Here is a 70,397-nt window from a genome sequence, read left to right on the forward strand (position 1 = left end):
GAGGTTAGAGAGATCCCAATTTTAGAGTTTGGGTATTAGATGTGCGGAAATAAAAAATAAAAGAATCTGAAAATACGGGAAATAAAGATCTGAAAAATTCAAAGGAACAATCCAAGAATCTCCAAGAACGAGATGTTCTAAAGCCTTGACAAGATTCAAATAAAAATTTATAGATTTATGAGAAGAAATCTAACGCCTTATTTGAGAAAACAAATCAAAACAATAGATTTGGATTCTGACCGCTTTATGAGTAGCTTAAGACAACAAGTAGTATGTAAAACTTATCGCCTTCTAAATAATACCATAAAAGAATTCAAAGATATCACAAGAAAAAATTACCTTATACCTTGAACTATGAAAGTAGTAATGATTGAAAGATAAATTCCTAAAGTATAAGTTGCAAAGGTTCAAAAGAACTTTCAAATATAATTAATCAATGTAATGTGTCCGTAATAAATTAAAGGCACTCCTATCTATCAGAGAAAACATGGTGGCTGGAAACCATAATAAAACCCTAAAGAATAATATAGAACTTAGGAAAATAAAACCGTAGCTTCATGGCCAAGCTAAAAACTAAAACTCTAATATTTGTGGCTAAATTAAGGCATATTTGGGTTCTTCTGGTCGGGGCTTTTGAGCTCCATTTGGGCTAGATTGCGCTGCTGGCTTCAGCTCCACTTAAGAGTTAAAAGTGGCCTTTTTATGGGCGCCGCTTTGAACCTCTTCAAGGCTGAATTTTGGGCACAATATTCCTGCTCTTGGACCACAATTTGGACCATCAAATAAATGTAGCATTTTGTCAATTCCTCTCCTTCGGGCTTGAACTCTTCTTCTCCGGCAAGACACCTTTTGGATTTGAGTTGAATCCCATTAAGCTTGTCATTGAAGTTTATGTCTGGGCGAGTTTGTTAATTCAAATTATTTCTCTACTTTTCGTTCTTCTTGTTCTTTTGAATATCAAAATGACAACTACTAGTATTAAAATAAAAATTATAGCTTGTAATTTCCACATTAATGTCAAGTTCTGATCCTTCCCATTTGGTTGACAACTGTATTAATTAATTGAAATTTAAATCACTGTGCAAATCATATCCTTAAAAAAAGTGCACATGATTTGCACGTGTTTTAATTAAGTTTTAAAAAAATTACAACGGGGTTAGAGAGATCCCAATTTTAGAGTTTGAGTATTAGATGTGCGGAAATAAAATATAAAAGAATCTGAAAATAACATAAATAAATATCCGGGAAATTCAAAGGAACAATCCAAGCTTCTCAAAGAACAAGATGTTCTAAAGCCTTGTCAAGATCCAAATAACAATTTATAGATTTATGAGAAGAAATCTGAAGCCTTTATTTGAGAAAACGAATCAAAACAATAGATTTGGATCCTGACCACTTTATGAGTAACTTTAGAGAGATTCCAATTTTAGAGTTTGAGTATTAGATGTGCGGATACAAAATATAAAAGAATCTGAAAATACGAGAAATAAATATCCGGGAAATTCAAAGGAACAGCCCAAGAATCTCAAAGAACAAGATGTTCTAAAGCCTTGACAAGATCCAAATAACAATTTATAGATTTATGAGAAGAAATCTAACGCCTTTATTTGAGAAAATGTATCAAAACAATAGATTTGGATACTGACCGCTTTATGAGTAACTTAATACAACAAGTAGTATGTAAAACTAATCACCTTCTAAATAATACCGAAAAAGGAATCGAAGATAGCACGAGAAGAAACAACCTTATACCTTTGAACTATAAAACTAGTAATGATTGAAAGATAAATTCCTAAAGTACAAGTCACAAGGGTTCAAAAGAACTTTCAAATATAATTAATATCAATGTAATGAGTCCGTAATGAATGAAAGGCACTCCTATCTATCGGAGAAAATAAGGTGGCTGGAAACCTCAATAAAACCCTAAAGAATAATCTGGAACTTAGGAAAATAAAACCGTAGCTTCATGGCCAAGCTAAAAACTAAAACTCTAATATTTTTGTTTGATTTAAGGCTTATTTGGGCTCTCTTGGTTGGGCTTTGGAGCTCCATTTGGGCTTGATTACGTTGCTGGTTTCAGCTCCATTTAAAGGCTGAAAGTGGCCTTTTTTACGGGCGCCGCTTTGGACCTCTTCAAGGCTGAATTTTGGGCCCAATATTTCTCCTCTTGGACCTCAATTTGTACCATCAAATAATTGTAGCATCTAGCCAATTCATCTCTTTCGAGATTGAGCTCTTCTTCTCCGACAAGACACTTTTTGGATTTGAGTTGAGGCCCATTAACCTTGTCATTGAACTCCTCAGTTTGAGATTTAGTATGGGCCTCCTTTGAGTTTCCAAAGCTTCAATTTTATCATTCAATGGAGTAGAGCTTTCATGGATGCTATAAAAAAATGCATAGAATTCACACATGTCTTAACTAGTTTGGAAAAGACCAAATAAATATTGAAGTTGGTCAACAAACTCAAAGCCCTGCTCTTACTTTTCCTCCTGACAATTGTCTATGATGTGTACGACATCATAGCTAAAGAAAATATATTGGGAATTATTATGTCGTTCATTTCGTGATATTTGGGCTTAAGCGAAAAAGAGTTGACTTAAAGTTGACTTTTGGGTAAACGGACCTTTTTCAGAAATTCGTCGATTCCGAGAGCTCCGGATGACCATTTAGAACTTGTGTGTATATCTGGTTCGGTTCCTAATGCACTCGGATGCATTTTGGGATTTGGGTTGTGAGGTTGGATTTGAGGTATCGGGGGTTGAATCGGTCAACGAGACCTTCGTTGGAATTCCGAGGCCATGAGCGCGTTTGTAGCGTGTTTTTATGTGTGTCTGTGTATGTGGTTTGTGAGCAGATGGTCTCGGGAATTAGTCAGAAATTCGAGTTGAAATGTGAAACATTGGGTAAGTTTCTGGTGTCTGGTGCCCGCTTTGGCGGCACCAGCACCGCGGCAGCAGTACTGCTAATGCAGTCACCCTGCCACTGGAGCAGTCCTTTCCAATTGGGCATGACCGCTGGAGCTGTATTAGTGTATCGGAAGTGGGTGACGGGCAGTTAGTTCATCAAATGAAGTGTTAAAAGCCCTTAGTCTATCATGTAATACCATTCCGAAATTTGAGCTCTTGGGAACTATTCCTGGGGAGCATTGGTGAAGATTCTTGGCGGTAAGTCCTCCTAACCTTCTTGATAATTCTTTAATCCTAATCATCTTAGAACCCCTTTTCCTTGTTAGTTCATTAGTAATGGAAGATTAAAAGTGGGGTTTGATGGATTTTCTATCTAGGCTTATTAATGATGAAATTGATTGGGTTTACGCTAGATTATGATGTATCTAAGGTTGTCAATCACATATCTCCCATTATTAGTGTTGAATTCTTGAATCTAAGAGTTAGGATTTGTACCCAAAATTGGGGGTTTTGCTTGAATTTCGAAATTGGGTGAATCCTTGAGTTAATTTAGCAATTAGTTGATGGGTTTTGATCACCTAGCATTTAATTTGATATTTTACCCCCGAATTCCCGTTTTGATCTTGTGGGCCCCGTTTACCCAAATTCTAAGGTTGGGTTTTGACCTAAATTGAATGATAGCAATATAGGTATCAATCTTCATGATTTCTAATCAATATTTCAAATATGCCTAGACTTTCTTGATCTTGATGCTCAGCGGAAGGGGGAAAGTGAAGGAGTGATTGTTGGTGTTTTGTTGTTCGGCCATCCAGGTAGGTTATGACTTACCCTTGAAGAGACTTCGTGTAGCGAAGCATATTTTTAGACTATATTGTCGGAGAAAGCATGTAAACCTTCAGGTATGAAATTGGGTTGGATATTGTATTAGATTGGGCCCTGTTGTGTAATTGGGGCTAGCCACCCCATTGTGTTGTGATTCGATTTTTTCCATTGTTGTGGGCTTGATGCCGCGTAGTGATAGTGGATTTCGGAGACTATTGATATATCTTGTTCATGATATTGTGGTGCCTCACTCGTTGGCATTGATTACGAGGATATTGTTCTATATGACTCGCGTAGTCTTTCATGATATTGTTAGCGTACCAATGCTTGGTATTTGTGATATTGGTCTGATTATTAATGTTGACTCATACATCGCACACATTCACATCTGTCATGATATATTGTTGATACATTGTTGATATCACTGTGATTAGCTTAGCTCAGTTTGCATGAGAGTGGTGTGAGTAGTCCGATATCCGATGGTTGTCCCGGAATCGTGGATTGTGTGCAAGTGATGTGAGTAGTACGATGTCCGATGGTTGTCCCGGAATAGTGGATTGTGTGGAGTGATGTGAGAGTCCGATGTCAGATGATTGTCCGGGAATCGCGGATTGAGTGAGTACATGGACTTCGCGGGTCCCGCATGGGTTGTGCTACCGGGACGTCGATACTTTCGTCCGAAGTACATGTGTGCACAGCCTTGCATTGCATTGGCATTCTTACATCATTGCATTGCATTTCATTTTGGCTTATATTGTGATGATCTGGTGATTTACTTGTGTTATTGATTTCGGATTGGATATATTGAGACTTGGTACACTTGGGTTTAGATGCTTCAACTAGGTGATGACGGATACTTGGTTCCGGCTTGTGTTTTACTTATACTTGTTGATTTATCTGTCTATCCACTTTATTGTCTGAATTATGTTAGTTGTACTTAGTCGGCCGATAATACCTACCAGTACTGTGGTTTTGTACTGACCTGCACTTGCTGCATTCTTTTATGAATGTAGACTTCCTGGTTGGATCTGCTTCCATCTCCTGTGGTTGATAGTCGCTATCAGTACAGCTTCGAGTTTCCAGGGTGAGCACGAGACGTTTGCTGCCTTGAAGACTCCTCTTATTATGTCTTACTTTTTCACTCTGAGACATATACAGATTTAACGTATTATTATATTCCATACTTGTATATTTTCATTTAGATGCTCTTGTATGGATTAGACCAGACCTGGGTGTATTTCTTATTTCCGCACTTTCTTCTATATTATTATCGTAAGACTTACGTGAGTTATTCTCTCCCACCTAATTGATTTATTTATTTATGCCTTTATTATCGTTGGGTTAAGGGTTCGCTTACCGAGGTGGAAAAGGTAAGTGCCCGCGCGACTTAGTCAAAATAGGTCATGACACTTACTCTGACACATTTAAGAAGAAAAGTATTGCACATCTATCTCTTATACTTTTCCCGTTCAAAATACCGTAACATGAGTTGGGAGAAGATGTTTACGTAGTTATAACGGACAATTGAATGATTGAATTCTTAAGTTAGTTGTATCTAAGATCTGAATATTAGATAAACAATTTTATTAGTCAGGTGTTATTCTGTTGCTATGAAGGTATTCTCTAGAATGAACTTATTAGGCATACTTTGATACAATATATCTGTAAATGTTTATAGTTGTGTTGTTTTGGGTTTGTGCCAACACGGTCCATGTCCATCTACTATAGTTAAGGCAGTCGCAACTTAAATAACCCAAAAGGTGGTCGGAGGGTCAGCAGCTATGGGCCGAAAAGGTCTCATCTTAGTCCACACCCATATCTGAAAGGGTCATTAAAAAAAATTTATAAGAATGTTCGTTTCAAAAAGCTATATTTAGAATAAAATTACACACATTTAAATATAGTACCTGGAGGAGCTGGCAAAATGCAGCGATATCGGTCCTCGCGCCCATAGACGATCAACAGAATCCTTGATACATGTAAGCCAGAACAGCAGCGCCCCAATTGTAACATCCCAACTCGCCCAGATGCTCTAGAAACAGCAAATACCTCAAGTTCACATGGGAACCCGATATGTTCAGGAACAGAATGCCCCCGAATATGACGAGGAGGTACAGACGAGCATTTCGGTCAACATCCACCTGAGGTGTGTCCTCTGTAATCGGATGCTCCATGTCTACGAGAAGCAAGTGAGTGAAGAGGGAATGCATCGACAGCTGACTCTGTCCCCATATATCATGCTCCTGCGGCGCGAAAGCAGTTAGCCTAGTCAACTCCTGCCAATACGACGGCATTTGCTGAGGCTCCTCAATATACAAAGCGTGTCCATCTACCTGGAAACCGTAAATGACCTCCACGTCCTGAAGGGTGATGGTGGCCTCACCAGTGCGGAGATGAAATGTATGGGTCTCCGGTCGCTATCGCTCAATCATGGCCGTCACAGGAGCCTTATCATGCTGTACGCGACCAGCAGCGACGCAACGGTAGATACCACCATGATATAGTATATCTAAGACGCGAGGATGTGGGGGCCGAGCTGCTAAAATATCCCATGCTTGTTCCATAAACCTGTGACGGACCAAGCGGGTGGGATCTACATCCGAATCCTATACTAGCTGGGACCTATGCTGCTGTAGATGAAGTACCTCTGGCTCGAAGGGCCCCGGATGAAGGGGAGGCGGGATCCATAGAGGTGTCGTATCTATTTTACGCATTTTAAATTAATCATTAACATGTAATATTAGTTATGTAATCTTTTATCGAAAAATTATATTAAGGGTGTTCAAACAAAACTAAGGATGTTCAATTATACTAACTAACTAAGACTTTAATGGAAAATTATATTAACTATCTAAATTTGCGAATTAATGTGCGTTAATTAATTATTATACTAAATACAATTAATTAACTAATATTTTATTAATGCTATTTTAAATCTTAAACTAAGGACGTTCAAACCTAACCTGAGAATTAAATATAATTAACTAAGAAATATAATCTTAAGGATATTAAGCTTTAACTAGGGATGTTCAAACCTAAACTCAGGATGTTCGATCCTAAATTAACAAATATTTCACAAATAAAATATAAAGATTAACAATTCATTATCATATAATTAACAATTAGCTAGCAAACAATTGGAAAATAATTAATAAATAGTTAACAAATAATTAACAAATAAACTATTAACAAATATTTAATAACTAATTAATAAATAATTATAAACAATTAGCTAATCCCACAATTAACAAATACTAAATAAATAATCAACAAATAAACAATTAGCTAACAAACAATTACCAATTAATTAATAAAAAAAGTTATAAAAAAATGAAAAAAAGGGGCAGTGGACTGCCCCATTTGCGCAAAAAAAAAAAAAAAAGAGCGTAGTATTTTTTTCTTTTCGAAATCCGCAACTATTACACAATAAAAATGCTTAGAATAATAATATATATTAATAATGTAATAGAAAATTCGTAGTGAAATACCTAGATTGAAGGTGGTTTTAGTTTTTGAAATCGAGTTCTACGCCGCTTTATTCCGAAATCAAAGCTTTGAAACTTATTCCTTGCCTTGAATATTGTAGCGGGCATTGGGAAATTCAAAGTTTAACCGACTCGCACATACCTCATGAAAGGAGGGAGGTGTCCCGGGGAAGTACGGCTGTGAATCGTACCCGGAAAGTCGGAAAAACCCGCCAACCACTTAATGGTGCTCTAAAGGACATATTTTAGAGTCGCCACCTAATTTTTAGGAAATTAGAAAAACCAGTTCGAAAAGGGTTCATTTAAAATATTTAAACGAATCCTAATCTACCAAAGTCTGGGTAAGGGTTCTGGTGATCCCCCGGGGAAGGTGTTAGGCACCCCGGTATTAAGGATCCGCCCAATTGCGGTTTACCTACGGGTTCTAATAGTTTACCTTATGATTACAAATAGTTTTGGACAAAAATTGTTTAAGTCTAGATTTCCGCAATAAAAGGGTGTCATTTACATGCAAAAGTTCATTTTTTAAGAAATCGTCGAAGTATAGTTCCGCTCAAAATTGAGCATGGGTGTTGGACTTGAACACCTAAGCTAATACCCGAAGGCTCTTAGCTTATGTAGGACTCCACGTAAGTCCACCCAAAAAAAAAAAATTGAAAAAAGGAATTTTAAGTTATGAAAATAGTTTTACGAAAATAGTTTTATCATAAATACATACATACATACATATATATATATATATATATATATATATATATATATATATATATATATATATATATATGTGTGTGTGTGTGTGTGTGTGTGTGTGTGTGTGTGTGTGTGTGTGTGTATGCCGTAATTAATTATGCTATGTTATTAATCTATCAATTATATTCTTTGTCTAACCAAAATTTCAATCCATTTTTTATACATATTTGCATAAGTCCTTAATATCAAAAATCAGTCCGCAAGTTTAAAACAGTCCAAAAACGGTCCCAGGCAGTTCAGTCTCAAAGTTCCAATAATGTCAATTTAGTCCAATAATTTTTCTAAGTCCAACGTTCCGAGTCCAAAATAGTTTCTTGGTCCGTTTTATTATTATTTTTTCACACGAGTTGGATTTTAAAAATCAATTTTAGCGACTTTAAATTGTATGACAATCATATAAGGACTCCAACATATTGAATTTAAAGGCACAAATACGGAAATCGCATAAAGTAGAGAGTAAGGATTTTGGGCCGACCAAGCCCAAACGAAAGATTTATGCAAGTTGGTCCCTAAGTCCATACGTATGCTCCATTTTGCTCCGAATTTATTCGACTCGATCTAGATGCGTTAGTAGGCCCCATGGGGGCCCACCAACGGGTTTGGGATGGACAAGGATGCAAACGAGTATACACAATATTAGTATACATTCATCATTTGAACTAACTAAGAATTGAAATGTAAAATAATTATTACATAGCCAAAAATGAATCACAACATTATTGGGTTGAGCCCATTTATTATAACTGATAACAGTAGGTAATCAAGCGGCCCAGTCTTAAAAAAAAAAAAAAAAAAAAGAGACCCAAAATACTAGTAACATTAAGTCAAGCGTAGAGACGCTAACAGCTGACCCGAGGCTCAAACCATTCTTCCCTCTTAAAATTTTCACAAGTGTCAAAGCTGTGTATACATGATATACCACTAGTATACTACCCCCCCCCCCCCCCCCCCCCCCAATTTCTTCTCAAATTTTTCTAAGAGTCAAAGTTGTGTATACATGATATACCACTAGTATACTACCTCCCCATTTCTTCTCAAATTTTTCTAAGTGTCAAAGCTGTGTATACATGATATACTTACTAGGATATTACTAAAATATGAGGAGCAAAACCCTTTGAAGGGCATACCCTCCATATGCACTTGATATACATTGTAGTATTCAATTAGCCTCAACTCTAAACACCATATTCAGGTTATATGCGAGCCATAATCCCCCTCCCCCCCCCCCCCCCCCTCCCCCCAAAAATTCACCATTTTTGAAGGTCAAGTTCAAGTTACAAGCCAAAGCAAATCAAGCAAGCAAAGAGTTCTATAATAATGCAACTTAATGTCAATTTTCAATGCATATAACGCAGGAAGGTTACAGAACAACTTAACTAGTCACAGACACAAATGAATCAAATAGTTTTAGAAATTATAAGAGTGATGGTGCAAGGCATATCAAATGTCAATGCTCAAAACAGTAATAGCACACTCAAGGGGAGCAGGGCAAGTTTCAAGGTGACAAAACAAGTAGGAGCAACAGTGGAAGAATAGTGAAGCAAAGAAATACAGAACCAAGAGGTAGAGGGGGAAAGGAACAAGATAGGGGCAACAATCATCATGCTCATGGTCCATGTTCTTAGCTTTAAAAGCAAATCAGTAGTTAAGAGAAATAAGGCAATGAATTGTTTGATCAAGAGTTCATTTTTAGTCAATAAGAAGCTAAGCCAATACCAGAAAGCCATTTTTTATCCCATTCTTCATTTACCTAAAAGTCACAGAGACTAGCTTAAGATCTAGGGTCCTCTTTATACCAGTTTTGATTCAAGCAGGTCTAAAAATCAAACAACACAGTGTGTAGGCCCACCAATTACTCCCCAGGTATGAATATAAAGATAATGCACAGAAATGACCAGATGTCCACATGGTAAACAAAGGAGGTACAAGCCAAGCTTTAGATTCAGTTTAGACCATTCAAAACACATGAAGTTCAAAAGATAAGCAGCGAATGGATTATGTAAGTTTTAGGATAAACCACATGGAAAACAAGTTTGGATGAAAGGAGAAGTCACAGAAGAAGCATGAACATCACACTACAAAACTCAAAACAACTAGCCTGACCCCTTATCTATCAATTTTTCTACCTTCCATGATTTATTTACTTATTATACTTCTCAGAACAGATGATCAGCACACACAAAAGACCAAATAGGACTTAGACTTTCCTAGAATCAGCATAAGCTTTTCAAGTCTTGATTTCTTTGCAACAAAAACTTTCAGTTTTAGAAAACTTCAAACCATGCCCAGCAGTTCTAGGATTCACAGAGCAAACAATGAATGACTTTACTTTTTAGGAGCCTAGCAAGATCTAAAAATGACAGAGTGCATAAAAGTGAAGCCAAGCAGTCACAAAACATACAAATCATCTTCTTATTATCTTGACGTCCATTTAGTGAAGAATCGAGGAATCAGAGGTTTGAATTTTTTTTTAAAGGTTCATAAGCTTTTACAGACAGATCTGTTGGTTTAGGGATTTGAAAACTATATTTTTTTTTGTTGCAAATCCTCTTTGTCTTAAAAGAGTGGGAACAGGTTCAATCATGGACATGGAGAAGACAAGCAAACCAGAGGCCTAAATAACTTTTAGTTCAATATATGTAAACAATACAGGGACAAGCATCATATTTCAGATTTTCAAGGTCTTTTAAGTCTGAATTGATCATAGAGGGTAATATAAGTCTAAACAAGTGTCAGACCTCACAATCTTCAAAAATACACTCAAACAGACCACTTCAAGGGAAGGTAAAAGGCTTAAACTCCTTTTTCAAGGGGCATTTCTTGTTTAAAGATCACTTGACCACTTCAGAGTTACTTCAAAACATCATTTAGACTAAACCTAAATTACTAATCAATAAATATAAAAACATGAACTTATTTTAAAAGACCCTAGGCAGTTTTAGATGATAGACACATGGCAAACATCTATAAAACAAACCAAATGATACATGCTTCATTGAGGGTCATCCAACAACTTAGAAAAATGAACTAAATAGCCATAATAGGACTGAGAATGCTCAAAAACTACAGAACAGTAACTAAACAGTCTGTAAAGATATCACCCCAGCCCCTTAAAACTAACAAAAAACAATAAGCAAGAAACAAAACAATAAGCCACTTCATTTTAACTTCATTTTAACCTTAAATCTACCAGTTAATACTTAAAAGCCCTTTTAACCCCATCATGGTAACATTATAGCACAGCATCCTTACCAGGCCAACAGACAATCTACTAAGCAACCTTTAAGTAAATGTTAACCACATTAGCTATACAAAATAAGTCAACTCTATAAACAGCAACTAAACAACTTCTATACTAGCATAAGTAGCATTAATACATGTGTACAAACTATATTCTATAAGAATGGTGACTTAAAACCATCTTTAAACAAGTCTAGTCATGTTAATGCGTAAAGTACACTAAAGTAGTTACAACAAAACTGGGGATACTCAGAAATCACAGAACAATAATCAGGCAGTCACTAAGATGGAAGGATAGGTCCCCAATCCCTTAAGATCAACTAATGAAGCAGTAAACAAGAACCTAAGCCAACACTTAACTCATTTTTACCTGTTTTAACCTTGATACCTTAGCAAGTATCATTTAACAACTCCTAAACTCCATTACAACTATCATTACAATATAGCAGATCAGAAAAATTTCAATGAAAGCAGTAAACAGCAATTAGGACCAACATCTGCTTCTTCTTAACTTGTTTTAAGCTTATCACCTATTAATTGACACTTAAAATCCTTTTAAGCCTCATTATACTAGCATTATAACATAGTAGCCTTAAAGTTTCAATAAAATAGTAGCCAATCAGCTCTTATAATAACATAAACAACACTATTTCAGATACACAAGCTACATAAAAAAAACAGCAACTTGAAACAACTTCTAAATCAAATATGAACAAGGTAGTGCATCAAATAGATTGAAAACAGGAAAAAGATGAACTAGTATAGGGTATTACCTTTTTGTAGGGCAACCAAAAGATCAAAGGAGAGGGGTTGAATCAACATTTCAAATATCCACACCCAAAGAAACTTTAAAACAACCTTGTTTTTGTATTTTTTTTTGTGTAATAAGTCTCTATTCCAAAATTAATGTAACCTTTTATAGCATTCTTATATATAGTATAGTAGTAATATTTTCAGATATTTGTGTAGTATATGGAGAGGAATATTTAAAGACTTCTTAGAACTCTTGATACTCAAAGGGTTTTTTGAAAGAAAAAATTCGGATCCTTCCATGGTCATAAGACCCTCTATATATAGTAATAGGAGTAGGACTTAGGGACAAAAGAGGTAAAACCTGAATTTCAACAGATTTTCCCCCTCATTCTCAAACCCTAAATCAAACAAATTCAAATTTAATAAAAGACAAAACCATTTCTCCACAAATTCGTACCAACAGTACTATAACCTTATTAGATTTTGTACAAATCACACAACAAAACAAAAATCTGATTGATTACACCCTAAAAATCCGAATAAAAATTCAGCAAAAATAGGAAATGCTAAGATAGTACTGTGAGTCACACAAGCAGCCAAAATCAGCACAACACAACGTTCACATAGTACATTTAAAGGATAGAATTCCCAAAATCCATAACCGATTCGGATCCCTTGGGCTTTCCCCCTTTAATTCCCTCCATTGTGTGTCATAGTGCCAAGTTAACAGCGGGCTCGAAGGCCCTGTCCATGGCTCCTATGACATGGAGAAAACAAGAGTAAACTCCCAATTAAGATTTTGAATCGAACATGAAAACGTAATTAAAACTTAAAAATAAGCCTGTCATTAGGGTTAGAAAGATAAGGGGAGCAAAACCCCTCAAGAATTTACCCGAAAACAGCCATGAAATGGCCATGACAAAGATCGCTAAACCAGAACCCTAGAAATTGCCATTAGAGCTTAGAGACAGAGAGATACACAGACGGGAATAGTAGAAGGGGACCAATAGCAACTTTGGTCCTCTACATAATATATACCCCCCCCCCCCCTTTAAAATATTTTGCAAGTTTTTTAAAAAAATCCCCCTTGAGTTTTAAAACAATATTTAAAGGTCCCTTGCACACAATTTAAATAAACATGTACAATTTTATCAAACGATGTATTTGTATAAAACTAACACGTAAATTCGTAAAAATAAAACTAAAGTTCATAACGCGTCATTTAAAAATACGAGCTTCAAAATGAGCTCAATATTGACATGATTCCGATCAATATTTAAAAATGCGAAAAATGCGATCAAAAGTGTCGTAGTTCATACGTTGTTTTAAATTAACAATTTTCCGAGCTGGACGGAACGAAATGTATATTTTAAAATCAAATTCGTAAAAACAAATAACTCGTAATTTCTTGTAATTGTTAATTTTAAGCAAATAATAATAAAACGTCAATTTTCGGGATTTTTGTTTTGTTTTTTTTTTTTTTTTTTTTGTAAAAGGCATCCTTACTTTGTCTTGGACTCGGGAAATATGAAAATTTAAACTATACGTCTTACGCGGTGAAAATTGGGTGTCAACAAATATACCAAGAATATTGACTTTTGGGTGAAAAAATAACACGAAAATGATGTTTTTAAAAGGTGGGGACCACTGTTTTTCGAAGGATCGTAGTTTTTTTTTTTTTAAATGGTGGGGGACAGTCGGGCTGGAGAAGATGGTGGGGACGAATATTAAAGAGGTATTGCGCACTAACTTAGTGCGCAATAGGACCAAACTGTAACAGTTAAGTTCTATTGCGCACTAATTTAGTGCGCAAAAGGTACGTCTGTAACTTTTTTGTTTTACTGGGGTATTTTAGTACCTTTGGTCACTTTTTGGGTTATTTAAGTTGTGGGCTCCTAGTTAAGTAGCACTGTGATATTTGTTGGCGCCAGTTTCTAATCATTTTTTTTTCACGGATTACCCTTCAAAGGCGCTGGTCTTTAATTTTTGTCTTTCGCTTAAAAAAGTGACCGAAAGTATCCCGAGTTTCTGGGTTCAAACTCTCGCTTAGTAAAAAATAAAAAATAAAAAAATCACAAGGCAAAGTTTCGCGATAATTCTACCTTATAAAGACTTTTGTTTACCAAGGGTTCGAATCCCACTCTTTCCGTACTTTCGCTTAATTCACCAATTTTACTAACAATAAGGGCTCAAATAGCAATGGATACCATTATTCCAACAGCTAGACCCTTCTTTAATCTAAAGATATAGATTCTCAATTCCTAATTGTTGTGACACTAAAATAGAATACTAAAAATGTCGTGTGAGATGAAAGTCTCATGCAAGATTTTGAATGAGAGAAAGAAGTGAGGAATCCTCTTTTCAACTCTGACTCTCCCACTCCAGTCGTTGCTTTTCTTTCTTTTACTTCGAAAGTAGTTGCTTCATCTTCAACCACTCGAATTTTTGATATTCCTTTTTATTTCTCATCAATGCAGAATTTTCCTTAAAAGTCCGCCTTAAGGAAAATCGGGAGGGGGATCATAGCACCTTTAGTCCCCAAACTATTAATAAATTCTATTTTTAGTCCTCGTGAATCATGATATATATATATATATATATATATATATATATATACACACACTAGATGATGAAAGCCGTGCTAGCACGGGCCCAACACAAAAAATAGTACCACACTTTTTTTTTAGTTTGTCTAAAAAAGAATGATATATTTTTATGTTTAGAAATCATTTAACTTGAAACTTCCCCTTTTACCTTTAATAAAATGATTCAAATCCACACAAATATCTATGATTTGTTTTAGACCACAAGTTTTAAAGATCTTTCCTTTCTTTTTTAAACTTCGTGGCTAGTCAAACTATGTCACATAAATTAAGACAAAGAGAGTACCTTTTAGTAATATAATTCTGGAATTTTTATTATAGAAAATATTATAATTCAATTAATTGAAAATGTCAATAAATTATTTTACTTAGTCCGCTTCTCCCATATATGACTTTCCTGGTTTGGTTCTCCAATTGAAAGATTTGAAATTCACCTTCTCCTACCGAGTTTCATGTCATCATCTCTTTCTACTCACCAACACTGAAAAGCGCTTTTATGTGTCAGCATCTGTTATAATCTTAAATTTTTAAGTATAGACCAACTTCATCATTTTAAGAAAATATGTGCATACGTTTCTTGACCGTTTATATTTCGTCTTCTTGATGTTATTCCTCATTATTTGTGTGAGACGTATGTGTCTAAACTTATACCCAAAGGTATACGTTTTAAATCTTTTGGTTTTATGACTTCTTTAGCGGTTTTTGTGTTCAATTTAAATTGTTATTTCTTTTTTACTGAATTTTTCTTCTTTAAATTTTCTCTAAGCGTACCTCTACCATTTTATGAACTTATTATCATTATTTAAACGTCCTTTTTTTTAAAAATTGTCTCCTACTTCTTCACATGGGCCCCACCTATTTTTTTTTTTTGTAATTGTCTCCTAATTCTTCATGTGGACCCTACCTTAATTTTTTTTTTAATTTCTACTATGATAGAAGAGTGGGCCCCACCTTAATTTTTTTTTAATTTTTACCATTATAGAAGAGTGGGCCCCATCTTAATTTTTTTTTTAATTTCTACTATTTTAAGAGTGGGTGGATGACGATCCAACCCACTCCTCTAATATAGTAGAAATATATAGAACCTTTAACTAATTAAAAATATTTATTTTTGGTCCCTTCATGTAGAAAATATATTATATATTATTATCGAATATGGAGTAATAATACAAACTTAACATAACATATGAATAATTAAGCGGGAACATTTAATAATTACAGTAAATATTTGAATATACACGAACAAAGGAATTAAAAATGCACATTTTAATCAATTGAAAATTAATGTTCTTAATCAAATATAATAAAGATTAAAATCAATAACTGAGGAAAGTGATAGCAGTTTTTAGTAGTGACATGACCCGAAAACCCGAATAGAACCAAAGCGGTTGATTTCCCCCTCCACAAGGCAACCAGCTGCCACCAACAATTTACTATAAATACAAAAATCTATGGAGATGTAATGATCCAAAAGAGAAAGTTTTTGTTGAATTAAGCAAAGAAGCAAGAATGGAGGAAGAATTAAAGAAGAAGCTTCAAGAATTGCAGAAGAAATTAGGGAAGAAACAAATGTTTGAGGAAGCTGTATCCAACATTAGATCCCTTCTTCTTCAATATTATCCTTCTGCTTCCCCATCTCTCCGTAATTCGGTAATTTATTATTTACCCTCTTCCCTTTTCTCTCTTCTCATTGTATTACTGATTTGCGTAATATTTACTGCCCCTTTGGCATAGTTTTCACTTTTTTCAGGTATTTTATTTCCTAAAAACTGTTTGGACATAGAATTGTTACAATTTTCTGGAATTCCAAAAAGCTATTTTCACTCCAGATCACTCACATAAATTGAAAAATAACACCAATTTGCATTCATGTCCAAATACAACTCCAATTTTCAAGTACCATTTTCAACATGAAAACAAATACTACCATTTTTTTCCCTTCAAATTTTACTATTTTTATGTCCAAACGCCCACTTAGTTTTTTTTTTTTTTTTTCCTTTCCCCAACTAATGAGTTCCTCCAAAAGAAACCAAGAAAAATTCATGAAAAATATTGGTTCATTTTTATTTTTTTTCCCTTCGGCTACCGGTAATTGTCATTACTTAATTTAGCTTTTGAGTTTAGATGAGTTTGGATAGCTGTAAAAAAGTAAACTTGGTGTGAGTTTCACATCTCGGAGCTGAATTGTTTTGAGAAATGAGAATAGTTTGCTTCGAAAAAAAAAAATGAGTTGGTTGAGGAAGTAAGGTGTATGCCATATGAATCATTGAGAATGGAATAGTTTGCTTCGAAATTAACGAGTTGGTTGTGCCATAACAAATTAAGTATAATTGATTGTGCACTTGGAACTCCTTTTCTAGTGTTTGGTTTCAGTGGCGGAGCTAGGATTTACGCCGAGGGGTTCAAAATATAAAAAAGTAAACATACAAATAAGCCTAAGGGGGTTCAACGTCTACTATATATACATAAAAAATAATTTTAATCTTGTAAAAACAGTATTTTTTTCCGCCGAGGGGGTTCGGATGAACACTCTCGGCATAGTGTGGCTCCGCCACTATTTGGTTTGACATAAAATTGATCGAATGTGATACCTAGCATTTGGCGGGATGGGGGAGTGGTGAATGTTGATAACTTTATACTGCCGCTGTTTCAATTTTTTTGTCTTACTTTCCTTTTTGAGGCTGTTTAAAAAAGAATGTCTCTTTCCCTTTTTGACAACTCTTTAATTCCAACGTCCCTCATGACATGCTCAAGGCCACAAGATTAAAGGGCATTTTGGTACATTGTACATATCTTACGTTTAACACCACAAGATTCAAAAATCTTCTTTACTTTCTTAACTTCGTGTCGAGTCAAACTAACACAAATAAATTGAAACGTCGAGTAATTAGCAAAGAGTGGAAACAAGGTTTATATGGTGATATGGAGTAGGACTAAAATGAAGAGTGGTAGGTGCTGATGTGAGTTGTTTTTTTTTTTTTCTCAATTTGATGTGAAATGGCTTTGCTTCAACAGCTTACTAATCAAACATTTAGAAAGTGATATCACTTAGGAGTTTTTAAATGGAAAATATTCAGCCTCGTGCTAAACAGGGCCTAAAAGGAAGATACTCAACCAGGTTTCTTTATTTAAAAAAATGAGATAGCTTATCTGCAAAGACTGTTCTATGCTTTTTATACTGTCAAATTGATTAAGCTAGCTCGTATTCATAACTATGATGAAGAACCAGTTTGCTGTTATTATGCCGAGTGCAGAGCCTCCTTCATGCATTAAGTGGGTCTTTTTTCTTTCTACCTATTGAAAGTTTAGTTCCCAATAAATTTCACCATGAAGAAATTAAACAATCGATCTCCTTGAAAAGAAAACCAAAATAGTTCGATTCACATACGGGAACTAGTCCACATTCTCACAACAACAACATCATACCCAGTGTGATCCCACAAGTGAGGTCTGGGGAGGGTAGGACGTACGCAAACCTTACCCCTACCTTTGGGGCGTAGAGAGGCTCTTTCCTGTAAAAGCTTTTTGCAAAACAGGTTTGAAAGATACAAGAGTAAACAGCTATTATGAAAAAATCGAAGAAAAAGCTAGTCCACATTATTAATGTTAATAATTGGAACGGTGTGAGCAGTTATCCCTTTTTGTGACGCAGAAAAGAATGTAGTGAAAAGGTGACCAGCATATTGCTATACTTCAGAGAGATCCTTGCTTACAGGGAACGGGTTGTATGCCTTCAGAAAAACATTAACTAGGCAAAAATGGTTGAGAGTAGGCTGGTTAGTAGCTCCACTATCTCTGTGCCTGGTTCATAACTTCATTGGTTAAGCACTTCTTCCATTATTCTTATTTGAGAGAGGTTCCAGTAATAGATGTTGATAACTGATTATTTAACCCCCATATGCTCATACGCTAAATTCGTTTTTAGTCACAACGTGCAAGTAAATGATTCTTGGAATAAGTGTGCTAATGCCATGTGAAGAATACAGCTTCTTCATTTGTCCGTAGTAGTCATCAGATCTCCATGCTAGCATATTTGTGAGGAAAGTACTATATTGAAGCGTTAAATTACCCTTACCTCTCCAAGCCTTCAGGTGGGAGAGAGATCCAAACATACATAGCATGCTGAAGTTAGAGGTATATGCAGAACTTGAAGTTTATGAGTACAACAACCTCAAATTAATATGCAATAATAATTAGGTTCACAATAAAATATATATAGCTATTTAATGAATTTCTTGATACATATTACAAGGTCTTAGGAAAAAGCTACTGGCTTCACGTGAGTCCATACGTTACAAGCTAGATTCGCTTCTGCCCAAAGTGACCTAATTGTATATAATTTGCTTTGCTTTATATCTGTGTAATTCTTTATCCCATCACAAACTGTAGATTGTGATTTTAAAAAGGAACTACACATGAGAATTGACAATGCAGTATTTACCTTGCTTTAAGTGCCTATACATGCATAAGACTTATCAAAAGAAGTTAAAAGATTTTATCAGAAGAAGTACTTGTACTTGCATAAGTTTTACTACTACTGAATAAATCTGAGTGATTCCAAATGCTTGCAGTTCTATACGGTTGTATGTCGGGTTGCCACCATTTTAAAGACAAGATACACAATGCCTGGATTTTGGAATGCTGGACTCGGGCTATTCATTGAGGCTGAGCACCTGGTGTCAGGGTCATCTGAGAAGAAACATTTGCAGAGTTGCATTACTCAGGCACAAGAGCAGTTAGCTGAAGTAGTGAATGAATCTCGGCATACAACATCAACAGAAAATGGCTCAAATAGAAGTACATTGATAAGATCCCTTTATGAAATTTTCTTAGTACATCTGCCGTGTGCTCTCTATTGCCACCAGTATACCATAAAAACGTTGCATGTATGTGATACTTATTCTGTTATTTTGATTCAGGATTCCTTTTTGAGGGGCATCTAACTGTTGACCCTGAGCCTGAGCAGCCTGCTTGGCTCGAGCAGTCTAATCTTCTCACTGCCGCTGCAGCACTTCTGGCTGGTGAATCCTCTCAAGGTGATCCAGCCAATGTTAACGCTTCGGAAGGTGGTCACAATGTACTTGAGGAGCTGGTTGCTAGACTAGATAATATGATACCAGAGGTACCTCTACTTTTACTCTAGTCCTGGCATTAAACTCAACTGTAGCCTTTAAGTTTTCAGTAGGGGTAGAAAATTAGCCCATGAAAAGATGATCTGCTCAACCCGCTCAAGTTTGGGCTAGCCTAACTCATTTCAGCCCATATAAAAATTGGGCTGATATGTAGCGCAAATTGACCCATAGAAACCTTGTCAAAATATTTTCAGAAAGATATTTTTTTATTTGATATAATATATATACCCATAATAAAGAAAAGAAATAGTTTTATTAGGTCTTATAAAATTACTCGCTCTGTCCCAATTTATGTGGCACCCTTTCCATTTTAGTCCGTCCGAAAATGAATGTCACCTTTCTATAATTAGAAATAATTTAAACTTTAAAATTTCCCTTTTCCCCTTAATGAAATGATTTATAGCCACACAAATGTCCAAAGTTTGTTTTAGACCACACATTTCAAAAGTCTTCCTTTCTTTCTTAAACTTTGTGCCAAGTTAAACGGTGCCACGTAAATTGGGAGTAATATGGGGTGTCATTTGGGGTTTCCTAACCTGCAAAGTTACTGCACCCCTCCAGTCTAAAAAATATTCAAGTTAGACAATGATTGCACTCTTGTTTTAATTCTCATTTGCTAACCACTTGTTAATACGTACGTAAGTATTTTGGGAAGAAAGGTTCTTGAATGGAAATTTATTTTTAACAGTAGACCGAGGTTTACCATGGAGGTATGCTCTTCTTTATTTGAATAAAAAAGATAAACTTGTTATAGGGGAATTAGATGCATCCTTCCTAAAGCCAATACAAGTTGGCTTGAACTAAACACGATTCTAATTTGTTCTATTTAAGATGCTGGACGACGGTCCTGCAGCCCCGAGAAGGCCACCTGCCAGTAAACAAGTCGTGGCAAACCTCCCAGTTACTACTGTCACAGATGAGTTCTTGACAAAGCTTGGTGCAGACGCGGAATGTGCAATTTGTAGGGAAGTGTTGGTTGTAGATGACAAGATGCAAGAGTTGCCCTGCAAGCATATGTTTCACCCTCCTTGCCTGAAGCCATGGCTGGTACTTAAGTGAAACTTTGCTGTACTTATCGTATTTTTGGCAATGTGATTTAATTTGCCACAATTTCTTTTTGTCCTATGCGATAAAAACTTCTAAGTCTTACCGACATTCTCACTGTTTGTTTAATAGGATGAGCACAACTCTTGTCCAATTTGTCGGCATGAGTTGCTCACAGATGATCATCACTATGAGAGCTGGAAGGAGCGAGAAAAGGAGGCGGAGGAAGAAAGAAAAGGGGCTGCTAATGCAGTTCGTGAGGGTGAATACATGTATGTATAATGCAACAATACTCAATTGAATTGAAACTTCTGCTTGTCTGCTTTTGCTGACAATTTGGGCCCTGGTGGAGGAGATTAAAATTAACAAATTTCTTTTATATATTGGGTGTATAAATGTACAATTTACCCTCTTTGGATTTGCTGGGAATCCATCTATATATTCGATTTTCTGCTGCTTTTGAATTGCTAGTCTGGCGTGCTTTAATGCATTCATGATTCAACAGCAAGCCGCATGGATTGTATATGGATGATTTTTCAATATAGTGAAAGGACTATGATGCTGAATTCTAAGTTTTGCAAACAAGTAAATATAATATGCGAGTGACTTTGAGCTAGAACTGTACCAAGTGGCTAGTAAACATTTCCTTTTCCAGAATGTTGGTACTTTCTGTGCCATTCCTTTGAGCATTTTTTATTTGTATAATATTTGGTCAAACATAGTTGGTGAAAATTTATATAGCTGATCTTTAACTTGTTTGGATTGAGGTGGTGGTGTTGTATAATTTTGGGTCTAACCTTGACGTCTGGATTTGGTCTTGGCATAGTTATTGGAGTTTTTTTTTGAGAAATACTTGTGTTTAAGTCAGTTTTGAGAAAACGTTTGGAGAATATTCATGTTATGTTTTGTGAAAATCTACTTTTGGATTTGTTTTCAGAGAATATTGTGGTTTGATACATGAATATCGATATTGGCTTTTAAATCGTCTGAAAAGGGATGAAATAGATAAATAGCCACTTTTAACACTTATTTTCAAATATTAACCACTATTTAAAAGCTATTGATATTTAGCACACTCTTTTGATACGACGAAAAAGTTTCGAACAAATATATCCCTAACTAAAACACAGAACAACTCCAGCAAATACTACTATTAAAATTTGAAAGATTAACAAGTGGAACCTATAAATTCGAGTAAGAAGCTATGGGGGTCAAACCTTTATAAGTTCAAAATAAAGGAATGCTCCATGGGTTCAAAAAACTTGTTGGAGTTTCAAAATCAAAGAAGGATTTATGAGTTCAAATCTTTATGAGTTCAAAACTAAGGAATGATTTATAATTTCTTGTGTGTTTTAGCTTTTAAGATTATTTTTGTCCAGATTTATTTTCTGTATTAAAGTGTGAGCATTTTCTTATTATATTTCAAACGTGGCTTAAAAACTCATAGCAGACCCGGAAATTGGCCATCAATTAGTTAGGTTTAAACGGTGTGGGTAGGAATGGCATATTCATTGTTTCAAGCTGATTATTCCTATTGTGATGGGCAGTATATAAGTTGAATAACTTGTTCCTGTCCCTGTATATGTTTTTTTGCACTTGGTCAAATATGGTGAATTTCTCATGGTAAGTTTTTCCTCCATATTACTATTTTAGAGTTTAGTCTTCTTTAAGTGTGGCCAGTGGGGTCATGCTTATCTGCGTAATTCTGAACCATGTAAGCTTAATCTGTTGTCATGAAAACCCAAAAACACTGTCCATTTAATCGGTAATTGTTCTAATGTTTCGTAGAGAAGTAGTTGCTGGTAGAGTTTTGGACTGTGATAACCTCTTTTATTTAAACTTTGTTGAAAGCGATAACTCCTTTTCCACCATGGTAATTTTAGATTTTCCATCTTTTAAGGTGAGCACCGAATTTATTATTTATATATCTTAACTCAAAATTAGTTTCATGGATTAGATTCAAGTTTCACGCAAAGGCTTCGCCAGCACTTCGTGATAATCTATGGGACAATAGCTTATTGTACGTTTGCTAATTTAAATAGCCCACCGTTGGAAAATTAATTGAAATTAATCAATTCTTCAATGAATAAATAATATTTGAACAATAATACCCATCCATAGATTAGCTATACAATAACCATTCTCTACCCACAAAGGCGCTTTGGAGTCCCACTTACACCATTTCGAACTCCAGAAAACCTTTTTGGAGTTGGAACTATACTTGTGTAAGTTCGAACTTAAAATACTGTGTTGAGAAAAAAGCGAGAAGCCCAAAAACTTTGAATCAATCTTGCTTGGTGAGACAAGGGCGAGAAGTTCAATACAGATGCATAATTGAACTAGTTAGAATGCACGGTGTCTACGGGTATTGCTTGCTTTGCTGGCAATGAAAAGAAAACGTTGACATATAGTAAGCAATAGGCACTTATAAGAAACACAAGAGGTTTCTGAGTAATTGCAGTTGATGCTCGTGTTTCTAAGTTGATTTCGAAACTTATACAAGTGAGTTCTAGGATACCATTTTAGATTTTTGAATAAAAAATTAAATTTCAGTACAATATCGTGGAGTTTTAATTTTAGAAGTTAATACTCCGGAACATTTTCAAATTTCTTTTAAGTGAAACTCTAGGACGCTAGCGGAAAAGATGAAAAAGCGGGCCCCTATCAAATGAAAAAAATAGGGCAAAAATGTTTTTGTAGCTGAAAATTGACTATATTTAAATTACAATTCTTACGTTTGCCTATAAATTTTCCAATTTATTGGTAGTTAGTTTGCCCAGGTCCGATTCAATTGATGGCCCAGGACCCTTCCAGATCCATAATCAGAAATGTGACCAGTTCGAATCCAAGATTATTTTTTCAGACTTGTTTCTGGTAACTTTTAACAACTCATATAATATGCCAGAACTGAAAGATAAAGAGTTGTTACATTTAAATAAATGTAAATCGCCCTATTTGACTGGGACCCAAATCTATATAGGTAAAACTATATACGAAGAACAAATAATTACAGCGCTTTTTCACATGCATATTTGCCGCTTAATTATGATTAAGTGATATGTTTTATTATTTTAATTCTCACATGCTGAGAATAATTTTCTTAATTAATACTTCCCAAATAGGGGTGGACGACTGAGCGTAAAGTTGTTACCATGGGTTCATTAGCTTTCGCTCATGCCCTATTTTTGTGTTAAAGAAATTACTAAATAAGTCGTGAAAATTTTATGAGATGCCCTATTTGATCACCCCATCTAACCTCTGCGCACTTTTAAAAAAATATTTAACTGATACTCACGATCAATATAAGAAACTTCATAATTCGCTTCTTCTGATATGTTCTTTCCTTCTTCTTTATCTCCTGGAAATTTTTCAGTCATAGATTCACATCTTCAAGGAACCAGCACTTGAATTGAACAACTTTACTGTCCGAAATCTTTACCTTAAGATCGAGATCTGAAGTTAGGATTGCTTAAAACGAAAGTCTGAAGTTTGCACTGTCACGAGGAGAACTTCATAACTAATTGTCTTTAATTAGCATGCACCATGGGAGAACTTTAGTCACAATAGTTTGAAGTTTAAGGACTGCTTCAGGAACTTCAGACGCGATTGTCTGAAGTTTGCACTATCACGGGAAGAATTTCAATAATAATGATTTTAAATATGCATTGCCGCAGGAGAATATCAGTCATTATAATCGTATGAAATATGCACTGTCAAAGGAGAATTTCAGTCATAACATTGTCTAAAGTTAGGACTTTTTCGGCCGAACTTCAGACGGAATTGTCTGAAGTTTGCACTGTCACGAGGAGAACTTCAATCGTAATTGTCGAAGAACTTCATACGCGATTGTTGAAATTTTGCACTCGGTTTTTTTAAAGTTTACACTACTCGAAATTTGTAACTTCAGATGCGAAATTTAAAAACTTCAGCCGTGTACGTCTGAAGTGGATAAATTTGCAAAAAAAAAATTGTGTTGTACAACTGAAATGGCGGCCCCAAAATCGAGAATATCTGCACTACCAGATTTCAAACCTAATAAATCAAATAATCTGTGGTAGAATTTAAATTTTAAACTCAAACTCAAATAATTCAAATCTCGAATCTGTCTCGACTTCTAGATATATACATTTCAAAATAGGTCTTGATTCTTAAAGGGTGTATGTGAGAAGTTTCTAGTGTTGTGAATGAATTTGGATGGTGCCTGCCTGCTAGCTGCCCTAAATGCAAATGGTAAAATACAACAATAAGTGCAATGAATTACTTGTCAATGCATAATGGTCTTGAACCATCACCATCTTCTGTGGTCATCCCCTCTCTCTCATTAAGGCACCACCATGCATCCATTATGTACAAAATAAAAGTCACAGTACAGTGGATGTACCTTAGCTTGTCTTTCTTTTGGAGTTCACATGGTGGATTGATTTTCCCTTTCCCTTATTGGATACAACTTGTCATTCACAGCCATAACCAAAGTTAATAATAAAGCGTCCTACTCTCTACACCAGCTATTTTCTTTCTACTTTGCAGCTCTACTGTAGGTCATGGTCCCACCACCAAACCCCACCTATAGCGGACAGTGACCATAAAATTACAATTTGTGGGATAAAACGGTTAAAAAAACAGAAGAAGAGGTTAACTTTGGTAAATCGTTACTTTCAGGAGCTTTACTGTTTCTTACTCTCTCCTGTCCCAAAGAAAGACAAGGTAAATATAAAATTTATGGTAAAAATATTTTTATCTTGGAAAAAAAAATCTGCTTCTACTTCATTAGAACTATTTTTTTTTAAAAAAGAAATAATTTTACCTCCAAAAACTTGACCAAACAGATCATTGGTGCACAAGTTGTTCACAAGTTTGCTAGTATTTCTATTCAGCTTCGTGTGACCTATAGGTCACGGATTCAAACTGTGGCAACAGTTACTAATACTTGCATTAGGGTAGGATGTCTACGTGACACTCTTGAGGTGCAGCTTTTTTCCAAATCCTGTTAACGTAGAATATTTTGTGCATCGAACTACCCTTTTATGATTTTTTATATAGTATCACCTCATTGTGCTTAGTCAGTTTACCTTTGTCATTAAGTAGCTAATAGTCTAATACAACCACACAAAGTGAATCTTATCTACAAGAGGACTTATTTTATTTTCAACAATATTTCAAGAAAAAATAAAAGGGCGCCAATCAATTCGGTCAAGGAGCCATGTGAACGAAATTAACGGAAAAGATGACCTTAGGATTCTATTTAATTTCAAATTTTATGCTTGACTTATTAGAAGATTCTCCAAAAGCTCCAACTTGCAAGCTTGAAAGATAAGCTAAGTGTTCGATTACAAATGTCTAGTAAAAATCCAGAAATCACAACGAGTTTATTCTGAGTTTCTCACTACTGCTCGTTGTCATGCATCAATATTCTAAACGCGTATATTTGTCTAGAAAAAAATTGTTGTAGAACATTCAATCTTGGGAGATTTATTTCATTTCATTTGTTACTATATACTATAATATTACTATATGATAGTGTTATTTGATTTAATACCAAATTTACAATGTTAATTTAACTTATACATGCATTATTAGATTAAATAAAATGGTTATTATGCTATAGATACTCTCACTCCGAAATTAGGTGTTCATTTGCTATTATGGACACCAAATTCAATGATACATTACTAGAAATAGAGATTTTTCTTACCGACATTTAGTAGGAAATTTGTGCTATAAAACATAATCTCTCCGCCTCATTCCCACTGAACCAGTCCACTGGAAAAACGCATGGTGAGAAACAGGTTCTCGCTGAAACGATAGGAAAATTCTTAATTTTTTTATGTGAAAACACTAATATTTAGGTTTTTTCACTTACATTCCGTGAAAATAATGAAAACACTAACCAGAAATTTCATGCTCAAATCGTGAAGATAATTTTTTTGACAGAGAGTACTCAATTTTTTAATGAATCATACGTTACACAAATCAAAATTTGTCGAACTAATAAAGAAGTATTTATATATTAATAAGTATATACAAAAACGAAAAAAAGGGCCTTTAGAAAAATGAAAAAGCATACAAGGTCTATATTTGACCTTTTCAATATTCCTTCTTTGTGAAGTTTAGGAGGGTCCCCTCCCACGTGGCATATCATTATCAGCAAACCACATTGGATTAGATGGCCGCCCCCTTTTACTGACCCATCTTGTCATATGGATAGGTGGTCCCCATGTTTCCAAAGTTTATTGATATTCAGAGAATTTACCTACTTCACACTTGCCTATTCTGGCAAATTTAAGAAGAAGAAAAAATAGAAAGTATAGTCTTTGGAGTCGCCCGCAAATCGGGCTTCAACATTCAATATTAAAATTTCAAAGTTGTACAGTTTAGACCCTTAGCTACGGAAGTGAGAGATTGTAGGAAAATGAGAGTAAATAATCAAATCCTTTTTTTCTTCCTCTTTGATTGTGCTAGTGAAAGTGTAGAAACATTACGTCCTCTCTTTCAATTTATATGATATAAACAATTTATATGACATAGACTATGTAAATTGTTTAATGTTTATGAATTACATTGCCTTATAGTATATGATTTTTATTGCAAAGACATTTCCCAACTTATGTGAAATAGAGAGTCAATGATATTTTTTGGAGTACTATGATGGTTTATTTAGTCTCCTTGGGCCCTTTTTAGTTTACATGTTTTAGAATGAGGTATGACACGTGATTAGTAAAACACCACTTCTATCTTCCTTGTAACTTGTTACTACTTGTTACTTTATTTTGTTTTATTTTTGTTTTCCATTTAGCCGGGGATTATCCAGGTAGTCAATTCATTTGCTTAGAGGCTCTATAGATAACTGTGTTAAATTGTAACATTGGCCACATAATATGTAGGAAAACATATTTGTTGATTTGTAAATATTTTTATTCATATGAAATGGGCCGAATGAGCAAAATTTAAATGTTTCTGTTAGGATCGAGAGTTCGGAATAGTGCGAAATTAGACAAAGCAGTCAATTAAAGACAATAACAAGGATTAGGGGTGTACCAAGTAAACCGACAAACCGCACTAAACCGATAAACAGAGTCTAATCGAGAAAAAAATCCTACTAGTGGTTTGGTTTGGTTTTAGCTAAAAAAGTCAAACCGAACCGAACCAAACCAACCCAACATTACATGTATTCAATTTTTAAAATATTTTATACATAAAAATATTTATTTGTAATGTAATTTATAAATATTTCTTAAATTTTTTCGTAGATTTTTATCTATTATCATATTATTCAAGATTGAACTTAAAATTTGAATGTGAGTAAGTTTTATATCCTATGGATGTTAGTAACTCATATAAATTCCAAACCAAAACCAACTCATCACTAATACTAACAAAAGCAATTCAATTTACCACTAGGAATGACAATAATGTTGGATATCTATTCTTTAGTTTTGCATAATTGGTTTAGAAAGTGAAAATATATAACTTAAGTTTTTTTTTCTTGTTATGTAATTAATACTTATTAGCCGTACTTATTTTAGCATGACTTAATAGTTTTAGATTATGGTCATTTTCTTTATGGCTTATTAATTAGCAATATTTATTTAAACCGATTTTATTATCTTTTATTGAATATTTTAAATGTCATCACTCTTCTCACATTTTGTGTTATTTTCTTATGAAACACCTTAATTACATAGTTGTATCTTACTAGTACTAAAGAAATATTTGAAGTAAAAGTTATATGTTTTGTATCAAGACTATTCCGGAAAAAACACCCGAATAACCCGAGAAAACCCGAGGTTGAAAACCCCGAATTTTATTGGTTTGGTTTGGTGTATAAATTTAAAAATCCGACGCAATTGGTTTGGTTTGGTGTTTAAAAAATCCAAACCAATCCGATCCATGTACAAACTAGGGGTGTACATGGATCGGATTGGTTCGGATTTTTTAAACACCAAACCAAACCAATTGCGTCGGATTTTTAAATTTATACACCAAACCAAACCAATAAAATTCGGGTTTTTCAACCTCGGGTTATTCGATTTTCTCGGATTTTTCGGGTTTTTTTTCTTTTCGGAATAGTCTTGATACAATACATATAACTTTTACTTCAAATATTTCTGTCCTAGTAAGATACAACTATATAATTAAGGTGTTTCTTAAGAAAATAACACAAAATGTGAGAAGAGTGATAACATTGTATTAAAATATTCAACAAAAACTAATAAAATCGGTTAAAATAAATATTGCTAATTAACAAGCCATAAAGAAAATGGTCATAATCTAAAAATACTAAATCATGCTAAAATAAGCACGGCTAATAAGTATTAGTTACATGAAAAAGAAAAAAAACTTAAGTTATGTATTTTCACTCTCTAAACTAATTATGCAAAACTAAAGAATAGATATCCAACATTATTGTCATTCCTAGTAGTAAATTGAATTTCTTTTGTTAGCGTTAGTGTTGAGCTGGTTTTGGTTTGAACTTTCTTTGAGTTACAAATATCCATAGGATATAAAACTTATTGACATTCAAAATTCTAAGTTCAAGCTTGAATAATATGATAATAGATAAAAAAAACTACGAAAAAATAAAAGAAATATCTATAAATTCCATTACAAATAAATATTTTTATGTATAAAATATTTTAAAAATTGAATACTCGTAATGTCGGGTTGGTTTGGTTCGGTTTGACTTTTTTTAGTTAAAACCAAACCAAACCAATTATGATCGAGTTTTTTTTCTCAACACCAAACCAAGTCAAACCAAACCACTAGTCGGGTTTTTTTCTCGGTTTGACTCGGTTTATCGGTTTGGTGCGGTTTGTCGGTTTACTTTGTACACCCCTACCCCTAGCAAGGACTCCAAGAAATACATGTGACCAAGTAAATTGACACATGCCAAAGAAGACCACATCTTACAGTTTCATTCATGATTTCTGATTTACTGCATATAGTTAAAGCATCTCATATGGATTGGTTCACTCGGTGTTGGTAGAGTGTTGAGTGTCAATCACATCCATCCACGAATTTTGGGGAGTGAAATAGGAGTTCTATTTTGAGAATTAGAAAAACTATCCGGGATAAAATAGTGAATACTTTACTAAGTTAAAAATATTATAAGCTTAAAAAGCCAAAAGTTAGGGGAATAACACATGAAAATTTTATATTAAATCATGAGAAGATAAAACATTTTGAATGGCGTATAAGACATAATAAACTTATATAAAATGAGCTTAGATTTATGAGATAGACAAATGAGTCACACATGAGATATATTCCTCCGATGAGAATCCACTATAAGTAGCACCATCATTCAATCGATTTTTTGATCGGTTTAAATTACACAGAATGCATTATTTTGAGATTGAAACCTCATCTTTATCGTGGTAGAAGTACTATTTTACCACTAGACCACTGTTTCTTATTGTACTTTTATTGTTTTAAAATCGATTAAATTCGATTAATTTTTTAAGAAATTAAACTATCCACCAACGTGATCAATAATTCGATTGTTTTTTTTAGATAGAAGATTTGACCAAAAAAATTACCGAACTCAGTCAATTTTTTCAAAAATTATTTTAAATTGACCAATTTTTTTTTAAAAAAACATTGACCGCGTCAATCAATTTTTTTTAAACGAATTTTGGCGCCAAAAAAAAAAAACTGACCTGACAAGTATCTTCCTGTAGATAGCTCCTGTGTGTTTTAGTAGTGATTATGGCCTATTCAAGGTCCACACAGATATTAAATAATTTCATCCCACAAATTGAAATTAATGTTAAGTTGATGCTTGAATGACTTGATAATATTATAAATATAATCTTCTTGTAGTGCAATTTTTATAATTTCAATCATGTGGCACGTACAGAAAGAACAAGATAAATTTTGAATGAAAAGAAATGTCTGCCTACAACACTTTTGTGCAAACATATTAGAGATTAAGTACTTTCTAGGCAAATCTCTGATTCTAACCAAGTAAAACTAATGGCTTCATCTCCTTTCTGTGTAGGTAAAGGTTAATTGAATATTGGTGGCATTGTCAAGAATCAAGCTAGAGATGTTTTTGAAGAATTTTTCTAGAGATGAACAAGAAAGGTGGCTATTGGCTACCAAAAAATAGTTGTTGTTTTGTCGATGTTTTCTCACGTTTTCAATAAAAAAGTTTCATATCTGAAGCGATTTTTCAAGAAACTGCTCGAGTTTTAGCAAAAGCAGCTACTTGATATTTTGGTATTATCGCCACAAAAAGAACTTTCGGATTTTCCAGAGAAGATGGGATTGGAACTTAATAAATTTAAATATGGTTAATATATTTAAGATAATAAAGTATTTACAAAATGCCGTGTCAATTCATGCAAATTGCATACTGAGTTGTTGGTATAGGTGTCCCGGGGCTAATAATCTACGAAGAAAGGAGGGGGAAGGACAGATCAACCAAAGGTCCTACTCTCCCACTCCAGTCGTTGCTTTTCTTTTGGTTATTTCGAAAGTAGCTGCTTCAGCTTCTGAAGAACTCACCATGATATACCTGATCCATGAGCCGTGGTGGTCCCCCTCGAATCGCCCGGATCCCACGAGTAAATCGAAAGTTGGTTTTACAGGAGAGAAACAATCAACATATTGATAGGAAGAATCCGTTGGGTCTTTCAATATCAATAGGTTGATTGTTTCTCTCCTGTAGATTTTAGGTAAGATGAAACTTATTTTAAGTGTCACTACATAGTCATGAAACATCAAATAAGGAGATAAAATTAACTCAAGAAATGAAGAACTAGAGGTGAAAATAGCGTTTCCAAAGGAATTTTCGGGCGAGTCTCGGGGCTGGGCGTATAAAAAACTCTCCGGGGCGCAAATGAAAGCGTCTATCCATAGGGCATAAGTCTCGGGCGCAAAAGCATAAGCCCCGGGCGTTAAATTTAATTTTATATTGTTTTAAAAGTATTTTTGTTATAGGTTATGATTTTTATTATTGGTGTAATGAAATTTATACTTCATGTTATCATGTTGCAGTAATTTTTCCTAAAATATATAAATAAAGAAAGTAACTCTCATAGAAAACAACACTGTCAATTTTTTTTTTTTTAGATGGTTATGTCTGAAATTGATAGGATAGAGATTTCATACCACTATGTTGTTGAAGAAACTTTATCCATTTTTTGTTATTGCTCTTACACTTTTAACCCTTCTCCTTCTTTGAAATAGATAAATAAAAATCAGTGCATGCATAATTGAGAGTGAGAATGACTAATAGATGTGGAGATTGACGAAGAAGTGAATTTAAACATTATCAAGGCTATTATCACTTTCTGTGTTGTTACCTTTCTCAAATAATTGTAATAATTTTTTTTATATTATTGGGGATTTATTTAAATTTATTTGCAGATTTTTAATGAAAATTTTACTTTTGCTTATTTTTTGGTAATAAAATTATAAAATTGAAGATACATGAGACATACACCCCGTAGATCCATAGGACTTACGCCTCGCCCTTTGCTGTGAAAAATGCCTAGCCTTATGCTCCCGCCTCTTGAAACACTGGGTGAAAGCAGACCTTTTACTTGATGTTAAGCTTATCAAAGAGGAGGACATACATTATCACCCTCTTAAGGCTATCATTTAAGAGTTAAAACTGTATTTATTGAAAACTACCAAGGCTACTATTATATTTGAAGGGAGACTAATAAGTATTGAAACTCCATGGAAAATGAAAACCATGTTATAAAATGAAGCTAAAAGAGTCACAATATTAAAGGATGAAAACCATAGAAATAGAATGACAAAAGAGGAGAGATTTTTACTATTCTTCCAAAATGTGTTACAAGTGTATTTCATATGAAAACTTATGCCTCTATTTATAGTGCTACATATGCATTCAATATATGAGAAAATGGAGGAACCATTAAGATGGTGGAGGAAAATTGAGGAACCATTAAGATGGTGGAGGAAAATGGAGGAACCATTAAGATGGTGGAGGAGAAGCATTATATTTGTGTATTGGACATCCATAATATATTTCATAACACTCCCCCTTGGATGTCCATAGATGATGTGCATCGTTAAAAACCTTATTGGGAAAAACCCTGTGGGAAAAAGCCTCAATGAAGGAAAAAAAAGAGTACACATATCTAGTAATACGCTTTGAGAGCTGCCTCATTAAAAACCTTACCAAGAAAACCCAATGGGACAAAACTTGGTTAAGGAAAAAAGAGTACAACGCGTATTTCACTCCCCCTAACGAAGACCAATATTCAGATGTCGGAGTCTTCGCATTCCAATCTTGAATATCATCTTCTCAAGAGTTGAAGTTGGCAAAGATTTGGTGAACAAATCTGCAGGATTGTCACTTGAACGAATTTGTTGCACATCAATATCACCTTTCTTCTGGAGATCATGTGTGAAAAATAACTTTGGTGAAATGTGCTTCGTTCTATCTCCTTTTATAAATCCTCCTTTTAATTGAGCTATACATGCAGCATTATCTTCATATAATACTGTAGGTAATTTTGTATCACACTTCAAGCCACATCTTTCTCTGATGAAATGTATCACTGATCTCAACCACACACATTCTCTACTTGCTTCATGAATGGCTATTATCTCAGCATGATTCGAAGAAGTAGCAACAATGGACTGCTTTGTGGATCGCCATGATATAGCAGTACCTCCGCATGTAAACAGATAGCCTGTTTGAGATCGAGCTTTATGTGGATCAGATAAATAACCTGCATCTGCATAACAAACAAGATCTGTACTACCTTTGTTAGTATAAAACAGACCCATATCACTAGTTCCCTTCAGATATCGCAATATATGCTTAACTCCGTTCCAATGTCTTCGTGTAGGAGAAGAGCTATATCTTGCTAGCAAATTAACAGAGAACGCTATGTCAGGTCTTGTAGCGTTAGCAAGATACATAAGTGCACCAATTGCACTAAGATATGGTACTTCAGAACCAAGAAGCTCTTCATTTTCTTCTTGAGGTCGGAACGGATCTTTACTCACTTCAAGTGAGCGAACAACCATTGGAGTACTTAAAGGATACGCATTGTCCATGTAAAATCTTTTTAAAACCTTTTCGGTATAAGCAGATTGATGGATAAGGATCCCATCTGTCAAATGTTCAATCTACAAACCAAGACAAAGTTTTGCTTTTCCCAGATCTTTCATCTCAAATTCTTTCTTTAAATATTCAATCGCCTTTTGGAGCTCTTCTGGAGTTCCAATTAGGTTTATGTCATCAACATAAACAGCGATTATAACGAACTCCGATTTTACTTTCTTAATAAAAACACATGGACAAATGGCATCATTTATATAACCTTCTTTTACCAAGTACTCACTGAGGCGATTGTACCACATGCGCCCTGATTGTTTTAGACCATACAACGATCTTTGTAATCTGATTGAATACATCTCCCGAGACTTTGAGTTAATTGCTTCAGGCATTTTAAATCCTTCAGGAATTTTCATATAGACTTCATTATCAAGTGAGCCATAAAGGTAAGCTGTAACCACATCCATCAGATGTATTTCAAGGTTTTCATGTACAGCTAAACTGATGAGATATCGAAATGTTATGCCATCCATAACTGGTGAATATGTTTCTTCATAGTCGATACCGGGTCGTTGAGAGAATCCTTGTGCAACAAGGCGTGCCTTGTATCTCACAATTTCATTTCTCTCATTCCTTTTTCGCACAAAAACCCATTTATGGCCAATTGGTTTTACACCATTAGGCGTTTGGACTACAGGTCCAAAAACCTCACGTTTGGCAAGTGAATTTAATTCTGATTGAACTGCCTCTTGCCATTTTGGCCAATCATATCTTCGTCGACATTATTCGACAGATTGGGGTTCCTGATCGTCAATGTCTTTCATAATATTTAGGGCTTTTGTCACGACCCAACCTAGGTCCATGACGAGTGACCGAGCTTAACCTGCCCGATAACCCAACTTATGTTACATGTACTCACTCATGGCATTCAATAGGGTTTATTTAACTAAGTTTGAAAGCTGTAAATAGAATAACCAAGTCGACTTGTAACTTAAAACATCCCAAAACATATTGATACATATACGTAACGTATGACAAGGCAAACCAACGAGGCTACCAATACTTCTGTACAACAAAACAATGGCCGACAAGGCCAAACAGTAACCATGACACCCACGCTGTTCGCAGACTACTAGAAGAGTATGACCATGCATAAGCGACGGGACAGGGCCCCGTCGTGCCCGCAATATATACACAAAATTATACCAAGACAGGAACAGTCTCCGAAGCAAGTGGAGCTGTCTGACTCTCAGTGCTGACTCCTCCTAGGTGCCTGGATTGTCGAACCGCGTCCCTGAACCTGCGGGCATGAAACGCAGCCCCCGAAGAAAGGGGGTCAGTACGGAATATGTACTTAATATGTAAAGCCTTACTGAATCATAAACAAGGAAAAAACGTAACAATAAACAAGTTTAGAAAGCAACCCGGGGATAACCTTGAACAGTATTTTGAACCGTGCCTTATGGTCCCTTCCACAACTCTAGCATACATAATATAAATATAGAATATACACAATAATACAATAGTCCCTTCGGACAACCGCTTCCGGCATAATAATGATGGCCCCTTCGGGCAGCCGCTTCCGGCTTAATAAGAATGATGGCCCTTTCGGGCAGCCGCTTCCGGCTTAATAATAATAATAGCCCCTTCGGGCAGCCGCTTCCGGCTTAAGAATATCATAATCCAGCTGATCGGGTGGAACAATAACAACATATATGATGTACAGTATGAATATGTAGTGAAGTCACAAAACGTTGCTTGCCAATATAGTATGGAACATTTTATAGAAGTCAAGACATGAGTCGTCATAGAGTTCCTAAAAATAGAAATTGATAAATATCGACTATTATCCAACGTACACAAGACTGAAGGGGGAGGCTCAATCACTGGAGAGTTCTAACATCAAGAAGCGAATAAGAATCATAAATCACACTCGAAACTTATGAATAGAATTACCCCAAAATTCATATCATTCATCACTTAGATCTAAGACATGCCAAAAGAAGAAAGGGACAACTTTACATACCTTTAGCGTTTATTCGTAACACAACACGTATACACTACCCAAAGTCTCAACCTATATTAAGACGTCAAGAATTATGGTTAATCTACGGGGAGATTAAAACGTATTCTAACGTTAGTAACTCCTTTCTAGATGTTTAGACGACGTTTTCTTTATATGCAACCCAACTGCATACAACCAATTCCAAAATCAATAATCATATGTTCAATACCAACCCGGACAACCCACATAACATTCCAAATAGCCCACATTCACAACATTCCATAACGATTCACATATGGCTACTACATTCTCAAGTTGCTCCTAATAATCTGTAGCCTTAACGTTTTCGTGTAACAACTTTACAACAACCCAAACAACGTAAATACAATATATATTCTTAACTATCATTAGTCTTTCCAATTTAAAGAAGACAACATGTCTAAAACAGTTCCTAGCCACAACAAGTCCAAAACAGTCCCTAATCAACAACACGCCCCAAAACAGTCCCTAACCAACAACATAAAGGTGCCCGGAATTCTTGCAAACGTTTACGAACATACCAAGCAAACCACATATGATTATTACACATTATTTCATGTCTATTTTTCATATAATTTCAGTAAAATACGACCAGCAGTCACACGATAAATATATCACCAAATTCGTACGCAAATAGCTACATTGTCGACACTATAACCTTACAACAACCTATAAACAATTTTACTTCCAACTCTAACCATCAAATACCTTCATTCCCATCATAAAATTAATGACAAAAACCATCAAAATACCAAGTAAAATCAGTTCACTATCTTCCACAAAACAGTCCACTACACGGCCATAATTCAACAAAACAACAACAAGTTCATATTAACACAACTTCACCATTAACCTTCCAATTCTTTTCATTCTTTTGCCATGCAATCTAGGATAGCCACAACCATAATTAATAAATAAAATCAGTCCATTATCCCACACCAAACAGTCCCTTACGACTTCCACAAGGCCTCAACATCAACACACACACAATTTCATACATGCAATTCACATTTACATATGCACAACATATCCAAATCACCTCTAAAACAGCCCTTTCGGCTATTACCATGTTTCAACACCAACATTCATAATTTTATACATGTAATGTACATTTACATATTCACAACACCTCAAAATTCGTCCTAAAACAGTCCACACGGTTCAACAACATTCCAACACCGGCATTCGAAATCTCATGCATGCAATTCATGTTTACCAAGTTACAACCATGATTCAATATCAACACACATAGTTTCATGCATGCAACTTATATTTACACCTCAAGCACACGTTTTACACCACCCTCAACACATGCAAAAGAAGCTAAACCTTACCTTGGCACTTTGACTTCTCCACTTGGCTAGGGTTTGAGTCTTGAACTTAACTCTTGCTCTTGCTATCTAATGATCACCTTCACGTTGTTAGGGACTTCTAAAGGGTTGAATTAACTTGAAAATCTGATTTTTGGATCAACAACTCAAGCTTCTATTTTTTTATGTTTTTTAGCCATGGCCGAATGCCATGGCTTGTGCTTTCTCTCTCTCTCTAGTTTGTTGTGTTGAAGATGGAGTGAGGGAAAAATCTGATTTTTGGTCAACAAATGGGTTTAAATATGATGCACATGCGTTGGCCACATGTCCCCCTCATGGCTTTGAGCCAATCACATGGTCTTGAGCAAAATTTCAAGAAATATCCCACTAGTTCGGCTACATGGCCGAGACTCACTTTCCCACTTCTCAATTTTAATTGTCTATTTTACAATTGCATGTGCATTAGATGAATTAATATTTAAGTGTGTGTAATGAGTCTTCCAACATGTAATAGCATGCCTTCTTAAAATAATGAGTTGCCAATATTAAAATGTATACCACTAGCATGCTTTGCCAATATTAAAATGTGTAATAAGTCTTCCACTAATATTTGTACTAAGTAAAAATCTATAAACACCTAGTCCAAATTTCGAAATTTAGGATTGAGGGTTCTTATTTCGGGTTCGGGAAGGGTTCCGTCTTTAACTCGCTTCGATTTCTTCGCGAATAATTCGACGTATAAAATACGGGGTCTAACAATTTAGGGCAACATTATATGCAAAAACATTATCCACCATAATCTTCGATCGATTCAAATTTATCCCATCACCAGAAGAACTCAATGATAGTTCTTTATTTACTTGAGTCTCGGGTTCCCTAATATCTTCAGGAGTATCAGGATTAGTTAGATCTTGAATATCTTCATGATATTCTTTCATAGTGTCATTTTGATCATTTTTCGTGTTTCTTTTTCTAGGATTTTTATCCTTAGAACCCAATGGCCTACCACGCTTCAGGCGTGCATGAGATTCAGAGGCTATGACACTAATAGATTTTCCCTTTGGGACATCAATTCGGATAGGCACATTCTCTGCAGGGATATGTGACTTAGTTATCCTTTTCAAATCAGTAAATGCGTATGGCATTTGATTTGCTATTTTTTGCAAGTGAATGATCTTCTGGATCTCCTGTTCACGTATGGGGGCACGTGGATCAAAATGAGATAGTGATGGAACTTTCCACACAATTTCTCTTTTGATTTCTTTTCTCTCTCCCCCTAATTGTTGAAAATTTGTTTCATCAAATCGACAATCTGCAAATCGGGCAGTGAATAAATCTCCCGTCAATGGCTCAAGATAGCGAATAATAGAGGGTGATTCAAACCCAACATATATACCTAACCTTCTTTGGGGGCCCATCTTAGTACGCTGTGGTGGTGCTACAGGCACATATACAGCACAACCAAAGATTCGGAGATGAGCAATATTTGGTTCATGACCAAATACTAATTGTGACGGGGAGTATTTATTATAATGAGTCGGTCTGAGGCGAATAAGAGATGCTGCATGTAAGATAGCATGTCCCCAGACGGTAGTGGGCAACCGTGTTTTCATAAGTAGTGGTCTTGCTATCAATTGTAGTCATTTAATAAATGACTCAGCAAGGCCATTTTGGGTATGAACATGTGCTACAGGATGTTCAACTTTTATCCCAACTGATAAACAATAATCATCAAAAGATTGAAACGTAAATTCTCCGGCATTATCGAGGCGTATAGCCTTAATGGGATAATCCGGACACTGTGCCCTTAAGCGTATTATTTGTGCCAATAATTTCGAAAACACCAGGTTTCGAGACGATAGGAGGCACACATGAGACCATCTTGAAGATGCGTCTATTAGGACCATAAAATATCTGAATAACCCACAAGGTGGATGAATAGGTCCACATATATCCCCATGTATACGTTCTAGAAAAGCAGGGGATTCAATGTCAACTTTCATTGGTGATGGCTTAGCTATCAACTTACCCTGATAACAAGCAGCACATGAAAATTCACCACTTTCAAGAATCTTCAGGTTCTTAAGTGGATGCCCATTTGAATTTTCAATAATTCGTCTCATCATTATTGATCCAGGGTGACCTATTCGGTCATGCCAAAGCATAAAAGTACTTGAATCATTAAACTTCTGGTTTACGATCGAGTGTGCTTCAATTGTACTAATTTTTGCATAATACAGACCAGAAGACAAAGTTGGCAATTTCTCCAAAACATATTTCTGGCCGGAGACATTCTTTGTAATGGCAAGATATTCATCATTTATTTCGTTTAATGTCTCAGCGTGATATCCATTACGGCGGATATCTTTGAAACTTAACAAGTTTCTTGGGGATTTAGAAGAGAATAATGCATCTTCTATAACAAGTTTCGTCCCCTTAGTCAGAAATATAGTAGCTCTTCCGGAGCCTTCAATCAATTTTGAATTGCCAGAAATTGTATTAATATTTCCCCTTTTTCTATGCAAGTGAGAAAAGTATTTCTCATCTTTGAATATGGCATGTGTTGTTCCACTATCAATCACACAAATATCTTCATGATTGGTCATTGATCCAAATAAAATTTGAGGAATTTCCATAGATTCTTCAAAATGAAATAATAGATAAAGTGAATATCAAAGTAGATATTATGATTAGGTAAAGCATTACACACATTTTATTACATATATTACTATTTAAACAAAGCATTACACACACTTTATTTACATAAACATGGAAACATAACCACATACAAACGACACGTATGAAATATCTAAGTTTTTACAGATCCATCACCGATCAAATGATCTATTTTCCCTTCAGGGAGTTCAAAGAAATCTGCCACATCTAGATGCATGGGCTCAACATTATCTTCAGAAATAAAATTTGCTTCGGCATCCTTTTCTCCCCTTTTGAGAGAGGCTTGATACAAATCAACTAGGTGCTTTGGTGTACGACAGGTACGTGACCAGTGCCCCTTTCCTCCACATTGGAAGCATTTATTTTCTGAATTTTTCTTTTGCACAGCTTTATGCTTTTCATCCTTCCTTTTACACTGCTGGTGGTGAAGGATATTATTTGGTGCAAGACGAGAATCATGATTAAAATTCCTTCCTCGACCACGACCATGACCACGACTGGGGCCACAACCTCTTTCACGTCTAGAATGACGAAAATTTGCCTCATTCACTTCAGGGAATGGGGCAGTACCAGTGGGTCGGCTTTCATGATTTTTCATTAATAATTCATTATGTTGTTCAGCCACTAAAAGATGTGCTATTAAATCAGAATATTTCTTGAATTTCATCTCTCGTTATTGCTGCTGCAGGAGCATACTCGAGGCAGGAAAAGTGGAGAATGTTTTCTCCAGCATATCATGATCAGTAATATTTTCACCACATAATTTCAACTGAGAAATAATTTTAAACATGGCGGAATTATATGCCTTAATAGATTTAAAATCTTGTAGCCTTAAATGGAGCCAATCAAAACGTGCTTGTGGAAGTATGACCATCTTCAGGTGGTCATATCTATCTTTTAAATTATTCCACAGAGTAAGAGGATTTTTAACAGTGAGATATTCCATTTTCAAGTCCTCATCAAGGTGATGGCGGAGGAATATCATAGCCTTGAAACGGTCTTGGTTTGATGCCTCATTTTTATCTTTGATGGTGTCTGCCAGACCCATCGCATTAAGGTGAATTTCAGTGTCAAGAATCCAAGACATATAGGTATTGCCGGATATATCTAAAGCTACAAATTCACGTTTGGTAAGATTTGCCATTAGTAAAGAAAGATAGAAAATCAATATCTTCGAGGCTTTAAAGTATTTGCTCGGAACGACAGAGTCTCGTGCTGATAACGTGTTATAAAATGAAGCTAAAAGAGTCACAATATTAAAGGATGAAAACCATAGAAATAGAATGACAAAAGAGGAGAGATTTTTACTATTCTTCCAGAATGTGTTACAAGTGTTATTTCATATGAAAACTTATGCCTCTATTTATAGTGCTACATATGCATTCAATATATGAGAAAATGGAGGAACCATTAAGATGGTGGAGGAAAATGGAGGAACCATTAAGATGGTGGAGGAGAAGCATTATATTTGTGTATTGGACATCCATAATATATTTCATAACAAACCACAAATTTTAAACATATTTGATATTCTGGAAAGCTACATTCAAGGAAATAGAGTTTTCTTTCCTGGCTAAATCAAGGCTGTATTTTATGAAGGATTATAAGTAATTTGTTTTCCATGTACAAAAAAAATATTTTTCAAGCATTGAAATATTTTAATAAATCAACACTTTTTCATTAAATGCACAAAATAATTTATTATTCGTGTCAACGCTTTTATTCAAGCACACAATTTTTGTTTATATAGTAATAAAGTTCAATAATTAAATGTACATTTTAGCTTTTAATGCATATGAGTTATTTTAATCAGCTAACCAAATACATATGCCCTCATATGGTCTAGAACATTTTATTTCTAGTTTTTCTTTCAAAATATTGGTCCTGTTCTATAATTAAGAATTTATTAGCTTAGAACTTATTATATACGTTTTACTTGAGCCAAGAATCTATCGAAAATAACCGGATATGTCGTTGCTGTTGAACAACCTATTGTATACACAATATTGTACCTTGATAGTTGAATCAATTTTGTAGATTTTCTTCTTTTCTATTTAATATAATATTACAATTTTCTTTATAGATTTGTCCTACTTGATCTATTATTAAATTATTATTTTGGACAAGAAACATTATTATTTCGTCTGTTTCAATTCAAGTGTCTTATATTTTTGTCTGATCTATCTATTAAAAAGTGATTCTCTCTATATTTAGTTAATTTTTCAATTTTAACATTCTACCTGACAAGTTTAAGATCACAAGATTTAAGGGATTATATATATAAAATTTAAGATGATAAGATTTAAAAATTTCTCTTTATTTTTTAAATAAAATTAAGACATTTAATTTAGGACGAAGGAGTATTTATTCTAAAAAGTACTTTCACTGTTGAAAGTTGAAATTTGGAGGTGTCTACACCACATATTATGGCCCGTTAATAAAACGTACAGTTTTCACCTTTTAAAAACAAGAAAAATGAGCTGCAAAGTAGTCTAATAAAGAAAAAGATGAATCAAATAAATTCGAATAAGTAGTGGACTCTCACAGTTGCAAGCTGAGTGCTTACTCGGCGCCTCTGCTGCTAAGCTTTGATTAAGCGGATAAGAAGATAAGACGGAAAGAAAAAAAAATAAAAACGGCAAGAGAAAGAAATTGTTAGCTAACGGTGTGAATGGAATCCAAAGAAGAGGTTGGTTTTATTTGTGGAAGAATGTCATTGGTGGAAACCCTCTGATGAGGGGGGCAATACTTGATTGGCTGAAGCAGGTTTTCTATTCAGATCAGATCAGATCAGATCAAGTGAGAGAAAAAGGAAGCCAATTCCATCTTTGATGTTATCCACAAGCAGTCAGGTCTCTTCTCTTTCTTACCCTTTAATTTTGTGTTTTTTTTTTTAATTAATATTATAATTATTGCTGTTGTAGTGACTCTATCTCTATATTTTAATAATGTGGGATTTCTACATATGTGTTTCTAGATGTAATTTATAGAATTTCTTTGTCTCTCTGTGTGTGTGCTTGCAAGTTACATGCTTGATGCTTCCCCCCTTTCTTTTTGTGATTTAGGTTTATTTTTTTATTTTAGATTTATTTAATTGAGCCATTCTGGCACAGGAAGTCCTAATATTTTATTTTTGGGTTCAAATGCTTATTATTTTTGAAGTTTATGTGAACTTTCGTCACATTAAACTTATGAGGTGTATGATGAAATTTCAGGAAAGAAAACTACTTGGATATGTTTGATACATCTATAGGCTTTTTTCTTTCTAAGAAGATTGATGAAAATCTATCATTAAAAAAAAAAAAAAAAAAAAAATCTATACAAGATGTTCATTGACCTAAAGAAAGCATGTGATCAACTTCTAAGGGTGACCATTAGGGTGTGAACTAGTGATTAAATGTGATAAAATTAGTCCATGAAAATATGACCTGTTCAAATTTGGGCCGGTCATTGACGCGTCTATGTATTAGCTCAACTCGTTTCAGCCCATCAAAAATTGGGCTAATATATAACTCAAATTGACCCATGAGAAATTTTGTCAAAAAAATTTTAAAAGTCACTTTTTTGATTTGGTGTTATATATGGCCATAATAACTTGAAAAATAATTTTATTAGGTACTAAAAATTATAAAAGAACAACGACAAAAATTAAAACTTAGTAAAAATTGGATGAGCTGTGTTATGACCCGCTATAGTCCATTTCAGCCCTACCCATTTCAGCACAAGTAAATTTGGGCAGGTCAACAACCCACCCATTTATTAACTCAGCCCAACTTGCCCATTGACACCCCTACCTGTGATTAATAAAGTGCGTGGATTGAGAACTTTGAGGTCTCAATTTCAGATTTCAGATTTCAGCTTTCAGCAGAGACCAAAATACTAGGTGATTTCATCTGTCTGTTCAAGTCTTGTTGGAAAAATTTACTTAATACCTGTATTGATGGGAAGTAGCAGATACCTCGTAAAATTAATCTAGATGCGCACAAGCTGAAATGAGACACCACAGTTATAATTTTTTTCTTAATAAAGACCCGAAAAAGGTTATTTGTTGGTGATGGAGAAGAAAGAAACTCATTCAATATAACAATGCCATAAAGAACTCTCTTTGTCCCAGTTTAAGTGTCTTAGTTTGACTGGGCACAGAGTTTAAGAAATCAATTAAAGATGTGTGTAGTCCTTTAAATCTTGTGGTCTTAAACTTGCCATGCAGTATGTTGGATGTCATGCCCCAAAACCCACCCTAAACGTGACCGGCATCCGACGTCATGAACAACATCGGAAGAACCTAAACAACACAATAATAATACTTGAACCCGCCAGGTTTAACATTCGCCTCCAACAGTTTATAAATTAAATGTAACAAATCATTAATATATGAATTAAATCAGCGGAGGTTTTTATAAGTAAATAGTCATAAACGTGGCAAACACCCATTAAGTCGTACGAGACTTTGACAATCTACCCACAATTCTGACAACTATCTATGGAGCTTCTAAGAGATAAAACAGTCATCTAACTTCGGGACGCAGCCCGAAAATCTAGAATAATAAATGAAACAGGAAGTGTCCCACGAACAAGGATGTGGGCTCACCAAATCAACAGCAGCAGCAAGTTCTCCTAAGCGTCAGAGTATTACGAATCTGCTCTTCTCCGTTACCTAACATACCATAAAAAATAACAATGGTATGCCTGAGTACTTTCGTACTCAGTGAGTGCCTCGGGGACAACAAGTATTATAAAAATAAAATATAATAACACATAAAGAAATTAGTTCTGAAAGGATAGTATAAAAACAGTCATTCCACTTTGTGATTCTTAATATCATTTGTTAAACAGTTTACAAAGCCATTAATCAATATAAAACCAGGTATTCAGCATATGTACCTCAATAAGAATTATCAAAACCGATTACAAAGCCTTTTGTCAATTTATAACTTTCAATTATGCCTTGCAAATTGATCATGATTGTCAACAACAGTTTCATGAGAGAATAAGAATATCATACATGCCAATACATGCCCAAGCAACAATCATATCGCGCATAGCGCACCACACCAGAACATATAATTCTCGGTGGCTATCATTCCTCCCGAATAGCTAGGCATAAATCACACCGGACTATACCGGACTATGTAGTACGCGGTGGCTATCCTTCCTCCCGAATAGCTAAGCATAAATCACACCCCGGGTAGCGAACCCGGAAGTGGCCACTCTTCCTCCCGAATGGCAAGGCATTTAATACACTAGGATCCATAGTGGCTACCCTTCCTCCCGAGTAGCTAGGCCAAACATAACAACAAAGTTCATAGCATAGAATCCGATTCTTAATTTGTCTCAAAGTAGTCACACCATCAAATAGCATTAAAGCTCATTATGCCATTACGAAAATTCATAATTTCATAGATAATCATGAAAACATTTCCACTTCTTTAAACAAGATTACTTTGTCATAGTTCCTTTGTATAATCATCAATACCAACAATTAACCATCATCACTAAGCATCTCTCATAGAGGAAAACATTCATAATACCTTATACATATATAGGGTTTGTTACAATCTAGGTTCAATGTGGGCTCGTCCCCTCACGCACATTAACCATTAATCAAAGCATGTAATAGATTTCAAGAATGTAAAATCAATTCATCATATCATTCAAAACATGCTTTTATAAAGCATCAATCTTTTAAGAGAGTTTGTAAAAGAGACATGAATTACCTTTATATTCAAAAAGGATTTTATTTTTTAAAGAGACATGCAAATCATCCTTATAGTCAAGAAAATGATTTTCAAAAGAGACATACATCCAAAATAAGGTTTTTAAAAGGGAGACATACCTAAATATGTTAAACAAAGTTTAACAATTCACTTTCCTAATGAAGAACACCCAAACCCTAGCTTGAATCACTTTAGGAAGAATTATGCTGCAAACCCTAGGTTTTGATCACAAGAATTATGGGTTTGATGTTAGAATATCTTAGTAATGTTAAGGGTGTTCTTACCTTTGATTTGAAGACTTGGAGAGATGATTTTCGTCCTTAGGGTTTGGAAGGATGAAAAAAAAAATGGGAACAAAATAAGACCATACTCATTTTAAACCCAATTTTCTGCCAGAAACGGAGAAAATACAGCCTACAAGTACGTCCCGTACTTAGGCTGCCAATACCAGTGAATAACGGAAGAAGTACGTCCAAAAGGACGTCCCGTACTTTCTAGGCGTACTTTGGGCGAATTTTCCAGCTTTTGTGTCCTTCAGTAAAACGGAAATAACTTTTTATACATAGCTTTGCTCGGGCTGGGCGACCTACCGTTGGAAAGCTATTTCAAAGATCTATAACTTTCATCAAGGAAGATTTTCCAAATTCGCAACACATTTTCATGAAAATCGCTCAGAAGACAGACCTATCAAAACCTAGGCGAAGTTAAGAGCCCTTAAGAACTCCAATTGTTGGTTTGACTTCAAAACGACCATCTTCCACCTGAATTCATCAAGAATGGATTCATATAGATATAATATCATCTTAACACTAGATTTTTACACATTCACACCTAACTCGGATTTACGGGATGTTACATTGGAATTGAAAAAGTTATTAAATATAGAAAGAGATATTTTTTTTGAGGACATTCCAAAAAGAAAAGTAAGATACCTAAATTGGGATGGAGGGGTATGTATTAAAGAGTTGTCACTAGTGTGAGAAGCTAGTAAAAGATTCAAAAGAGTTTTCTATCATCGTAGGTTATACCACGACTCAATATTGAACTAGTACTTATTTATCCTAGTTATGTATGAACTATACAATACAAGATGTGGTTTTATGGCTATACAACATTCTATTGTGCTAACTGATAAAATCAACAAGGATGCCGAAATTGTGGGGTGAACTTATTTGGAATAATTGTGTTAGTGGGAGGTATAAGTATCAGCGGCAGATTTTGATTTTGAACTTTATAGGCTCCTACGATCTCATATTAACATAAAATATTTTGTGAATTTCTTAATATAAATATAGGGTATCTAAACGATAGTTACTGAGTTCACGTGAACTCATACCTTAAGCGTTAGACTCGTCCAGATAACCGATAGGATAGTCGAGCTGAGTGCAAGCTGAACAAGATACCACGGTAAGACCGAATAATTGCACCACAAGCTTAATATAAAATAAGTGAAGTAAAAGTGAGAGTAGACAATATTATTGTGCCTAAAGTAAATGAATTAAATATTTGGGCTTGACGTTCTAAGAGAATAGTATAATATGAAAATGTTACACATAAAATTGAAATACAATGATTGAAATGTAAAAGGGCTATACGAATATTATTTGATAGAAGAATATCCACGAAAGCTAAATGCACTTTTTTTTTTTTGGTTGTTTAAATGCAATTCATTTTTGAGCATTCAGTTTGATAAATGTTATCTCCGTCACTCACTCTGGCCGGTGTGGAGTCGTATGTTAGTTTCTATATGGAATTTCTAGATATTCATCTGTGTTTTGCATTTCTCTTGCTAATCAGTTTGCAAATTTTTGTCAAATGTTCTCATACCACATACAATGTGGTATTGTGTTGAAATCTGTGGGTAAAGCATGGTATTCGTGTTTTGACAATAAATGCACATTCAATTTGTCTTCTAATGGGTTTTATTGTTTTCATAGAAAATCCTATTTCCTGTACGTTTTGGGGGGCAATTAAGAATTGATATTGTGGTAAGAAATGTATGAATGTAGTGGAAATGAAAAAAGTTTAGCATTACATAACATTGACTTTTGTCCTAGTTGTGGATCAAAAAAGAAAAATATTTTTATCCCTAGTAGAAGTGTGAACAGAGACGAACTCATAAAACTTAAGGTCCCTTTTTGTTCTCACGCAGAAAAGAAAGTTGCTTTCTCAAAGCTCTATGTTATTAGGAAAACTAGTTGGAGTTTTTTACTGTACCTAAGTTTGTAGTCTAAGGAAATGAAGTTTGTGAAAAGCATGCAAGATTATGATTCACATTTGGTCAAAGAAGCTGGATGATTTCTTACTAGTATTTGTCTGAGTTTTGGCCGGAAAAATTACCATTTAACTATGTTGATAAGAAATAACAGGTACTTGAGACAACAACAACAAATTCAATGTAATTTCATAAGTGGGGTACTTGATACAACCGAAAAAAAAAATCCAATGTAATTCCATAAGTGGGGTCTACGAAGTGTAAGATATACGAAGCCTTACTCCTACCTTTATGGAGTACAAGGTTGTTTCCGATTGATCCTCAACCGTCCTCCTCCTTTATCCGGACTTAGGACCACTAAGGTGAACGAGCTCAGACAGAGTTATAGTTAGGGGCGGATCTAGGGCTCAATGAGGGTGTTCACCCCAACACCCTCGGCAAAAAATTAAACTGTATATATAAAGTATTTATATAGATATATATAGATTTTGACTACCTTGAACACGAGTAAGAGTTGGTTCAGTGGTTTAGAGGGTTCAAAATTCATTTTAAGGTTCCAAATTCGGCCTCAAACATTATATTTTTATTTTTCAAACACTATAAGTGAAAATCCTGAATACGTCACTAGTTATAGCAGTTACTTAATGAAGGAGTCAAAACACCTGGCTACATATCCAACATCAAAATTATTCACATCTCACCCGGTGAAATAGTCAAATTGATTGTCTACATGTCTATTGTCTAGTGTCAAAATTATTGCATATCTCGAGTTAATTGTGTTAGCTCACGCTGATTTTAAGTTATACACTGCAGACAGCAGTGTATTTACTTTAGGCCAACTTTATTGCACTATCTGGTCCCCTACAAGATAGCACTTTATAGCTTTTATTTTATATGAAGGTATTTGGTTAGATATTTTTTGGGTTTTAAAGTGCTAATGACGTTCATATTATTCTAGTGGCGATGGGATAAAATATTAATGTAATAACTAAAAAGTTAGAAAAAGCATCACATCAAAAATTTAAAATTTGTATAGTTTAATAAATGAGTGTTGAAAATTTAAGAAGTTGTACTATAGAAATTGAGTGGTTATGATGTTGCTTGGATTCTCTAAAAATATTGCAGCATCTAGGGGTGGGCATGGTACAGTACAGTACGGTACGGTATTTAAAACTTCGATTTGATAATTTCGGTTTTCTATACGATTACCATACCAAATTAATTCGGTATGGTTTGATATTTTTAAGTTCGGTTCCGTTATTTTGCGGTACGATAATTCGGTAATCATAGTTTGTTCGACTACGACTTGTATATATACATAGAATAAAGAGTCTGAGCCGCTTAACAAAACTTCAACTTTATTTTCATGTACTGAAAATTTGTAGTTAAAATTGAAAAAAAAGCATTTGAAAAAAAAGCATTTGAAAGTAAGTTTTTCGATAATAATTAAAAAAAAAAAAACTTACTTTCAAATACTCTTTTTCAATTTAACTTTAAATAATATCTTTTTCTAGATGTCAACTAAATCACGTCCAAACGCCTAATATATTTGGGAGAAAACTTAACCTTTTCCTATAACTGGAATTTTTGGAATAATTGTTGCCATTTGGTAATATTGATTGCCTGACACCTTTAACTTGCACAGTTATGTGAAAGGTTGGATACCATTAAGAGCCCTTTTTTTGCCTCCCGGTGATGATTGGACATTTCCATGTGAATGATGGTTGAGCAATAACTCAGCTTTCACAGTTATCCTTTACTAGTTTGGATCATAGAACAGTAAAACATCACACATATATGGCAAAATGGAAATATTTTTGAACTTTTACCAGCTGGAGTGAACAGACCTCAGGATGTATTACAATTAGGAGTTTTTAATCAAAACTCAAGACTTTGGTGAAACCTCATAGTTTAGGTGTGTGCTAATATTTCATATTTTATTCAAAGAACTTCTAAGATTTTGGGACAGATTGCTGTATTTGCTTCCTACGTACACTACAGTGTCATACTCGTGAAGATACAGAAGGTGTCGGGTGCCACTCCAAATAGCTGATTGAGTTTTTTTTTTTTTTTCCTATAACCAAGAAATCGTCCGACGGCATGCACGGTTCGAAACTTAGTGAATAATGCACCTATTCCTCGACCCTTTTCCATTTAAATATCACTCTTCTGTCCATGATAGGATTTGAACTCATGGTGAGCGCCTAATCCACATACTAGGCATGCTCTTACCATTGAACCAAAAATCTTGAGGACTGACTTGAACTTATTATTATCAGACAATTTTGGATCAATTTGAAGATTCAAGGAGATCTTAGACTATGGCCCTTGGTAGTAAATAGACATTAGTGGGTCTAATGTTTTTTGGTTACGTTAGTTTATTCGCACATGACTAATGTCTGCTATCTTCCGCTAGCACAAGTATAAGGTAATTCTAGACCTATGTTACTCCGACTCTTCAAAAATATCGAGGGGTGCGTGTCGGATACTTCAAAAGTAGTGTGTTTTTGAAGAATCCGATACGGATGCGGCAGCGAAAGTAAAGAGTTCGAGCAACTTAGTTGTTGACACAAAGTTTGGGCAAATGGGAGAATTCACCTACTGTCGTTTCTGTTGGAATTTAACCATAGGTTCCAAGTATGTCCCTCGGGGGCTATGTTATTTAACAAGATCAGGAGTAGCATAAGTGGGATTCATGACCCTCTTTCTAATGCTTTTTCTTTAATCTTAAAATCAATCTACCGTTGCTTATAAGCTAATCCCATTTTACTGTTAGTGCTGTTACTCAGGAGCCATGCCACTGGCAGGTCCAAGTAGCATTAGAAATTAAATAGAAACTGTTTGGAAGAAAAAGCAGCAATATAGGGAAGAAAACAGAAAGAAAAGGAAGGGGAGGTATGGAACATTTCTGTCTTTAACAGGCTGTGTGTGTATTGCCTTTCCTAAAGGTCCAAGTACTCTGTTTCAAGGAACAGATGCTAGTCACATCAACAATTTGAACATAAACATTGGATTTTATTACACAAATATTATTTGCAATTCCATTATGCTCACACATACAATTGTTTATGCAAAGAAATGAGGTTACAATAGTATGGAGATTCTCCTGTCAGTTTCTGTAGCCTTCTGCTGACGTTTTTATCCTGGTCCCATAGTACCAACTTACTAGCCTGCAGACAAATTGCTTTAAAACCATCAGAAACTATATGCCTAAAATGCCCTCTTGTTCAATCAATTAAAAACCGGAACAAATAGCAAAACTCTTCAACAACAATAACTATAATCTCATATAAGTTGGGGTGAGCTATATGATTCCTCTTTGATCATGTCACTCTATTTAAACTCATCTCGAATTAATATTACACAATATAAAAATAAAAATCACTAGAAGTTCACTATATCTTTTAGTTGCAGAAGTTCACTATATCTTGTAGTGGCATAAAAATTTCCGACACGACTGAAAGACTCCTAAAAAAATAAAGACTTAAAGTAAACATGCTAAAATATATTCCCAACTAATTGGTTTCACCTCCCTACTCAATGCTAGGTTTGCCTCGATTTTAAGAAATTATAGGTATCTCAAGACAACTTCTTCCATGTTATATCAGGTGTACCACATACCCTTTTAACACCTTCACTCCCCATGATTTCGTACCTACAGAATGGTGCATATGGGTGATCAACACAGAATATGACCAAACCATCTCAAGTAGTTTTTTTGTTTTTTTTTCCTGTTTATCCTCGATATGTGTTACCTGTATCTTTTGATGTGGCCAATTTTAATCTTGTCTGGTCTTTTATAATTGCACATCCATTTAGCATTCGCATCTCTATGATATTCACCTTGTGGATATATTGGACTATAGCAGCCCAACATTAACTCTCATATAACATTGTTGGTCTTACAACTGTTTTATAATGCTTACCCTTTACTTTGATAGGTATCCTTCTACTAAATAACATCTTATAGTACTTCTCTATTTCAATCATTCTGTTTTGATTTTATGTGTAACACCTTCATTTATCATACCAAAATAGAAAAAGTCTTTGCTGCGTAAAATACTTTTTAGGACAAATTTTGTGGTGATATGTATCTGATGACAACAGTAGTGATTAATCTCTGAAATTGATGACTTGAGAGGGTCAGGACCATGTCATGAAGTTATCTTTGCCCTTTTGTGCATGAAATAGAATGACTTAATTAGCATATAATTAAGGATTTTAGTATGTGAAGGGGGATTAGTATATCTATATCTTGTACAAGATATGTATATAATTTGCAGATCAACTCTGTTTTTCTGCCCTTGACGTATGTGTGTGTATTTCCCTTAATTTTAATTGTTTGAAATGAAAAAAAATGAAGATTTTACTGCATTCCTATTGCTCTAAAGGAAATAAAGAGATAACCAATAATTTTACATGTACAACATAGAGTCCAGCAAAATTTCGGTTCTTGCTCTTGTGGAATGACTGTCTTATTTTCACCATTTCTTAGAGAGGCAGTAAATTAGGTAAATTCCGAAAGCTATTTTGTTAACGGTTAGATAAGTATGAGATGTGTGATTGTGATAAAACCAGCTTCCGTTCTTGAGCATTGAAGGTTTTTCTGCAGGCCTTAATTATGCTGGAGGCTAGTGGACTGCCTTTTCTTTTTTGTTTCAGATGACCGAAAATCGGGTGCCAACCCTTAGGACCAATCACATCCTTCGAAACTCGGGAATAATGGATTCACCTTTTTACCTTTCTCCACTTAAATATCAGGCTGCAAGGCTCGAACCAGCGCCTTAAGTCACAAGTCCCTCAACCTTTGTCACCTGAACCAAGTCCTGCAGGTTAGGGGCTGACTTTTCTTTTTTCTTCTGTGTTTAAATTTCTTGTTTCTTTGGTCGTTTTATTTTTTGAAGACTGCAAATGTGATGGGAATTTCCAACCTAACCAAAAGGTCACATGAACATGCCATAGTGTCATAGATTTAGTTGCAGTACCGAAGTCATCAATGTCCATGCATCCTGTGAAAGTCCATTATTTCACACTTTGGAGTTTCTCTAACCTTGATCTGACCAATATAATGGACACAAGTCAAATTGTTTGCTTTGATGATGAAGTTGCTTTGTTTTCTAGTTTGACATCTCTTTTTGGATATTAAGCTTAATACGAAGGGGTTCAAACTTGACTATGACAACTTAAGTGATAGATGTGGTTGAGCCAGTATAGGACCAACTTTGTGTTTTTTTTATGGAATGAGATTAATTTATCCCAAAAAGAACCGAGGGCGTTCAAACTATGGACTCTAAAATTGTAGCATAGCTAATAATTCAATCACAATCGTGTACAGTTCTCAATCTAAAGCATTGAACTTTTGTTTCTTTTAATCAATCGATTTATCATGAATTTGATTATTTTTAAAGACGTGGTCACATTACGAAACAGATATTAAAGAACTGGCTCGGTCTGGACTAGGTTCGTTATACTATAGCAAGCTCGATTGGACTTGTTTTAGTACTGCTAAAACTTGGTTGGGTTCACCTCGAACTCGACTAGCTTATTACTATGGTAAGTTCGCTAGGCTTAGCTCAACTCATCTTAGATTCCTCTCGATACTCAAACTTTATTTATAGGTCAACTAGTTATATCTGCTTGATGTTACTATAGTGGATCCTCCAACTATGATGGAAGATTATGTCTCTGATTCTATTAAAATAAGAGAAAGTGCTTACACATGTAACTGTCATTTTGTAGAGTAAAATCTGTTATGACTCTCTTCCTAACTACCCATCTAAGACAAGTAACAAAAGAGTAGTAGGGAAAATGGGAAAACTCCAAAAGTATTTAAAAACCCTAGACTGTCTCCAGCTATTTATAAGCACCCAAGAGACCTTCCTAACCTCTGCCTCTCCTCTGCATAGTATGTACTTTGGCTCTCAGAAAGTGAATGACATGTTTCTTTAGACCGACCTTCATCCCATATTTGACCTCTCCAATCCCTTACTAAAAAAAGAACAAAAAAGATCCCAAAAAACAAAGCAATTGAGTGAAAGATGAGGGGAAGATCTTCACCAAAGCAAGGAGGAGTTATGGAAGTAGCAAAAGTTGATAAACTAAAACAAGAGCCTCATCTGTCTGGTGCCTATATTAGAAGCCTAGTCAAACAATTAACTTCTTCAAGAACCAAAGATAATTTGAATCCCAAAGACCATGATGATTCACTAGAGAATTCAACAAAACTTGGTGATAGTTTGTGTAGCGATACACAACTATCACCACAGCCACCACCACCACAACAACCACCACAGATAAAAAAGAAACAAGTGAGGAGGAGACTCCACACTAGTAGGCCTTATCAAGAAAGGCTTCTAAATATGGCTGAGGCTCGGCGTGAGATTGTCACAGCCCTTAAGTTTCATAGAGCCGCTATGAAACAACAGCAGCAGCAACAACAACAACAACAATCTCAGGGGCCACAGTCGTTACAGACTTGGCCTCAGGAATCTTCAGGAGAAGAACAAGGGAAGCCAAAATCCCGGAGAAACCCCAGGATTTATGCTTCCAACACTTTGATGAACAATAATAACTTACCAAGGTACAACATGGAAAATTTCGCCAATTCAACCTACCCTTGTCTGCCCCCTCAATATCCTTATTCTTCATCCTTTGGTTCCTCTCAATTACCTTTACAAGACCACCTCAATTTTCCTCTTCCTAACCAAACATTAGGATTGAACCTCAATTTCCATGATTTCAACAATTTGGATGCAACCTCTTATTATAGCAGCAGCAATAACAATTCAATCTTTTCATCATCATCCCCTTCATCTTCTTCAGATGAATTCCATTATGTGGGATTATCCCAAGAAGGGGTGGCTCCAATAGCTCAAATGGTGAATCCAGAAGATTCAAGATTGCATCCATCAATGGATGACCAAGAAATGGCAGAGATAAGATCAATAGGGGAGCAACATGAGATGGAGTGGAATGACACCCTCAATTTGGCAACTTCAGCTTGGTGGTTCAAGTTCTTGAAAGCCATGGAAATTGGACCTGATGAGAAGAACATTGCTGAGGATGATTATGGGTGTTATCCATTTGATGAAGTCATGGAATTCCCTGCTTGGTTCAATCCAAATGAAAGCTGCTTGCAACAACATGTCGATGATACCTATTCTGATCCTACCTTACCTTGGTAACTATTTCTTACTCTTTTCATTTCTTTTTTTATTTTCTTTTTTATTTTTAGTTTACCTTTTATATTTAAATATTAGGAAATGTTTTTTGTTCCTGGGTCATCTTACCGTACAAGATGCTCTTGTTTATTTTTATGACCATCTTTTGTGTGGAAACAATCACTTGCAGAAATGCAAAATAAAGTTTGAGTTATAACAGTTTTATTACCATCTTTTAACATCTTTTGTTATCAGATAAAAACTCTTCAACCCAAACGCCTCCACATTAATTCTGTCATACTTAAATCATTTTTTTCAGAGCAATAATCAGTATATTTTAGTAATATGAAGAAGTTGTTCTAATTGGCTTTAAAAGATTTTAAATTTCGTTGGCCTAAACTGATGCATGGTTAGACAACACCCACCAACATCATGTTTTGTTGGTTTTAGTATACGCAAGTATGGGTCTTTGCTAGGATTGACACGTCAAACGGTGGAAGAAATGAAAGAGACAACCTATTGGGCCCACCTTTATGTTTTTGCTTTTTTCATTTTTTTAAAATTTGGAGGTAGGAGTTTGTTGGGTGTATGGGGAAATATTGAATTAGTACTTATCTCTTGTGGATTTGGATTAGTAATCGATGTAGGTAAAAACTTACTCGCATGAGCTGTTTACAAATTACACTAAATCATATTATATATGTATCGGCTTCATGTAAATATCCAATGCAGTATAGATAAGTCTTTACTATCAGTATAACTAGATGACTTTCAATTATCGCAGTCCTTCATTATATTATAATTAGAAATTTCCTATTCAAGCTACAAATGAAGTCGCAGTTGATATGTAGTGTTTTACAAGTGAGGCGTTCCGATGCGAATCACAGTAGAGTTCTAAAACGGATACCGAACATTAAATTGAAAAATAAAAATATTGACAAATTGTATTTCTATATTCCTTTTCTTTAACTAAAAGAAGGAAGTTAGATGCTGTTTTTATTTATTTATTCTTTAACTAAAAGAAGTTAGATGAGGTGCTTATTTATTATTTACTCATATCATCATCGTCGTCATCACCATCAAATCTTTGACCTTTATTATATTTTCATTGTTCTTTTTTTCTTTTTGAAGTGTATTATAGTTATGTTCAGAGAATATTTGTTATGAGTATGTCATTAAACTACTATCTTCTCCATGTTCTTATTTTAATTTCTTGTTTTACAGTATGGACATTGAAGAAATTGAAGGGATGGATGCAGAATGGTTAGCTTGAAAGAAGAAGATTGATTGGTTTTTGTTATAATCAAATCTTTGGCCTTTACATTGAAGTCCCCAGTTGCTGCTTTTTTTTCTTCTTTTTATCTTTTTATTTGGGGAAGCAGGATTTTAAATTTCTCCATTTCTTTGCTTTTTTATTTTTTTTTATTAGATAGTCAGTAATAAAGACGTTTTCTACAATTCGCAGGCTCTAGAGAAAAATAATAGATGAGGGAGAAATTATTATACGTATGTCACCCAGTTTTCCTTTTCCCTCAATTATGAGAGATCTGATATTTAATGGTTCTCATCATTGTATTTTAATTTATAGCTAGAAAATTTTGTACTCTATTTGGTTGTACTCTATTTGGTTGTGTATCTTCACAAGAATATTTTAGAATTTCTGGGGCTAAATTATTGAAGAAAAGCATGCAAGTTTAATAAGAAAAGGGTCTATCACTTTTTTGAACTTCTTGGTAAAGTGGTTATTTATCCTTGGATATCAAATACTATGTTTCTTCATCAATTTCTTGGTTACTGAGATTAATCAGACATATGCAATTTAGTGTTACTAATTTAAAACACTTGAAGATGGCCAGTTCTTTTTAAAATTTTACACTAATACAAGGAAAACTTACATTGATAAGTTAAAAATCGTATTCAATCTGTTACGCTGAGCGATTGACCTCATGTACCTCTATTTGCATATACATGTAGTTCTGCGTTAATGAAATTATCGTTAAGGTTGTTTAAATTGCATGTTTTTATTTTTATTTTTATCTTTATTTTGATTCTTTGAATTTTTTGGGTTATGAGTAAGGAATTGACAAGAAAACAGGGACGTGAAAATTAAACCAACGTGTATTATGAACCACAGGTGAGAAACTTGAGGAGGTAATTTATTGTATTTATGATGAAATCTTGTCTAAAACTCAGAAAAATTTATTCCATATTAAAAGTGACGAAAACATAACATGTTAATATGGCTTGGCCTTGTAATTTTTTTCCATCGTGATCTTGTAATTCATAAAGTTGATGCTTTCTTTTAGCTTTTATTTCCTCAAGTTGGAGGGAACAAAAGAAAGAGAACAAGACAATAAAATAAACGAAATATAATGGGCAAGCTAAAATTATTCTTTCATACAGTTGGGTAAGCTCCATGATGCTCTTATTTTCCTGCTTGCTCCTAATTCCACCAAGACATATGTGTGTGTATATAACGCACGTTTATCTCATATTATTATTATTATTATTGTTATTATTATTATAATAAAGTTTGTATAATAAAATATTGAATTTTAATCATACGCATTTTAAGAATTTTTGTTTGAGTTATGAAGGCATTTGGGCAGTCACTATTGGCAAATTAATGTATGTGTTTTTCGAATGAAATTTATGTTAAATACATTTTCAAACTTTTTTTTTCAATTCCAATTTTAATTTCAAATATTGGTTGACATTACTACAAATTATAAGTGCAAACCTATTCGGAGAACTACTGTGTCCAGCATACCAGAGGATCTCTTACATTTCTCGATATTGTCCATTGTTCCCAAAATGACAATAAGGGAAAATAAAAGCTTTTGAATCATTGATATCCAATGTACTGAAAGTGACAGCTTTTGAATCATTGATATTTATGATATGTGTTAACGGGGCCGAATTTAGTAAATAAATTTGGGGCACGTGACAAATGGTCTCTCCGTAAAACTAAGATTTTATGTATATATTTTTTTAAAATTGGCATAATATTACCTGCTGGAACACATACTACAAGAAGGCTAAATGGTTCACTTGGTAGATGGTTGAGTAATTTACTAAGAGGACAAGGGATCAATTCTCCCTAAACAAAAGCAATGTTGAGAAGAGGATCAAGACAAGATCGTGTTCAATGTAATAGCAGTTCGATGGAAATTAAGTGTCACGACCCAACCCCGTGGGCCATGACTAGTGCCCGACCTGGATACTCGTATACGTACCTGTTAGATATAGTCAAACTGAAGCTAAAATCAATATGGAAACTTGCAAAAGAACTCCAAAGGTTCATAACGTCATCATATATACATATATCCAAATAACCGGTCTCCTGGGGAGTCACAACTGATCAAAACATAATACGATACGCAAGCCGACAAGGCTGCCACAATACATCAACATGATACGCAAGCCGACAAGGCTGCCAATACATATCGTCACCATACGCAAGCCGACAAGGCTGCCATTACAGAAGAACATATCCATAGCACATCGTATATACGCAGCTGAACCAACTTATACACAACCCACACATATGTCTACAGACCTCTAAGAGTATCGATAATGAAATATGATGGGACAGGGCCCCGCCGTACCCCAGGATAAACATATACATATACATCATAAGATTTGTACCAAAAGTCTAAGCTCCGAACAATGGAGCTCTCCAAGACAGCTAAGTAGAAGTCCTATGCTGAAGGGTCACCAAACCGACTATCTGTACCTGCGGGCATGAAACGCAGCCCCCCGAAGAAAGGGGGTCAGTACGAGATATGTACTGAGTATATAAAACATGAAATACAATAAAGAGGATCATAAATGAAATAGAGATTACAGGAGACAAGTATGTCAATCAAAGATACCATTGCACTTGCAATGTAAATCATGCATGTCAATATCATATATCATACCCGGCCCATTATGGGACTCGGTGAATAAAGTAATCATATGCCATCCTTGGCGCCATAATCACATCATCATATCATCATATCGTCATATATATATATATATATATATATATATATATATATACCTTACCCGGCCCTCTAGTGAGGGACTCGGTGAACAATGCAGTGAAACTGTGCACGATAACATACCCGGCCCGGGACTCGGTGAAAGACATATTGAGGCATGCACGAGCAGAGTAGTGAGCAACCATATACAAACTAAGTCATATCTGAGACTCAATAGAGTAATCAAAACGAACTATCATTTGAAAATCAAGACAATAGTCATATCAAATACCTTTCGAATGTCACTATGAATTATATCAAAATAGACCTTTTGAAATCATAGACATGTATCAAGACATAATAAAATAGCTTCTGGAAATCAAGAACATTAGCCATCCTAGGGTCTCTAAGAATAGGAGCTTCTTTGGAGTGATATTCTCGTTGTCTGTTTGTTTCATAAAGATCATGCCAAAAAGAAAGAAAGGGTTAGCTTTACATACCTTGAACTCTATCTAATTGTCCAACGTCTACTTCTCGAGCTCGTAGGTCTAAAATTAAGATAACATAAGCCACAGTTAGATCATCCGCATCACTTACTAACCAATCCAAGTACGAATGAAACTTAACGAAATTCGAGCAGCATTTCCCCCGAAAACTTAACAATCCTCGAGATTCCAATTTAGCCAAACATCAATCAAGATACCAACAACAACAACACCAACAATTTCATATCAAACTAAAATTAAATCTATTCTTAAATCACTTCCAAAACAGCCTAATATACATTCGTATACCAATGCTTGTATCCACTTCTTTATTTTCGTATATCCATAGTATAACAACAAACACAACAACAACAACTACATCCAATCCCACGTAATTCCAGCCCACAAAACAGTTCATAACAACCACCAAACAGTCCCAAAATATCATCGCAAAACAGCCACAAATATCATACCAAACAGCCCCAAAATATCGTCACAAAACAGCCACGAAAATCATATAAAACAACCCCAAAATATCGTCACAAAACAACCACGAAAATTATATAAAAAAGCCCCGGTATGCGCTTTGTATATGATATCTTCATACACTTTATTCTCCCAAATTCAAGAACAGCAACTTATCAACAACATCAACAACAATATCAACAATTATTATGCATCATAACTCAGCTAATTCCATCCATTTAATCCAACTAAACAACCCCTAATCCATAAATCTCAACAAAGCAACAAACGAGTTTATAGCGCTATTTTCTCCGTTCTAATCTGTGAAAACTCTAAATAAACTTGTTAACAATGAAAAAGGGACCTTAATCTTACCTTAAGTATGCAGCAACCATGTCAACACTCTTCTTCTTGGCTGATTTTTAGCTCAAATTGAAGGCAACGCAACGTACAACACTTTTCTCTTCATGAGCTTCGGGATTCGAGGCTCAGATTTTGATCAAAACTTTGTTTTTCTCTCTAAGGCTTTCCTCCCTCTCTCTCTCTAGAATTTTCTGGGTCTTTTTGGTCTGAAAATGAGGAGGAGAAGGCTGAAATTTCCCTTAAATAGCAAGGGAAATGGTCCTGACCCGGATTGGAATCGGGTTGAGCCGAGCCCACTGCCCAGCTTGACCTTTCTGCCTTAAAACGTCCATATCTCCTTATCCCGATGTCACATGCAGGCTCTCGACCTATGGTTGGAAAGGTATTTCAATTATCTACAACTTTATGTTTGGGAGATTTCCCAAATTCCCAAATACTGATGGGGTTATGGCCTCCCGAAGTCAGATCACCCAAAAACGTAACTTAAAAATATTTTTTTGGAGGACTTACACTTTGATTTGGCTCAAGGGTCCTTCTTGATTTGTGTTTAACTTCACATATATTATCCATATAACTTGTCATATGTATATTTTTTTTTTAAAAAAAATCTCGACATGTGGACCCCACCTCAGCTTACGAATAATCCAACGTACAAAAATACGGGGTATAACATCCTTCCCCCCTTTGGAACATTCATACTCGAATGTTAGACTGGTCCTGAACTCCGAATACTTTCTCAAGTGTTTTCTTGTTCAATTATGCCCTTCACATGCCTTTTTCATTGGTCGATTCCCTTTAATTCACTATAACGCATTTCAGGTCTCTAAGTAACCATTCCTGTAATATTTCCTCTTTCTCTCCCCTCGCGAGGTAATAATTCCACGTCGTTGTCTTTACTCTCATCCTTATTTCGCAGTCGGTTGTCAGTTATATTGAGAGCGCTTCTGCTGAAATGTTACTATCTCTCTTGTATGCATATTGTTCAGTTGTACTGTCACTAATTGATTCGGACTTGTATTCATGGTGCACTTAGTCATAACTCGACTCTTCCTTTTTCTATAATTACTCCCTTAAGATGATGTATCATTCACTTCACTTTACCTTTTAATCTTTAAATAAAATCTTGTAACGCGCAGACATCCCTCATTGATTTATTAGACTTTACAATTCTTAGAGTATTTCATACCTCCGGTAGCTTGTAGACCCTTCACAGACTCTACGAATAAAACGATATTTCCCAGGGTGTAACATTATTTTACTCCAATAACCTTGCTTTGTCCTGCTGTTACAGTCCGTATTCTGAAATCTTCCGCATCATGTATCACTTATCGACTTTCTCTTAAAAAGATTTTTAACTGTCATTTTGCTTTTAGCTCTTAATCTCCATCTTTAGAGTTGGTTATCAAGTAGCACTGAAGTTTCCCCATATAATAACTTTACACAGCTGCCCTGTGCTCTGACTTTTATTAACTGGTATAATTCCAAAAGAATTTCTCTTGATTTGACATATAAATTCACCGTCACCCAGTAACCAGTGACCCGCTTGTTCTGATCGTCTCGCTTAAGCTAATTCACAATTTCTCTTAGCCCAACTTGTAACACTTTAGGCGTATTCTATTGCCCCTTTACCCAGATTTTGCTTTTAGTTTTACTGTCACTCATTATGTTGCAACCTTTACGCAAATATGTGAAGGTGCTCAAATTAGCCTGAGAAATACCTTAGCACCGTTTCACTAGTCTTTATACTTTACCTTGCATTCGTCTCTCATATCCTTCAATTGATATCGGGGCTCAACTATGGTTTTTGCCCTCAGTACTAATCCTATCTCGGTACTTTGGTTCAAACCATCTTACACCTTTCCTTAATATATCCAAAATCTCACAACCGCATTGTTATTACTGAATCCTTACTCTTATTATCAAGTACTCACTTGGTCTCATTCTCAGCATACAAATATTCGTAGGTTGTATAACTATTCTTGTACAACTTGTATAAAATATATCCAATCTTAGTCCTAGCTTTTCCTCCTCCTGGTTCATTCTGCTTTACATATCTCATCCGTATTAAAACTCTCTCGTAGCCTATCTTATTATACTCCTTTCCTTCCTTTATTCACCTCTTTGATTTTCTTATATCCTACTGTAGGAGATTTTCTATCCCTTCCCTTTTGAAACTTATAAGTCGCAATATCATTAGTGCACAATCTATTGCCAAATCTTAGCCTTTAATCTAGTATAGCATTGCTATCCTTCGTAATATCGATTAAATTACTCGTTGCCATTCTCTTATCATACTCTTTCTTTTCATAAGCACCTACCTTTTAATGCCATATCATTCAAGATCTTTATAAATAATTCTCAACACTGTCTCAAATACCATCTTGACTACTATCCGTTCATCGCTGGCTTCCAGATCTTACCAACTTGTTTCCGCATGGGATCTCACTTGAAGTTTAAGTATCCATATCAAATATATTGTAGTGTCAGTTGTTTCCATCTATACTTGCTTTGCTTTCACCTGCTTCCCCCCTTTGGGGTTGTACTTATACCATTATCTGTTGATATTCCGCTCTATGTCCCTATTTCCAATCTCAAATTCACCCGATCCTTCTTCCAATTCACTTAGTACACTGTACCATACTCATGTCTTTCTTTATAATGTATAACTTTGATTATCCACGTACGAAACCTTAACAAAATCGTGAAGCGATGAGAACCTTTCCATATATAGTATAAAATCTTATCTGATAATTCGTACTTGAGTAATGCAATCAATGTAGCAACTCATCCAATGCCACATCCCACTTACTTCAATCAATAATTAATTAGTACCTGTAGTCGTTCCAAATTCTCAATTAGGTAGCACTTATATTCCGATGATAAATGTCCAAAGTTCTCTTGTAAAATTATCTTTATCCCAACTTGTATCATCTGTTTCCTCTAATGAATTTACAATACATCATTTGTTCCTCAACCTACAGTCCCTGTCCTTTAAGGATTTCACAGGTGAAGTCATATACGCACAGTACTCCTTTATGTCTTATGCTCTTCTACCCTTGTTGCGTACCTGACACTGACTTCTAACTTACTCAAAATCATATCAAGTTCGTCTTAATAATGGTCTTATCTTATCACCTTGCCCTCGCACTACACCTTTAAGTTCATAGCTATATATTTCCCTTTTATTTTACACTCGTACTCCATTAATTACATCTATCTTGGGTGCTTTCTTTAATATATTCCTTTCTATTTCTCCATTCTATGTCCATCTTTTATTCTGTGCACGAGGAATCTCTTGCTATTCCTGTATCGTTCGGAAAACACTACTCCTACATAATCCCTTTCTCTTTTTCAAAGTGTATTCTGTTCATCCCTATTTGTTCCTATCATCCCAGTTATTTTCTAGCACTCATTCTGCTTCGTTGCTCATCTTTCTATAGTTTGGTCTTTTTCACAGTTCCGTCACTTATATTACTCGTGTCCTCAGCTATACATGTTATAACCTATTACTGCACTGTTATCTCGCTCGCTTCCTTCTCATTTCCTTCTTTTAATTACCTCCTTCTTTTCTTGTGCTCGCTTTCCTTTCCGTATCGCATAATCTTTATTCTGAACTTTCCCTATGGAACTTTATAACTCTTTCTCTTTCGTTCTATACCTTGCCTTTCCATTTCACATGTGCCTTTATACTTTGGTCACATAGATCACGTCATATCTTTTAGTCTCTTCCTCGCTAGGCTTTACTCATTTTCATAACAACCCTTATGGTATTCACATTACATCCTGTTCGGGATCAATCCTATAGCGTAACACTTCTTAACCTTTTACCCTTTCTGGTCAATCTTAGCCTTAATACCTCACAGGTTATCTTATCAATATATTCATATTCGTCACAATTCTTCTTCCTCTGTACTCTTGCCTCAATCATACTATTACTTCTTCTAACTATAAACTCATCGTAATTTATCCCTACTTATTAGTTCACTCGATACCTCAATAAAACGTTGTATTAAGATTTGCCACATTTTTCTAAATCATCCCTTAGTGTCACAAGCCCTTTCCAAATTAGCCTAGCATTTCATCAACAACGTATGAAACACGTGATCTAAAACAGCCTACAAGTTTGAGTTTTCCTTCTACAAATTCCATCTCTAATTAGTTGATTAAGAACTAATAAACTCAAGGACATAAATATATGATGAAATGTTACCTCAAGAACACAAGAACGCTCCAACTCCAAGATTACTTCACCATGAAGCATCCTCCAAAACCACCACAAGAAGAAGAACTAGAATCTGACAAGCACTACGGGACTTCTAATGCTTGATTCACATAGTTTACTTCCAGATTCGTTCTTCGGTCATGAACGAAATATTTAGTGCATAAACTACTTGTTGTATGCTTTGTACTCTTCAAATAAAAGTGAAACTTAATTGCTGGATATTTTTGCTCTTCAACATGAGCTTTTTCTAAGGCAAAATGTGGCTGGAAGGTATTCTGGTCCGTTCAAATGAATTCCAAACTTTGCTGCTCATATATGCTTCTTTGAAATAAAATTTACCAAATAAGAATGATGCCTCTTACGGATGACATGGAGGGTATATCTTAAATCTTTGATCCAACATGATAAATTTACCCTATCGATGTCGACCTCATAATTACTATTACTATCAACTCAATATTAACTTTATTTCTCGAAGTTAGACTTACAACTTGGTCAAATCCTATTATTACTATTGACATGATCTTTCAAGGCATATTACGAACTAATATCTCATTCTCTTTGTATTTCTAGGAAAATTTTGGCAAAATTTCCTCTGTATTTCTTACTTAGCCCAAAACCTGCACGCAGGAAATACCAACAATGCCTCACAGGGCCAACATATATATGTATATTTCATATCATATCATAGCCACATAGGGCTCCCAATTTCAAGTAAAAGTACAAGGATACCGAAACTACCTCACATATTGCACCTCGAGACGTACCTGATCCTTTAACGATCTGTCCTGTTATACCTTCCTATCTACCTTCCCTTTCATTCTTCAACTTTACCTTTCAATCATACTTTAATATTCTTACCTTATCCGACATGCATCTTTCACACCGTCGCTTTCCTGTGTACTTTGTAACTCCCAATATCATCAATCACTTTCTTCTGTCGATGTCGTTCTTCAGCTGAAATCAAGGGTTAGTATAAGGAATTTCATTTCCTATGGCTGGGCTCTATCGCACGATCTTAGATATGAAAGAAAGGTAACATCCTAAATGTCTTGTAGCTTTCTGTTTATAGATGTGGTGCACAACACACCGATAAATAAGACTCTACTAGACACGGTCTGTAGACACTCCGAGGATGAACTGCTCTAATACCACTTTTGTTACGACCCAACCCCGTGGGCCATGACTAGTGCCCGACCTGGATACTCGTATACGTACCTGTTAGATATAGTCAAACTGAAGCTAAAATCAATATGGAAACTTACAAAAGAACTCCAAAGGTTCATAACGTTATCATATATACATATATCCAAATAACCGGTCTCTTGGGGAGTCACAACTGATCAAAACATAATACGATACGCAAGCCGACAAGGCTGCCACAATACATCAACATGATACGCAAGCCGACAAGGCTGCCAATACATATCGTCACCATACGCAAGCCGACAAGGCTGTCATTACAGAAGAACATATCCATAGCACATCGTCTAGACACAGCTGAACCAACTTATACACAACCCACACATATGTCTACAGACCTCTAAGAGTATCGATAGTGAAATATGACGGGACAGGGCCCCGCCGTACCCCAGGATAAACATATACATATACATCATAAGATCTGTACCAAAAGTCTAAGCTCCGAACAATGGAGCTCTCCAAGACAGCTGAGTAGAAGTCCTCTGCTGAAGGGTCACCAAACCGACTATCTGTACCTGCGGGCATGAAACGCAGCCCCCCGAAGAAAGGGGGTCAGTACGAGATATGTACTGAGTATATAAAGCATGAAATACAATAAAGAGGATCCTAAATGAAATAGAGATTACAGGAGATAAGTATGTCAATCAAAGATACCATTGCACTTGCCTTGTGAAATGTAAATCATGCATGTCAATATCATATATCATACCCGGCCCATTATGGGACTCGATGAATAAAGTAATCATATGCCATCCTTGGCGCCATAATCACATCATCATATCATCATATCGTCATATCATTATATATATATACATACCATACCCGGCCCTCTAGTGATGGACTCGGTGAACAATGCAGTGAAACTATGCACGATAACATACCCGGCCCGGGACTCGGTGAAAGACATATTGAGGCATGCATGAGCAGATTAGTGAGCAACCATATACAAACTAAGTCATATCTGAGACTCAATAGAGTAATCAAAACGAACTATCATTTGAAAATCAAGACAATAGTCATATCAAGTACCTTTCGAATGTCACTGTGAATTATATCAAAATAGAACTTCTGGAATCATAGACATGTATCAAGACATAATAAATTAGCTTCTGGAAATCAAGAACATTAGCCATCCTAGTGTCTCTAAGAATAGGAGCTTATTTGGAGTGATATACTCGTCGTCTGTTTGTTTCATAAAGATCATGCCAAAAAGAAAGAAAGGGTTAGCTTTACATACCTTGAATTCTATCTAAATGTCTAACGTCTACTTCTCGAGCTCGTAGGTCTAAAATTAAGATAACATAAGCCACAGTTAGATCATCTGCATCACTTACTAACCAATCCAAGTACGAATGAAACTTAACGAAATTCGAGCAGCATTTCCCCCGAAAACTTAACAATTCTCGAGATTTCAATTTAGCTAAACATCAATCAAAATGCCAACAACAACACCAATAATTTCATATCAAACTATAATTAAATTTATTCTTAAATCACTTCCAAAACAGCCTAATATACATTCGTATACCAATGCTTGTATCCACTTCTTTATTTTCGTATATCCATAGTATAACAACAAACACAACAACAACAACTACATCCAATCCCACGTAATTCCAGCCCTTATAAAAGTTATATAGCCTAAGTATATTGATATATATAAGTATATTCTTAGTATATTTTAGGTATATGTAGTATAACTTAAGCATATAACTTTTTTATATATATGTTGTATTGTTGTTAGTCAGTAAATATATAAACTTTACTTATAAACTTATATAACATATGTAAATATACCTACAATATACTAATAAATACTATAATATATATATATATATATATATATATATATATATATATATATATATATATATATATATATATATACTATACAAAAAAGAGGTTTTGGACACTTTTGAACCGGACCGGTCCGATTTCGATTATTTAACCGGTAAATCGGAACCGGTGGCCGGTTCCGGTTTTTAAATCGGAACCGGTGGCCGGTTCCGGTTTTTAAATCGGAACCGGTGGCCGGTTCCGGTTTTTAAATCGGAAACCAGCCGGTTTGTTAACCGGTTACCGGTCCGGTCCGGTTGGAACCGGTTAACAGGTTTACGTACAACATGAAATCTAGAGCAAAGTGGTGTAAATTTTTGGGCAAAAAAGCATGACTTAAAACAAACTCAAATTTACCCTTTGCTTTGAGCTAGTGATTTGTGTTCTCAAGTAGTCTGTCTCTATCGAAACATATGTTTCAAAAGTCATATATTTTCTTCCACAATGTTTGCAAGAGTCAATAGAAACTTGTGTACATTTCTTTTTTAGTAGATTACATAAACTATGTGGATGAATTAGCAAATGTATTTTCCTGAAAGACATTGTAGACATTCCTAACAATTAGATATGCATGATAATATAAACAAGAAATGCTAATTTAATTGAAGCATATAAGGAAGAATCTCAGTACAATAGTTCTCAAGGATGCGAGATATACACAAAATTGAATTCTATGTTGTAACATCAAGGAATGGATTGAAGAGCTTGGAAAGTGGAGTCGATCAAATTTAAAATAATAAGGAGGTGCCTCTAACATAAGTGTGCGATAGATATTGTCCAACAAATTGAAGTCATAAATATGAGTTTTCTTTTGCTCCAAGAGTAGAAAAAAGATGGGAAGGATATTAATCAATTTATTTAGATCTGTTGAACTTAATCTGAGGATAAGCAAATTGATGAGGGGTGTAATCACAAGTAATATTTGTTCTAGACACCTAACAAAGCAATCACATAACCATCTCTTTAGAGAATAACACCAGGCCGAATTTGGATTGTCAGATTCTTGACAATGTGGAGATTATCACTAAGAAACTTTATGGTTAAAAGGATATTCATGACTGAGTGAGGTAATTTGTCTTTTGTTATTATACATCTTTTCCCTGCCTATAAAAAAATATCAAAAGTATAATTCGGAGCTACCACTCTGTTTCGTTATGGATCATTTTCTATTACTATTAGTTGTGTCAATATGTATGAAACTGTTGGGAATAAAAATAGACCGCAACAATAATATTCCCGGTATTAGTGATAAACACGGAACACTAACTTATGGTTAAATCAGCAAGAATAAAATGCAGCAATAATGACACCAAGATTTTTACGTGGAAACCCTTCTGAATAAGGGAAAAAACCACAGCCAAGAGGAGCAGCTGATATCACTATAGCAAGGAATTTTACACCGTGTAGTAACGAGTACAAATACTCCTAAGACCACTAAACCCTCAAAAGAAAAACACTCTTTTGATTTTTTTCACACCTCACTACAATATCACTCGCACTCTATTTTTCTTCACAGACTATTTTCTTACAGTCTATGGAATACCTCACTTTGCTCTCACTCAGATGTATTGTCTGAGATTTTGGTGTGTCAACAAATGATAGAAGGCTTCCCTATTTATAGGGATGAAATGAACCTATTGATGTCATTTGTGACTCAAGCAAGCACTTGATAATTTGTCAAATACAAGGAAGGTGTTTTCTTCCTTAAAACAAGGAATATGTTTTCTTCTTCAAAACAAGGGAAATGTTTTCTTCCTTGTTTTCTTCCTAAAAATGAGGGAGATGTTTCCTTCCTCAAATTATGGGATGGACCCAACAAATCTCCCCCTCCAGTCTCATACACCTGAAGGAGGGTACACTGGCTTTTAGTTTGAGTGTATGCCGACAAGTTCTTTTCACAATTCGAACTTGTCTCTCGGTACCACCTTGGTCAGCATGTCTGATGGATTCTCCTTTGTGTTGATCTTCACTAGTCTCAACAGTTGTTGCTCAATCGTCTCGCGTATCCAGTGATACCGAACATCAATATGTTTTGTACGGGAATGGTACATGGAGTTCTTGCTCAAGTCTAGAGCACTCTGACTGTCACAATGTATCTTGTACTCTTTCTGTTGGATCCCAAGTTCTTGGAGATAGCGCTTTAGCCACAACATTTCTTTACCAGCTTCAGTGGCAGCAATGTATTCTGCTTCTGTTGTAGATAAAGCGACACACTTCTGCAATCTTGATTGCCAAGAAACAACTCCACCTGCAAAAGTGTAGATATATCCTGAAGTAGATTTTCTACTATCAATATCTCCGGCCATATCAGCATCTGTATAGCCTTCCAAGACTGGATCAGCTCCACCGTAGCAAAGACATAACTTCGTGGTACCCTTCAAGTATCTGAGAATTCATTTGACTGCCTCCCAATGCTCTTTCCCGGGGTTAGAGAGAAAACGAGTCACTGTACCAACTGCATGAGTGATATCTGGCCGTGTGCATACCATGGCATACATCAGACTTCCAATTGCTGAAGAATATGGCACCGCTGACATCTCCCCGATCTCTTCCTTGGATGTGGGACATGTTCTTTTGCTCAACTTGAAGTGATTCGCAAGTGGAACACTAACTGGTTTGGTATTATTCATGTTGAATCTCTCAAGTACCCGATCAATGTACTTCTCTTGAGATAGCCATAACTTGCGATTCTTCCTGTCTCGAGTGATCTGCATCCCAAGAATCTGTTGAGCCGGTCCTAAGTCTTTCATATCAAAAGACTTAGAGAGTTCTTTCTTCAGTTGGTTTATCTTCATTTGATCTTTCCCAACGATCAACATGTCGTCTACATATAGTAAAAGAGCAATGAAGGTACCGTCTGGAAGTCTCTTGATGTATACACACTCATCCGCAGTAGTCTTCTTGTAGCCTTGACTCTTCATGCATGAGTCAAACTTCTTATTCCACTACCTTGGTGCC

At 35.1% G+C, this 70,397-nt stretch overlaps 2 protein-coding genes across 2 annotated transcripts; both read left to right on the top strand.

Moving 5' to 3' along the window:
* Positions 1 to 15,923: 15,923 nt before the first annotated feature.
* On the top strand, positions 15,924 to 21,302 carry LOC132635751 (E3 ubiquitin-protein ligase AIP2). The gene is made up of 5 exons (XM_060352257.1): positions 15,924 to 16,210; positions 19,132 to 19,357; positions 19,480 to 19,682; positions 20,524 to 20,739; positions 20,869 to 21,302. Exons 1-5 carry the CDS (start codon positions 16,070 to 16,072, stop codon positions 21,016 to 21,018), a joined length of 936 nt encoding a protein of 311 aa, XP_060208240.1. The 5' UTR covers positions 15,924 to 16,069; the 3' UTR covers positions 21,019 to 21,302.
* Positions 21,303 to 42,279: 20,977 nt separating this feature from the next.
* LOC132635752 (uncharacterized) lies at positions 42,280 to 56,626 on the top strand. Its single transcript, XM_060352258.1, has 3 exons — positions 42,280 to 42,660; positions 52,353 to 54,920; positions 56,125 to 56,626. The coding sequence occupies exons 2-3, from the start codon at positions 53,779 to 53,781 to the stop codon at positions 56,171 to 56,173; spliced, it is 1,191 nt and encodes a 396-aa protein (XP_060208241.1). The 5' UTR covers positions 42,280 to 42,660; positions 52,353 to 53,778; the 3' UTR covers positions 56,174 to 56,626.
* Positions 56,627 to 70,397: the final 13,771 nt, after the last annotated feature.

Source organism: Lycium barbarum, chromosome 4 (assembly GCF_019175385.1).
Source record: "Lycium barbarum isolate Lr01 chromosome 4, ASM1917538v2, whole genome shotgun sequence".
NCBI classification, from domain to species: Eukaryota; Viridiplantae; Streptophyta; class Magnoliopsida; order Solanales; family Solanaceae; genus Lycium; species Lycium barbarum.

What these genes read in the sequence shown, in the direction of transcription:
- LOC132635751 (XM_060352257.1), top strand. Translation starts at nt 16,070, where the DNA reads ATGGAGGAAGAATTAAAGAAGAAGCTTCAAGAATTGCAGAAGAAATTA. An exon ending in TAGATAATATGATACCAGAG is followed by an intron (nt 19,683 to 20,523) that starts GTACCTCTACTT and finishes GTTCTATTTAAG; the next exon opens with ATGCTGGACGACGGTCCTGC. An exon ending in CTTGCCTGAAGCCATGGCTG is followed by an intron (nt 20,740 to 20,868) that starts GTACTTAAGTGA and finishes TTTGTTTAATAG; the next exon opens with GATGAGCACAACTCTTGTCC.
- LOC132635752 (XM_060352258.1), top strand. Translation starts at nt 53,779, where the DNA reads ATGAGGGGAAGATCTTCACCAAAGCAAGGAGGAGTTATGGAAGTAGCA. An exon ending in TCTGATCCTACCTTACCTTG is followed by an intron (nt 54,921 to 56,124) that starts GTAACTATTTCT and finishes CTTGTTTTACAG; the next exon opens with TATGGACATTGAAGAAATTG.